The 72,089-nt window shown below is 43.1% G+C and overlaps 2 protein-coding genes and 1 long non-coding RNA gene across 3 annotated transcripts; 2 read left to right on the top strand and 1 right to left on the bottom strand.

The window, feature by feature from the left end:
• The first annotated feature begins 6,732 nt into the window (after nt 1-6,732).
• On the top strand, nt 6,733-17,822 carry LOC147025314 (uncharacterized). The gene is made up of 2 exons (XR_015059458.1): nt 6,733-7,515; nt 16,463-17,822. It is a non-coding gene; the product is annotated as an uncharacterized LOC147025314 (long non-coding RNA).
• A 10,677-nt stretch (nt 17,823-28,499) lies between these two features.
• Nucleotides 28,500-68,448, bottom strand: POP7 (POP7 ribonuclease P/MRP subunit). Its single transcript, XM_085886174.1, has 4 exons — nt 68,318-68,448; nt 68,056-68,203; nt 43,951-44,060; nt 28,500-28,833 (listed from the first exon to the last, which is right to left on the bottom strand). The coding sequence occupies exons 2-4, from the start codon at nt 68,201-68,203 to the stop codon at nt 28,669-28,671; spliced, it is 423 nt and encodes a 140-aa protein (XP_085742300.1). The 5' UTR covers nt 68,318-68,448; the 3' UTR covers nt 28,500-28,668.
• On the top strand, nt 61,133-62,375 carry LOC147025313 (uncharacterized). The gene is made up of 2 exons (XM_085886173.1): nt 61,133-61,420; nt 61,578-62,375. Exons 1-2 carry the CDS (start codon nt 61,133-61,135, stop codon nt 62,373-62,375), a joined length of 1,086 nt encoding a protein of 361 aa, XP_085742299.1.
• Nucleotides 68,449-72,089: the final 3,641 nt, after the last annotated feature.

The raw sequence follows: 72,089 nt of genomic DNA, 5'->3' as shown, positions 1-72,089 counted from the left end.
ATTCACATATTAAAAATTTCCACATTCTTCCCCACAAAAAAGATCTCTTCTGCGCATACCCATAGTCTCAGTTCCGGTTTAAACCGGAATATCTGATCACCTTGGCACAGTACCAGGATAAAATATTTCATCCTCTTATTCTTTCACATGTTAATACAGGGTGTTCCAAAAAGACCCAGATAACTTTGGTTGGTAATATACTTAGAACCACAAATGACACAATGATACCTTTTGGCTTATATGACAGTGAAACTCATAAAGTTTTGTGCACACCATCAACACACTTCAATGTGACTTCAATCAAGGCAGAGCACGAGTTACTGCCATGTTCGTCCGGAGACGAACGCCGCCGCGACACGTCCGGAGACGAACGCCGCCTGGAGTATCAAGTAATGTGTGAATACAACTCTCAAATCTTTTAACCTGAACCAAAGTTCAAAATTTTAAATGCGGAATTGACCTTATCAGCATTTTAGCAGTTGCGACTGCTAAAAGGAAAGAAATTCTTCATTTGTAGAATTCGCACATTGCTTCACATTCTGGTCCTCTCCGGACAGTGTTTAATATGACCACGTTTGCTTGGCAAAAGATTTGCGATCAGAAACGTGCGGAAACTAAATACAGCCACGGACACTGCGATCAGATGTGGAAGAATAATGGGGGGGGAGGGGAGGGGAAGTAGGACCACTGGGCCTGTAGCTTATCTGGGCCCTGGCCTAATGTTATAACCCACATTTGGTAGTATTCTGCCTGGTGGATCTGGGGAAGATTTTTGAACAAATTTGCTAAGTCAGCCATTTTGACCTTCTACTTAAAGTCATGTGACTGGAACAAGCTTTTCAATCCCCGTTAGTCAGGAGGGGAATGTTGCTGCCAAATTTCAGCCGGATCGGCCCAGCAGTTTGACCGGAGGAGTCAAAATAGGAGAAGGACGGATGGACAGTCCGCAATGACAATACCATATCTATAATAAGTTAAAAGGTTGAGGGTTTTCACCCTGTAGGAGCTCTTAAATGAGCTATTTCCATTCTTTATACTTAAAAAAAAGAAAATAACTCCAAAGTAAAAAACAAGAAAGTAGGCCTCAACGTTTCGCCTATCAACAGGAGGAAGTAACTGGAACGAATGAATGCAACTTTTACAACAACTCCTCACCTAACATTGGCTGATTATTGTGGGGTACTGATTGGCTAATTGTTGTAATTGTTGTGAGATGCTGATTGGCTGTTGATTGTATGTTACTTTTAAACAGTACTTAAATCGGCTCGATGGGGAGCAAACTCATCAAGTTCAACAACTGGAATGAAGTCTCATCAAATCAGCAAAACTTGTGAACAATCTCACCTTTCTCAAGCGCTGCAGATATTCCGATGTTATTCCACGGGGACTGGTGATTCATGCAACAGTCGAGTCGCGCCGTGCAGACAACAGACACCAAGGAACACAAACTACACATGACATCAATTATACATACTAAGGCAGGATATTTCATTTTCACAAGCTTCAGCACCAAGACTTCAAGAAAATAGAAGATTGAAACTCAATTTCAATGAAGAAAGCATTCAACACAGCTTGTAATATAAAGATGAAGAAATTCAAGAAACTTCTACCTCAATTTACTGTTCAATCTCATATGGCACACAGACCTTCTCATCTTGGGCAAACTGTCATCAATCGTAATCAACGACATCTGACCGATGAACAATCAGTTTTAGCTTTGGGTTTCAACTTTGCATGTTCAACTTTTGGGAACCGAAGGTTATTCCGATCAAAGACATCATTCAACGGATTGAACCCAGTCTTAAGACACTCGACAAAAGTTCTGCTGACCAAATGCGTTTTCAAGTCACTCAAGTCCTCTCCAAAGCTGAGATTCCGAAAACAAATATCAGCTGAACACAGTAGAAAGCTGTAGTCAGATAAAAACATGATACTTAAATTCACATACTGGATACAGACAAAGGCAATGTGACTGTTATTATGGATAGAGAGGAATACAATTTCAAAATTCAACATCTTCTAAACAGATACTGAAAGAAACTCTCCAGAGATCCAACACCAGCAATGGAGAGGTAAATTAATGGCAAGCTTCTCTCTTTCCATCGAGCAAACATTCTCTCCAAGCCATTATATTTTAAACTTTGCACATCATCTTCAGTATGTCCAGTTTTATTTGGACAACCTAGGATTCACAAACCAGATGTTCCACTTCGGCCCACTGTTTCAACACGGGGCTCACCAACTTATAATCGAGCCAAGATCCTTCAACCACTTGTTGGAAAAACCCAACACGACGTTAAAAACTCAGAACATTGTATTCAAGGCATTCAGCAGTTTGACATTCTTCACTCTGATTTTCTCATTAGTTTTGACATAAAATCACTTTTTTACCAACATCCCTGTTCCAGAGGTCTGCTCTATCATCAAACATCGTCTACAAGAAGACTCCACCCTTAAGGAATGGACCAGTTTATCACCAGAACAAATACACGAACGAACTTCTTATGCGTCTCAATTCTACATATTTCAAATGGCGAGATTCATTCCACCAACAAAAGGAAGGTGCTGCGATGGGGTTCTCCACTCACCCATAGTAACAAACCTCTTTATGGAAGAATTTGAGCGCTCAGCCCTCCTCTCGACACCATTTCAACCTAAACTCTGGCTACCTTTTGTCAATGACATCTTTGTTATATGGCAATATGACAAAATAGATCTCAATATGTATCTTCAGCACCTTAACAATCAGCACTGCAATATCAAGTTCACCATGGAAGTCGAGCAACAAGTCATTTTCTTTCCTTGACATCCTTATTACAAGGCTCTTAAAGGCAAACCCTCTCAAAAAGTATGCAGGAAACCAATTCATACAGATCTCTACCTCAACTACCGTTCTTTTCATCATCCCTCAACTGTACAGTCTGTGAGCAGCACTCTTGTTTGTCGTGCCTACACCAGCAGCGACAAGTATAACCTGCATCACAAACTACGCCACATCACGAATGTCCTTAAATTCAACTGTTATCCCGCTCACAAGATCATCACTGAACCACCAAGAACTCGTGATCCAACAGAAAATCCAAGTTCCCAAAAAGGGGCGTTCCCTCACCCCGACTGCCTCACGCCGTGCATCCCCCTTTCCTTCACACCAAGCATGGGGAAAACAGGCGGGAAAAACCCCACAGGCTTCACAAGAGCTTTTGTTCTGCCAATCCTTCTCGGGCGGTTTCCGTGGTGCGGAAACCGTCTTACCGTGGTACGCGGAGGATGGGGGGGCGTCGAAGCGGGCGTAGTGGCGAAGATGGTGGTGATTGTTGTGGGGGTGGTGTGAGCATGGTGGGCGTTGTGGCGTAGTTGGTGGCGGTTGTTTGCGTGGAGGTTTGTTGCAATGGTGGCTCAAAATAACGATAGATAAAGAAAAATGGCTCTCTCAAAGGGTCGCAGCCCGGTGAACACGAAGGATTCCCTTTAAACAACGGTGGGGACCTATCTGCACATAAACTTAGCGTCATAACTGATCTAAGGACCCTTTATGGTGTATTGCGAATTTCCACAGCCGTAACAATATTTTATCCTGGCACAGTGCCAAGGTGATCAGATATTCTGGTTTAAACCGGAACAGTGGTAAGCAATCCTTTTATGTGGAAGAATAATGGGAAATTTTAAATATATATATTTTGGTACAGTGCTGAGGTTTAAGATATTAGATTTTAAACAAACTTTGTGCATGTGCAGTAAAGATATTTTAAAGCAAAACTCTGGACATGTGCAGAAGAGATTTTTTGTGGGGAAGAATAAGTGGAAATTTTTAATTTGTGAATGATAAATGGGGGAGGGGGAGGTGGGGGGGGGTAGAAATATGGGCAAAGGGGGAGAAATAGGGGCAAAGGGTTAGAAAGCCTTTCTAGTCCAGGCAATCTGAGTGATATAGGGGGTCAACCTAGAACAAATTGCAACAGTTTCACAATAAAGTTTTTTTGGTACATATACATGTTGTGAAAGACATACTAAAAGTATAGGTGAATAAATTTGGTGGAACAATATGTGGCAGCCATTTTAAAAATGGCCACCGTCAAAAATGTCAATATTTTTTATATTCTTATATTTGCTATTTTAGGTCATTAAATGGCCATATATGATTAAATTTGTACTGCAGCCTATGAACTTGGGTTATTATCTTATAGTTAGTGTTATGACATATTAGGTGATGGCCCCATTGGCCCATATTTGTACATTTGACTTATTTAAACATTCATCAATTGCATTAACCAGGTGTCTGGATTCAAACCATTGGCCTGGTTGCTTTAAATTGTGTTTCCAAGCTTTTGCCCTCGTTTTACAATTTGCTGTACGATGTGTTAAAATGTAATATCAACAAGCCAGTCTGGCCTTGCCAGAGAGCAGCTTTTGCAGGCTGTTATGAATTCCAGTGGAGTGTCAACAAGTCTTGGAGAACTACAAAGGATTTGCTCCTGTTTATGAATATGTGCCGGCGCTTTCTCGCTGTCTGAAGCGTGAGAAAGGAGCTGTTTACTGCTAATTCTCCCCGAGGGCCGCAAGGAGGGGGAAAAAGGCCACTTGCATCTTTGTTTCTTTCTTTGCTTGCTTTTCTCCACTGAGGAATAGGTTTTATATATGAAACCTTTGGAGTGTAACCTTTAGTGTGGTACAGGGTCTGACTGCTGTGGTTGATCCCTGTGCCACCTCCGCTTGCAAGTGTGCTGTGCAACTTCAATAAACCGTATATTCGAGAATCCTCAGTTGACTCCCCTCAATTCTTGGCCAGGATTGGTGAGGGTCATCATCACATCTGGCGACCCAGATGGGACGCTGTCGGGTCCTGAACGCCGCGATCCGGAGGGATCTCCGTCGAGCGCAGCTGACGCCGCGATCCGGAGGAATCTCCGTTGAGCGCAGCCTCGAGGTCTGCATGGGTTCCGAACTGGTAACGGTAGATGAGGAAAGTCGAATGCGGTTTGTTGGAGGAGCATAGGGGCTGTCAGGCCAGATTCAGGTGACCGGGTTTGGGTCAGAGGGCAAGGAAAGCCCGAGTGAAACAGGGGATACAGGTTCGAGTCCTGTGACCACAGGTTAGAGTCCTGGGGTAATTGTTGGGAGGGTCCAGAGTCCTTCAGAGGAAGAAAAGCTTTAAGGTAATCGAGAAGAGCGGGTCTCTGATCCTGCACACTAAAAGGAGAAAAGAGAGCTATCAGGCGGTAGGTAAGACAAGGGGATTTCGGTCCGATTAAAGGAGACACGTTTCAAGGCTATAAGGCTAGTGAGAAGTTAAGAACATACAATGGGGAATAACTCTCTAAAGAACATAGAGTTACCCAAAGGAACATGTTGTAAGGGAGTACAGGGCTGGATAACATGGACAGTGGGAAGACAGGATCCCTTCTTGCTGACCGGGTCCTTAGATCCAAAGATAGGACACACCGTCAGCACAGTGTTGACGGAGGGCAGAGTGGGATGCTCGAGACAGAATGAAACACCCTGGAGGGCGTTAGCAGCTTGGCTAACGGAGTCACAAGCTGAGACAGGATGTACACAAGGTAAACGAGCGAGGAGGCAAATACAATGTGAGTGGGAAGGTTGAGTTTGTGTTCGATGTAAGTTGAGTGTTCCAACCTGGAACTTGTATGTGTGGAACAACTTGTATGTTTGTATGGAGATAATGATTGGTCGTCATCGTTAATGTGAAGACTTTGAAGGAGGTGAATTGCGCACACCAAATCCGGAGGAAGGACGATGATGACCAATTCTGCACGAGCTGCTAATTCAGTGATGGGCGAATGTCATCGAGAGTGTTTTTACCGATGTGTGTGTGTGTGTGTGTGTGTGTGTGTGTGTGTGTGTGTGTGTGTGTGTGTGAACTCTATAGGGAATTGAATAATTAAAACCACTTCGGCGGACAGTTTGGAGATTATGTGTGAGAATTCCCTACAGTACTCGTGCTGTGGTTTAGCTGTGAGAGTCAAATGGACCAAGGCTCGGGTTTTCTCATTGTTCGGTAAACTCTGTATGCTGTTTTTGCTTTGAACATCGTTTCCTCGGAGCATCATTTTGATTTTAAATTCAAATTCAGTTCTGTTTCCACCTTGCGTGTTTTGTAGGGCTGATCGACGTTACGGGTTCGTTTTGACGTCAGTTTGAATTCTGTTTCATTTTTTGGGGTCATTAGGCATTTTCAATACTTGATTTTCGTAAATCTGGAGGGGGAAAAAAACTGAGATTTATGGGGTTTTTGCGAGTCACGTGACGTGCCGTTGGATTTAACAGGTGCGACGAGGGCACGGAGTTGCCCCGTCGAAGGACAGCTTATCGTGAGGGTTTACGAGATGAATTAGCACATTTTACAACGTTTGGGGACGCCCTTTATAGGGTTGTGTAAAAATTCCGATTAAAAAACGAACGTTTTAACATGTAAAAATGTTTGTGTTCGTATTGAAACACGATGCCCGTGTGAGTGCGTGATGACGTCATCACGCGGCCGAATCGAATTACATCAATACGAGATTGATTATAAGAAATATATGTTGAAACCAAGGATTGCTCGATTTTTATCGTTCGGAAATGAGTGCACGCATTCTCGGACATAGAGAACAACAATCCTTTTGGCGGTAATAAATGTTATTTGTGGTTGTTGTTGTTGTTGATTGCGCTTCGTGACATGGGAAAAACAACGTCACTTCCGGCGTGGTCTAACATCGAGCTTCTCGGTATCTTTACAAAGGCTATTCTGATATTGATGCGAGGTGAATGCCGGTGATAACTTGCCGGCCTGTGTTTGGTGGGTGCTTCGTGTGCCGGTTGGTGCCGGAGTAGAAAGATCTATACCTGACTGAAGGAGGGATGCACAGTAGGGAGTTTTATGGAAGGTGTTTTCAAATCACACGGTTGAATGTGGAGTGGTTTTGCTTCGGCAGCCATGCTGGTTGGCGAACGGGAGGGGTTATTAATTGTGAAGCTCCTGGTGTTGGATGCTGTTGGGAGGTTTTGTGTTCATGTTAGTACATTGAAACCTCCATGGTTTATAGTTAATTAGAGAGAGGTGTGCGAAAGAAAAGGTGAGCGAGTGGTGGGTGCAGGTGAGCGTATGCTTCAGTGGTGACGGTAATGGTGTGATATGATTGGCCAACCCTCTCCACAATGTGTTTGAATCTCAGCTTAGATAGGGGATGAGATGAAAGTGAAGTCCATTTGAGGGGGGGGCGAGCTATCGCAGGCATTGTTAAGGTAATCTGGTTGCTCAACCCAGCAAGGTTTAATGGCTTGGTAGCTATTGTGTTGAAATGTGCATGGAGTTGATATTTTAAAACGCGTTTTTTTAATATCTTCACGGCCACCGTATCTGCGAAGATTCGTGCTCTTTGTGTACTGTACAATTTTACCGACAATGGACAACAGTTTGGATGGTGAGCGACGCGAGACCGAGGTGCGGAGGATTATGGGATGTAGAGGAATGGTTGCTTAGCAACGACATCGATCTGGAAGGAAGGAGCGGCGGTGGAGGTGAAACAAGCCGCCAGAGAGCGCGAACGAATGAAGCAAAGAGAAGGACTTACACCACACGCCATGATTACACAGGATTGATGGGTCTAATTGCCTCCTCATACGTTGAGATTCATTGCATAGCTTTCTGTGAGGGAAACGGACAGAAAAAAACGTCTGTTGTATTTATATGGGCCTCTACCTGTCAGGGTAAATTCATTAGATTTAATCAGATAATTCTATTTATTGTCAGAATCGTAGAGGATTGGAATAATGTAGATTGGATGTTAAGGGGGATTTAAATACTTGGACAGCAGAAAGGGTTTGATGGATGGATGGAATCACTCTGTGACGACAATGATATTGCTGTGAATTACTCATGTTTAATTATTACTCCTGTGAATAACCTATCTTTGAATTATTTGGGAATCTATTTTGTGAATTATGATAACCGAACACACAGGTGTGATCTGCACAATGTTTTGCGAACACCTAGATACGGTACACCAGTGTGTTTTGACCTGTAATGGTGGTGATGGGGATAATCTTAGGATCAATGGGACCAACAAGTGATACTCATGATAATGTTTGTATGTGATATTAATCAGAAAAGTGATTTTCACACACCTTTTACCGGATTGGTTGTCAATTGCATCAAAAATGGAGATAGTGTATGGAAACCGTGTTAGTTACTTTCAGACAAGCTCATGAAAATAGGAAAATTGGGGGAAAAGAACTCATTGGGAACGAACCATGATGTTTCTTTTGGTCATAATTGATATAAACTTTTGTTTTCAGATTACAAATTGAGAATCCTTTACCTTAGGACTTTGATGATCTGTTAATTGAGGATATAGTCCGGGAGCCAACCGATCAAAATTAAAAAAAAATTGCCCGGTCTGCTATAAAATTTTTGTGTTGATTTTCATAAAGAGACACCCTTTGAGTATATGAAAACCAATGTTGGCAATGGTGAAACTCTTGCGCAACAACACAGTCAACACTTTTGCGAGCCCCCTCTGATAACAAAATGTTGGCAAAAGCGAAGATGTAGGATGGGGGTAGGGGTAATTCATATTGTCCTAAAATCATAACCACTAAACCTATATACACAAATGACCCCTCATATTAAAGAGGAGTTCATTTCCTATATCACAATTGGTGTAGATTTAACCTACCTACAATTGACAAGGTTATATGTCAAACAACAAAAGATTTATGCAACTCAGAAATGCTTGACTATCAATGGGGTCAGGAACAAGAACATACTTTTACATGCCATGGTTTTAAGGAAGATAAAATTAGAAATGGATTAACACAATATTGTGACATGAAACATCCTCTTCAGAGGAAGAGTCATTCTCTGAAACAACTCCACCACATGAACCTCTCTGACGAAGGCATATGCATGTCACTCAGCAAGGCACAGCAGCCTTTTTGCATGAACATCGTTTCAGACATTTGGATAATTTGCACATGCAAGACACCGTTTTGTCTATGTTTGGCTTGGCTGGCTTAGACATGAGAATTGGGACCAGTTTTCCATTGATAAGGGTTCTGCCAAATGTTGTGGCTGGGGGAAGTGCTCGGTCACTGAGATGTGCACGTCTATACAGAAGCAATTGATATAATGCTCTTAAAACAAGGAAGTAAAACGCATCTTCTGTTGCTGGCAGTGACCTAAGGTGACCACCATCTAATTTTGAAGAGACAAACATATGCTGCCTGAGGGTATCCAAACAGCTGAACCCTTTTTGGCCATGCAGAGCAGTCCAGTATACTCTGGCCTCATCAATGACACATTCTGTTGCTGCCATTTCACTATCTCTTCCAAAATCAACAAGGTGGGGAAGGTTTCCTATCAGTCCCAGAGAAACCTGTGCCGCTCTTCTTTTCACAGGAACACAGGCATCATCCCAACTGACTGGAAGAGGGGCCTTGTTGTCCCTCTCTGGAAAGGGAAGGGTGATCGCCAAGACTGCAACAACTACCGAGGGGTGACGCTGCTCTCAGTGCCGGGCAAGGTCTTTGCTCGGATAATTCTCGATAGGGTTCGCCACCATCTGCTTGAGCACCAGCGTCCAGAGCAGTCAGGCTTTACACCAAAGAGGTCAACGATTGACCGTATCCTTGCCCTTCGTGTCCTCACCGAACGCAGACGAGAGTTTCGGCAGGGGCTGCTTGCAGCCTATGTTGATCTCTGTAAAGCGTTCGATTCAGTGAATCGGGATGTCCTCTGGAGGATTCTTGGTCTTCGTGGGGTGCCACCGAAACTGATCGATCTGATGTCTGAACTCTACTCTGGTACTGAGAGTGCTGTGAAGTGTGGTGGTACCATCTCTGACTTATTTCCAGTTGTTACTGGAGTTCGTCAGGGATGTGTACTTGCCCCCACACTTTTCAGCACTTGTATGGACTGGATTTTAGGGAGGATGTCGGAGAGATCAAGTTGCGGTGCATCGTTTGGAAATGTCAAGATCTCGGACCTTGATTTTGCAGATGATGCAGTCATCTTTGCGGAGACTTTAGACATCCTCTTGGGGGCCCTCGAGGTGCTGAATGAGGAGTCGGAGCCGTTGGGATTACGGATTTCTTGGGTCAAAACTAAGATCCAGGCTTTCGGTGACATCTTGGATGCTGCTGTCCTGTCTGTGTCTGTTTGTGGTGAGGATGTTGAGGTCGTGGATAGATTCACTTACCTTGGCAGTGATATTCATGTCTCCGCAGGTTGTGAGCCGGAGGTCAATAGACGTCTGGGTCGGGCCTGGGGAGTCATGGATTCACTGGATCATGGGGTGTGGCGCTGCCGGTACCTGTGCGGGAGGACGAAAGTCCGAGTCTTCAGGTCCTTGGTACTTCCAGTCTTGCTCTATGGGTGCGAGACTTGGACTTTGACCAAGGATCTGAGACAGAGACTTAATTCCTTTGGTACCAGGTCTCTTCGAAGAATCCTTGGCTATCGCTGGTCGGATTTTGTGTCCAACGAGCGGTTGCTGAGAGAGACTCGGATGAGATTTGTTACCTGCATAGTCCGTGAGCGTCAGCTGCGGCTGTATGGACATGTGGCTCGTTTTCCTGATGCTGATCCTGCTCACCAGATTCTCTCAGCGAGGGAGTCTCATGAGTGGAGGAGGCCAGTGGGCCGACCACGTGCCTCATGGTTGCAGCAGGTTGACCATCATCTCAAGGAGATGGGGATGGGCCTGGCATCTGCCTGGGGGATGGCCAGATGGAGGCCCCTGGAGTACCGGCGGAAAGTGGACGCAGCGACGCACTGTTCTGGCACATGCTCCCATACCTGACCTGACCTCTTCTTTTCCCCTTCTGAATGGGTAGCTCACTGTGTCACATCCACACAACACATATGTGCACAGAAGTGTAGCTGCGACATCAAGAGGATTTTCTGGTACTTCTTGCTCAACACTTCTACCAGCTCATGAATAGGTAGGTATTGATTCTGCCGTTGTATCCAGAGTTCTTGCAATGTGTTCAAGCAGCAGAAGTGATATATACACAGCATAATTATGTCTGTATCTGTTGCATGCACAACAGCTCGATGGTGATCAAGATATTCCACACAATATGCAAGATGAGCAATAATCCTTGTGTCTGCCTCTTCATGTTCTTCACAAGGTAAGTCCAGAACTGAACTTGATGCTGATGTGATGGAAAGAGTGTGACCTTTGTTTTCCATCATACCACCAAGAATGATGGTCACTCCATCCGGAATAGCTTCAGGACTCTCACAAAGGGAAGTGCCAATGAAGTTCTGAAGATTTCCTTTATTTCTTGGATTCTTCATGAGTAAATTCCAGTCCGGAATTTCTAGACTCTTGGATGGTGAGAATTGTCTTGCCTGGTCTGTCTGGTTTCTCCTCTGCTGCTCATCACCCTTCAAAGTATGGCTATCATCAAAATCATACTGATCACCAATGATGTTGACACAGTTGCACATTTCAGGTTTCAACTGCAGGAGCTTGCGAAGATACAGCTGGGGAAGTTCACCAAATGTTTTCACACCCATTTTTTGGTATTTATTTACAAATGCCATTGTGTCTACCAGATAAACTGTGTATAGGTCACTCTGTGGTAATGATGGCAGCTGTAAAACAACATCCTGCTCAGCTTCAGCAATTAGCACTGCCACGAAATCAGACTTGTTGCCTTTGCGCATTACAAACCCCTGTGCTAAGCGTGGATCAACCTCAAACAGGGATGATGGGTAGTCTGTCCACTCATGGGAAAATGCAATCTGTCTTGTGACTGGGTCGGCATCTCGATAGAAACACAGCACACGTGTAGCTGCAGTCTCATCTTGATAGATCCTGATTAAACTCTGTTGCCTTGATGGGTTTGATTTCTTCTGTGAGGAGAAAGTTACCAGCTTCAGTGGTTCAATCTTAATAGAGACCACCTCTTCTGCTTTCATAATGGCTTCCATGCCCTTAGCTTGAGCATGGACCAAGTCTTTTGAAGCATCCTTCTCACCAGTTGCTCTATTGAGCAGATCCACTTGGTTGTTACACTGGAATGGGTTTATCATCTGCTGGCATATCACTTTCTTGATCTCCTCAACATGCATATGTTCTTCTGTTGCCTGCTTATGTGTTTCTCCATGATGAGTAGATTCCTGTTGGCCTAGATTAGCCATAGACTTTATGTTCTCTGATACAGCTGTGAGAAATGGTGCTGTCTTCACATATTTATCTCGAGCAGCTGGTGCCTGAGATATGCCTTTGAACAGAGATGTCTTCCCTTCATTGTTGTATGTCTGCTCCAGGGCCATGTCACTCCAAACACCATTGAATTTTCCTTTGGAAGAGTGAACTGTGAAGTACCCAACCTGGATCCAGCAAACCTTAACCAAACTGTGTTCAATAGAGTAAGAGGATTTTGTGGGTAGGGGTAACTTTGGTTGACAAAAATGTTAATTTTCTCTTTAAAAATTGATAGAACTCACTCAAATTTGCTGTTTTAATTAGCCATGGATACCATGTTCATATCACATTAAGAGAAATTAGTATTCTAATGCAGCATCTGCCTATGATAAGAAAAGTTCTAAAGGCCATCTTCAAAAAACGTTATTTTTAAGGCATTTTTCACAAAATTATGTACTTTTACGAGGTTTACTTCCACAAAGGCAATTTTTTTTTGTCATTTTACAATGCACTGATTGAATTCTTACATTTAGTTCACATTTATTTTTAATGAATGTGATTTTTTAATTTTTTTAGAAATTTTATTGACAATTACTGTTTTATCAAATTTTTCAAATCTTCCTCAAACAAAAACGTCCGCCAAAATTTTTCGCAAGAGCTTATGAATTGCCAACATTGGTTTTCATGAACTGCAAACATATATCTAAACATCCTGGGGGTGTAAAATTTTATAGCAGAGGCTGTAAGGTCCAACCCTAAAACAGCCTCGTACACAGGTTGGCTCCCGGACTAATAGGAAAAAGTTACTGAGAATTGAATCAAGATAATAATATATTAAGTTAAGGTACTTGCATAATATTGAAAAAGGGTCTCTGTTATTAAATTGATCGACAGATTGGTCAACACTACATGTTAGAAATCAAGTTATAAGGAAAAAAAAACATGGTATTGTTACGTTTGGTGGGGGGGGGGGGGTATGCATTCAAAGGGTAATTAGGATGTTTAATTTGGTATGCCATGCTGTTCGAGTTTACCAGGATCTCGATGTAATAAGTAGCAATTCAGTGGTGATAAGTTGTCTAGTAAATGTTCATTTCTTCAAGGGGGGAAATGATAATTGTCACGTAATTAGATAGGGACACGGGATAGGGTAAGGGTGTCTACGTAAACCCCTTTTAGTAGTCCCTGGAGACTGGCCGTGACGTCACAGGACAGTGCAGCGGATGGCTCCGCCCCGTGATCACGATTGGCGGAAGGCGATGGCGGTGGGCCAATAAACAGCTCGATTGAAGTGACGAGGACAGAAGGATAAAAAGGTTCTGTTCGGGGTCGAAAAGGAAGAGGAAGAAGATTACAACCAAAAGATCGTGGTTATTTTGGTGTGGAAGCTGTGGCGGCAGAGAGCGTCCTGGTTGTTGTGCTGAGTCGATCGTGTTCTTGATCGTGTCTGGGAGCCTTGCCGAGCCTCGTGCCTCGCCTTGGTTGGCTCTGGGGTTCTGCTGACTCGGAGTACGGGGTCGAACGGCGGGCAGACCTGCCTCCCTCTCCTGCTCGCAACTTGGCGCCAGAACTGGCTCCCTGGCGGCTGTGAGCGGACTTGGGCCAAGACCAGGAGGTCGACAGCACCACGGTTTCTCCTGCCCCCCTGACGAGAGCAAGGCCAGCTCGTCCGACGCCGATCCAGGGACAGTTGCGTCCACACCACGGTCCAGCCTGATTACCAGAAATAGCTACGGTGTGTGTGTGTGTGTGTGTGTGTGTGTGTGTGTGTGTGTGTGTGTGTGTGTGTGTGTGTGTGTGTGGTGTGTGCGTGTGCTTGGCGCCTTAGAAGGTTTGAGATCTCTATATTCATTGGAATTGTCTGTGTTTTTCCCCACGCCCGATCCCACACCATCCCGTCGAATCGCCCCGGATCCCTCTTCTTGCCGAGTCTTATTTCTGGTAATAATAAAAACAAATAAACATCATCAACTTAGTGAAAAGTGACTCGTGCCACCTTCCTCGTCCCGTTTGCGGTAGAGCGATTAGAACCGCCATGTTTGGGTTATAAACAAATCCATCGTTTCGGCTCATTCTACGTTGGCGGGACTGTTCAAGTCCCGTGGACGTCACAGTATTTACATAACCATAATGCAGAACTAGCATAATCCGCGCTCTGCGCGACATGTTGGGGTGGGTGTGTTTGAGAAAGGAACTGATGCAGAGTATCAGTAGTAATTTTACTTTAATGCAGGAAGTGGAATACGATTTCACTGTTTCAGAACCATTTTATTTCCTTTTTTTGTACCATGCACCTCATATCGTCTTTGAGATAATGTAAGCCGAATATCACGTTACTCGAGCGCTGAACAAAGTAGAAGATAGCGCGACACGAAACCACAAACTCGGAAATAATATATAAGATGATAAAGAATGGCGAGACCAACAGCAATCATGAAATCAATTAAATGGAATTAGGAATTGTTTCATGTATTGTAACTGTATTGCTCTCCCTGATTAAGAGATGATACTGACCTGACTGTAATTTAAATATAATGACTACAATTTGTGGAAAGACAAACAAAAGAATAAACGAGAATTATGCGGAGTACAGAAAACATAACGATGAAATAAATGTTAAATCTGTCAAAATAAAAGAATTGTATTATTGAAAAGAGTGCAATGACGCTACAAGCCAATTTAAATATTACCTATGTTATCTGTCTTCTGATTAATTGGACAAGTGCATGATTTTTATTAAGTTGTACTTCTTGTACGTTTACATAAGTAAGTTGAGGTATTTCTAACACTGACTTGACCATCTTTCATCAGCACAAAAGTGCCAAGTTAACTGGAAAAATAAATAAATAATGGCAGTTGCTCTGGAACTGCTTGTGAATGAAACTGTGGATTGTTTAGCAGATAATGATTGCAAATGTTAAAATGGTAACTGTGAAAAATGGAATCGCGTTGGATTCGGTACTTGAAAGAAGTAGCTAACTTTCATATTTTTGTATAGAAAATGGAATTTTTTTTGGTGAAAAGAATTATTGATTACAAATTGGAACCCTGAGAAAGACTGTTTGCTTTTACATGGAAAGAGCAAATGAGATGAATGTTTTGAGTACATGTACAACTGAGATTTCTGTATATTTACCTTCGCATTCTGCGAAAGGTTATGTTTTGGTCGCTGTGTATTTATTTATTTGTGAATATGTGTGTGTTTGTTATTCGCATAACTCAGAAAGTATGAAACCGAATTGCATGAAATTTGGTGGGATGATTCGTGAGTATCCAAGGACGATTTGATTAGATTTTGGGAGCGATCGGGTCAAAGGTCAAGGTCATGAAAAGGTCAAAAACACTCTTTTGAGCATAACTTCCTTCATAATACAGCTATCGCCATGCAACCACCGCCATATTGTTCCATGACGAGATACCTTTCGGATATGTTGTGTCGGATTTGACGAAACGTCATCGGAAGTGCGTCTAAATGACGTCACAAGATGATGTAAATTTTCAATTTTCGATCTCATCAGTTTTGATCATACCGTTTTGTAGGACTTACCTTAAGGACGTCACACACCAAATTTGACTTCGATCGGACTGACCGTTATGACGTCATTGACGTTTGAACATGACGTTTTTCAATTGTGGCTAAAATGTCCTGATATTTTACATTCAAATATCTATATAATTTATAAAGCAGTCTCCCAAATCCAGGCATGAGGATCAGTACCAAAATATCTGTTTATTGATGTACAGGTTTTGCCAATTAACTCTGTAGTCAAGGTCACACTCAAGGTCAAAATATACTTGTAGGCATAGCTTCAGATCTAATAGAGCTATTGAGATGAAACCAACGTTAAAATGTTCAGTGAACTACGAGCTTTCAGAATGGTAGTTCGATTGGACGTGACGTCCCCAGAAGTGCGTCAAAATGACGTCAAAAGATGACATCATTTTTCAACTTTTTAATTTTTCAGTGTTTATCATTCCATTTCGTTGGACTGCCTTCAAGGAGGTTACACACCAAATTTGACATCAATCGGACTGACGGTTGTGACGTCAGGGACGTTTTAAAATGACGTTTTTCAAATGTGCCCGGAAAAAAGTTGCGGCGGCGAAGGTATGCACTCTACCGAGTGCCCGTTCTAGTTTAGCATGTTTTGGAAAGGGAAAAAAAATAACAAGAAAAGGCATAAAATATTGATATGACAAATAATGCAAGTTGAATGCATTTTGTAAGAACCTATGTCAGTGTTGTGGAAATACATAAACCCACGAAGTTTGTTGATTGGTGTTTAATTGATGCTTTATTTGTTTCGGAGTGTTGAAAGAAGTCTGATGCACTGTACGATTTCGTCAAGTGGAGCTTTGAAAGAATTTCAACCAAAAGATTGGACGATGGAGAGAACCCAGATTTGGGTGATTGGGCATTCAACACGTGATCATTAAACTACCCCCTTCCTGAAGAGATAAGATGAACATGTGAACCCCCCCCCCCCACTGAGACGCTTGGGCAAGAACTGACATCGCCGTTTTGTGAGGCCAGACCAGTCAGGCAAGCGTGGAAACGTAGAGTGCTGCTCTGCAAACACATTGTGCACTTGCTGTGGCTACCTCAATGCACAACGAAGGCCCTGACGGCCACTCGGCGAGTCCCCTGCAACATGTGTTCAGTTGTGCAGCTGGGGGCTTGTGCAGCCACCGTGACTGTATCCAACATGCATAGCTCTTTTGAACTGCTGCTACAAGGGGCCGAACTCGGCTGGGACTTTGGGTCACCTCTCTGATCCTTTTCATAACCTTCAACCCAGCAACGAGCCCAAGTTCTTGCCTGCCAAAATCTACCTTCCCCTCAGGTCAACGGGGTGTGCCTCGACTATTTTCTGAGCGTTCACTGCCATTGTTAATTGGACTGGTGCAATGCATATCTATCTCTTCCAGGAACAGGGTATGGCGATCATGGGTGAGATAATCATTTGGAGTTTTATAAATTTAATTTTTGGCTATAAAATCGAATTGGTTGTTCGGGATGTTTTTCCCTTGCTCAAGAATATTTAAATCATGTCATTTGATGTCCAAATATGGCCAAATGTGGCCAAGGAGGGAATACTGTTATGACATATTAGGTGATGGCCCCATTGGCCCATATTTGTACATTTGACTTATTTAAACATTCATCAATTGCATTAACCAGGTGTCTGGATTCAAACCATTGGCCTGGTTGCTTCAAATTGTGTTTCCAAGCTTTTGCCCTCGTTTTACAATTTGCTGTACGATGTGTTAAAATGTAATATCAACAAGCCAGCCTAGCCTTGCCAGAGAGCAGCTTTTGCAGGCTGTTATGAATTCCAGTGGAGTGTCAACAAGTCTTGGAGAACTACAAAGCATTTGCTCCTGTTTATGAATATGTGCCGGCGCTTTCTCACTGTCTGAAGCGTGAGAAAGGAGCTGTTTACTGCTAATTCTCCCCGAGGGCCGCATTGAGGGGGAAAAAGCCCACTTGCATCTTTGTTTCTTTCTTTGCTTGCTTTTCTCCGCCTTGGAATAGGTTTTATATATGAAACCTTTGGAGTGTAACCTTTAGTGTGGTACAGGGTCTGACTGCTGTGGTTGGTCCCTGTGCCACCTCTGCTTGCAAGTGTGCTGTGCAACTTCAATAAATCGTATATTCGAAAATCCTCAGTTGACTCCCCTCAATTCTTGGCCAGGATTGGTGAGGGTCATCACAGTTAGCAAAATAAAATTTCATATTTGATCTTCCCTTCATTAGCATAAATCCAATATGGCCACCAATTTTTTTCCAATTTTCATGATTTTGCAACCAAATCATATATAATCGTGCTTTTTATCTCTTTCTAGGTACTCATGGAAGGAGAATATATTTAGATCAATATTAATCCATTTCAGACCTTCCTTTCTGTACCGTTGACCCATTTAGGGGGCGCTGAAGTACGGCAGTACTCGCGAGTGAAAACCAGCTTTTTGGACGACCGCTGTGAAGATATGTGAAAAATTGTAGTACAACACCAAATTAGCCACAAACGAGTTTGAGGAGAGGCTTAGTGAATTTTGATATAGTAACAAGCGTGTGAAAATCCAAAATGGACGCCACGCAGATCAATTATTGTTATATCTTTGTAAATATTTGTCGCAACAACATAAATGAGGTGTCCTCCTGTATGTTTTCAGACATAAGGAACCTCATGGAACCATTGTTTACTTGATAAAATTTATGTAAACCAACAACCATCTCACTGTTTTTTTTTTCCTTCACTTATTTACTCAATAACAATGAGTGCAAGAAGACATACTGAATTCATGGAGTGCTGAAGTCTGATCCAACCACGTGGAACAAAGCGGGACATAGTTAAGAATACTTAAGGTACTATTTTGTATTTTCAGCATTTTACTGTTGTGATCAAGAGCTGTTAAGATACTAAATCTTAAGATCTACTTGCACAATATGCATAATATTATGCTATGCTTACTTGTATTGCAGGATGGCGAGCACATGTGTATTTTGCAAGGAGTCAGTGACAGATGAAAAGCCCATTGTGACATTGGGAGCAAAAGGGTGTGAAAGTATTCTCAGAGCAAGCGAAAGTCGTCAAAGTGACATTACAGTAAACCCTGGAGACATTGTCCACATTAAATGCAGAAGAGAATATATAAACCCCCATGTGATCAGTACATACAAAAGAAAACAAGCTGGCAGTCTACCTCGTAAAGATGATCCAAAATCTGCCCTTGGATCAACTGAGACACCCTTTGACGACAAGACTGACTTTATTTTGTGGTTGTTCGGATCCATATGATGGTCGCAAACAAGAATGGAAGCTCATTCCAGTCAGGTCGATGGATTTTTCGGCCAAAGTTCTTTCAGCATGTGACAGCTTCACTAATGACTGGGTGGATATGGTTCGTGCCCGTGTGCTGTATGCAATCGACTTACCAGCAGCAGATGCAGTCCATCACCAATTGTGCAGTGTCAACTTTAGAACGGGAAAACACGTTCCTCAAATCTTTGTGCCAAAGGATCGTCCATGAGCATCGAAACACACTCGAATGAGCGGTCGACCCAAGGATGTGATCAGAAATGAAGCTTTTCTGAAAGTCGCTGACTATTTGGAGCAAAACGATGATGAACAGATAACTGTCAACGACCTGGTTGAGAAAATGAAAGAATACACAGAACCAGAAGAATGCAAATGCGACCCGTACAGCTCCAAATACATGAAAAGTAAGATAAAGCAACACTTTGGTGATAAGATTGTCTTCACAGAGATAAATGGAAAACCCAATGTAGTCAAATTTGTAAGCACTGCTGCACGGATCCTACAGGACTTCCATTACCAACAGAAACACCGTGTGTTGGATGAAACAATCCACATCATTGAGACCACAGCAAAGCTAATTAAACAGGATATCAAGGATGTGAAGCAGTCCAATGATGCCTATCCTACTTATAGCGAAATATCATCTGCCGAGGAGGGAATGGATTACCTTCCTAAGTCTTTACAAACTTTTCTCAGCACATTATTCATTGGACAGCACAATGAACCCAAGCTGGCATCAATCGGACAGGCTATAATGCAAGCCACGCCTCCACGTGTGCTTTTAGTACCCCTCCAGGTTGGTCTCGGCGTCCAGTTGCATCATCATTTCCAGTCCAAATTTTTGATTGATACGCTCCATCGACATGGATTTTGCCTTTCCTATTCCGAAGTAAAGAAGTTTGAAAGGAGCGCAGCAATGATGCAGGGAACAGATATACAAAACTGCACTCCGGAGCATTTCCTTCAGTATGCAGCGGATAATGTTGATCACAACATCAGAACCATTGACGGTAAAAACACATTCCATGGCATGGGCATTATTGTAGGAATTACACCAAAAACGACCACCACCAAACCAGTCAGAAGGATCAATGTAACCAACGAAGACATCAAAGCTGTTGGTGGTATCAACATAGAGCACTTTACCTACAACAGAAATATGGAATCAATGCACTACGAACACCTTACAAATCCAGACTTGGAGAAACCCGATGCAAAGCTTGATCTACTGTGGGAAGCATCACTGATGCTGAAGACTGCAACACCTTTGTGGTCTGGATTGATGCAGATGGTGTACAAAGGTGAACACCCTGGAGAATCATCTGTCATGTTCCTGCCCATGATAGACATGGATCCAAATGATTTGTCTTGCATATATTCAACCCTCGTTTGTCTGTTTGCATGCAGCTAGGTATAACTCCACCCCAATAATAACATTTGACCAGCCTCTGTGGTGGAAAGCGAACATGATTGTGGAAAGCGAGCCCGAAACAAGTCCACTAAACTCAGTGGTAGTTCGTCTTGGGGGTTTCCACATTGAAATGAGCTTCTTGGGTTGTATTGGTCATTTAATGGGAGGGTCCGGGCTGCGTGAAGTTCTTCAGGTAATCTATGCTGACAATGCAGTAGGACATATACTCTCTGGCAAAGCAGTATCTCGAGCTGTGAGGGGGCATCTCCTGGTAGACGCTGGTCTCAATGCACTTCTGATAACTCAAGCACTCAGCCTTGACATCACCAGACGAATCAACACAAGAGCCATCTACATCCAGAGACACCATGTCAGTTGGTGACCAACCCTGTGACAGCAATTCAGCGGGAATCAGCAGGGCAAGACGAGATGTCCATGTTAACCGAGCTGATGAAACATTTGCTCACGGGATCCATACCAGCTTCTGAAGTTGAAACAGACGAATTACTAGTCAGGTTTGAGGATACCATTGCTAGCAAAAAGGAAAATCTTCAATCTCTGAGGACATCAAAGCTTTGGCTCCAGTATCTTGATATGATTAAGCTGCTATGATGCTTCCTCACCGGGGAGAGAACAGGGAATTGGGCCCTACACCTGCAAAGCCTATATGACATGCTGCCATATTTTGCAGCATCAGGACAGAACCTGCACCTGAAATCAATACACCTGTATCTACAAAAGATGAGTAGATTGTCTGAACAACATCCTGAAGTGTACAGACATTTCTTAGAAGGACTACATGTTATCCGACGTTCAGAGAGGTCTTGGGCTGGTTTTTCAACTGATTTGATCATCGAGCAATGTATGATGCGCAGCATAAAGACAACTGGAGGCCTGACAAGAGGAAGAGGTTTGACTGAGGCCCAGCACGTTATATGGGTACTCTCGACTCCCATATGTGCAGCGGTGAACATTGCTATGCAAGAGTTCACCAACATTCAGTATACAACAAGTGAACAGCGCAAGGATGAAAAGAGATAGGCATGACTGTCAAGCTATTTTGCAGTATCTGTCTCAAAGAAACCTTTTAGCTCGGAATCCCCATTGCGTAACATTGCAACTGGTGTTCTTGCTGGATCAGCTGTAGATGCATGTGATGCCAAGATGGTAGGCCAGGCAATCATAAAATCTATGGAAGGACACGCAGTGGCAAGTCATTCCCTCAAAAAAAGGGACCAGGCCATCATAATGGATGTCAAACTAACTGCCAAGAAACGAGACAATGAAGTTCTCGTCGACGGCCAACTTCTGTTCCAGCGTTTGGTCGCTGCTGGTTCCAGGTGTGACGACTTGTCAAAGATCTTCAGTTTCGAACTATGCACGTATCCACCTGCTCGATTTGAATCAAATGGTTTCATGAGGCTAGCCAACAAAGCTAACCTTGCAGATGCATTGTGGACATCAGAGCTTGCAGCTGCATCTGGTCCGACAACTGATGTGCAATATGTTCTAGATGGAGGTGCTTTGCTTCACCGGATACCATGGTCAAAAGCAGCTACGTGGGACAGTATCTGCAAGCAGTACACAAGTTACGTAAAACACAAATATGGCAAGGCCATAATAGTATTTGATGGATATTTGGATGGACCAAGCCCCAAAGATTGCACACATTTAAAGAGGAATGGTGGATGTGTAGGAGCAGAAGTACACTTCTCAAGCACAGTGGCACTCCAGACTACAAAAGAAGAGTTCCTCTGTAACAAGAAGAACAAGCAGCGATTCATTAACATTCTGTCTCAGAGGCTCCAAGAAGAAGGGTGTGATGTATTCCATGCAAGAGGGGACGCCGACCTCTTCATTGTCAAAACAGCTATCGCATCATCTGCAAGAATGGACACGGTACTAATTGGCGATGACACAGATCTGTTGGTACTTTTGTGTCATCATGCAATCAACACGTCACACAATATCTTCTTTAGGCCAGAGCAGAAGACACACTCACAAAAAGTTCAACGATGCTGGAATATCAGAGAAACAAGATCGTTGCTAGGTGATGTTGTATGTGACTATCTACCTTTTGTAAATGCCATCGCTGGTTGCGACACAACGTCTCGAGTGTTCGGCGTTGGAAAAAAGGTGCCATTACTAGAAATCAAGAAAGGCTCATACTTTGCAAAACAAGCATCTGTCTTTATGAAAAAAGATGCCAAAAAAGAAGAAATTGCAGTAGCAGGAGAACACGCAATGGTCTCGCTGTAAAAAGGACGCCAAGGAGAACCTCTCAATGATCTGAGACTCCGCAAATTCTATGACAAAACCATTTCTCGAAAAGAGATGGTACAGCCTCAATCCTTGTCACCTACACCAGGGTCCATCAAATATCACAGTCTGCGGGTTTATCACCAAGTACAAGAATGGACCGATGATACAAGTCATTTACCTGCTGAGCAGTGGGGCTGGAAAGTCAACAATGGGCAAATGATGCCTATTCTCACCGACATGATGCCTGCTCCCCAAGATCTCCTCGAAATAATGAGGTGCAACTGCAAGTCAGGCTGCAACACAATACGATGTACATGCCACAAAATGGACTGGACTGTTCTCTGGCATGTGGCGAATGTAGAGGTGTATGCACCAATATTACGCACTCAGCCACAGACACTAACTCTGAGGAGGAAGAATAGATTATTGCGAGACTGTCAAAGGTAAACCATCTTCCTATGCCTACACCACATGTTCGGTTGCACTACCACCCTTTTCTCAGAACATCAATATAAGCATCTATATCAGAAAAGGAGTTTATGTGTAGTAAACATTACCACAGCGTGTGGCGTTATTTGTTTTGACTTTACTTATCATAGTATAGCAGTTTTTAGTCATAAACCTGATCAAACAGCACTCATACTTAAGTGGATAGCAATCAGTGTTCCATTAAATATATTTACCTATACTTCTTAAAGTATGTTTTCACAACATGTATATGAACAAAAAAGTCTTATTGGGAAGCTTTTTGCATTTGTTTTTCTAGGTTGAACTTGACACTGCACTGTATAGTTTAAAATATACAACAGGTGTGATGATAAAATGTTTTTATATTACATGTGCAGTATATATATATATATATATATATATATATATATATATATATATATATATATATATAATCTGGCTTTACATATATTTTATGAAGTAAACATTGGTCTCATGAGATTCCTTAGGTCTGAAAACATACAGAAGGTTGCGACAAAATATATTGGTCATTTATGTTGTTGCGACAAATATTTACAAAGTTATGACAATAATTGATCTGCGTGGTGGCCATTTTGGATTTTCGCACTTAAGGGTTTCTTGGAAAAAAATCACGCTTGGTACTATATCAATAATCACTAAGCAATTCCTCAAGCTCATTTGTGGCAAATTTGGTGTTTTATCACAATTTTTCACATATCTTCAAAGCGTCGTCCAAAAAGCTGGATTTCGCTCGCGAGAACTGCCGTACTTCGGCCACCCTTGAATGGGCCAACTGTACTGTAAGGAAGTTCTGAAATGCGTTAATTTTGATCTAGATATATTCACCTTCCATGAGACCCTAGAAGTAGAGATAAAAGCAACGTTATAAATGATTTGGTTGCAAAATTATGAGCAAAATCATGAAAAATGGCAAAAATTGGCTGCCATATTGGATTTATGCTGATGAAGGGAATATCAAATATGAAATTTTATTATTCTAACTATAACATAACCCAAGTTCATAGGCTGCAGTGCAAAATTAATCATATATATATATGGCCTTTTAATGACCTACAAAAGCAAATATAAGAATATAAAAAATATTGAAATTTGACGGCGGCCATTTTTAAAATGGCTGCCAAATATTGTTCCACTAAATATATTCACCTATACTTTTAGTATGTCTTTCATAATATGTATAGGTACCAAAAAAACTTTATTGCGAAACTGTTGCAATTTGTTCTAGGTTTAGTCACATATTGCCTCGACTATTCACCTGTTTACATGTAAATGAATGGGAAAAGGGGCAGGGCTTATGGTGAAAATGTGTGGGAAGAAAATAGCATCGGATCTCTCATTTCCTGATACTTCTGTCGTACCTAATTGTCAATATTGTTGAATTCCCATCGTTTGCTGCCTTTTTGGCTGCTGGTTGCATCATTGATTAGGGGCATGGCTCTGCTGCTGATGCAGTTTATGAGAAGGCACTTGATGAAGTGCTCCTACTACCAGTATACTGGTGCTCATTTCGCCAACCTCGGAAGGATGACAGGCTGAGTCAACCCCCTGGTGTTAATTCAGTGGAAACGGGGCTCAAACACAGGACCTGAGGGTGCTAAGCCACCACCCAAACCGTGAAGCCAACACCAGGCTACCCATTGTTGAATTGAATTAAAAAGAGAAACAGTCTCAAAAGCCAGGCGATTAGCTCCTGGCTATCCTAGTAGGCCTGGGTTACACGGAAAAAAAATGAATTCAACTATATTGATAAGGTACGATTTATCAAGGAAAAATTTCGATGAAAATACAAATAAGTGGAGATATATTCTAAGTACACCGCCCCCCATGCCAAAAAAATAACATATCCTCCAGCACGCTATATAGCCGGGGTGCCTTCAGTGCCCTACGTTGCCATGTGCAGCAAATGGAGATGGAATTGGGAGGGAGCAGTGTGCAATAATTGATTGATTAAAATAAATAAATAATCGTAAAATAATCTTTAACCAATTGGCTAATAGCATACCTAAACCACCACTGTTTCATAAGAATCTGTAACCTTTTGAAAATTAATCAATCGAGACATTAAATAATAGGTTAATCAATAAATCAAAATACCCTTTACAGCCAAATCACTTGGTCACTGTCGTATCCAAATATCAGCTTTCTAGCTCAAAAGGTGCCTGAGATATTGCCCAGATGAGAACGAAAATAAACGAGTAATTAATTGATTAATCAAAAAATATAAAATACCTTTTTCGCCAAAGCACTTGTTCACTATTGTGCCCAAATTTCAGCTTCCTAGCTCAAAGGATGGCTGAGATATCGCCCAGACAAACAAACAAGAAAGAAAACGTAGTGACAACCGAGTACTCCCTTTCAGCGATGACATTGTGCAACGCCTGGAGAGATGGAATAGGGTGAGGCGGAGTACAACAGCATACAGGGATGAAAATATAACAGAACTAGAATGGTACTCAGTGGAGCGCATACCTAAACCGAGCTGAACACTTTACGTTTTGTATCCCAATGATGGGTCAGATCTGCATCCGGACCGTAACCAAAATCTAATTTGGCTTATTCTTGTCAACTACCCAACTCATCCACTAAGTTTTGTCATATTCTGTCAAAATTTTGAAATATCATGCTATATAAGATTTTGACCCCATCTCTCAATTGTGAAGAATTACAAAATAAAAAAATAAAAAAAAATTCCTCGGTTCGGGATCCGGATCTTCACAAAATCGAATCAACTCATCCTTGTCACACACCAAAGCTGTCCACTAAGTTTCAGCCAAATCCGTCCAGAACTTTGAGATATTCTGCTCACAGACAGATTTGGGTGAAAACGTAACCTCGGTCCACCTTCGGTGGCGGAGGCAAAAACATGAGAGATTCAGTTCAGAAAATTTAACTTTGACTTATCTGGAAGGAAGGAGCAGCTGTGTATCTGACCTACATGTGGAGCAACCCCGAACCACAAGTCCATCTCTATGCACCATTGAGACAAACCCAGTGGTCTGTGCCACCAAAACTTGATCACTGGGTGGTTTCCACAGAGCAAATAATTTTCTTGCGGTGATAGGGAAACATGTGGTTAGAGAGTTGAGTCTGGCCTTGGGAACGAAAGTGATGTATACAGAAAGGATGTCTTGACCAAGGAAGCCTGCAAGCAGAGCTCATGCAAAGACATCCCACACCAGAAACAATCATTGAGCTGGTTGTCTGCAGCTGCTTGAAAGGTTGTGTTGTAAGATGCAGTTGCAGGCAAGTTGGTTTGCCATGCACTCATGCTTACAAATTTGATGGATCCTATGCTAATGTACAAGTATGTCAATGATACTGAAGAGTGTGTGATATTCAAGTGATTTGGACTGCCAGAACTTACAATTATGATCACATTTTCTATGAAGTCGAATAACCATTATGCCACATCACTTGTGCTTGTCTATTTACTTAATCTCATCTGTGTTTTGTAATCACTCTTTCATGTTCCATGTGTTTTGTTTGCAAGAAAAGATAATTATGCTCATCTTACCCTGTCTATGATGAAAACTCCCACACATCCCTGCATATTTATTTCTCTAGATAGTTCAAGAACAAGAACTGGTCTGTTTTGCTTGAAATGAATTAAAGATGAAAAAACCCCTCTAAATACTCACTTGATTTGGAGCTATCTACATATTGAGATACTGACAGCCCTCTGCAACAAAATTTAAACAGGATTCCTAGCTGAGGATATTATCCAGTCAGTGTTTATTAAGATCCCAAAGAACCCAAAAGCCCGAGAATATTCAGAGCACAGCACAATAAGTCTCACGACTCATGTGATGAAAATGATTCTTGGAATCATTTGGGAAAGAAATGATCAGACGATCAGATGACATAAACAGAGAAAGATGAGAGCCAGTCAGGATTCAGACCAAATAAAAGAACGAGAGAGGGCATATTTAACCTGAGAGTAGTCATTGAAAGATATTTAGAAGTGCAAAAACTTGTGTATGTGTGCTTTATGGATTATGAGAAGGCACTTGATAAAGTTTAAGGTCAGGAAATAATGGAGTGCTTAGATAACCTGGAAATAAACAGAAATGACAAAAGGATAATTCAGAACCTATACTGGAATCAATCAGCAGTGGTGAGACTTGATAGTGGCTTGTCAGTCAGACAGCTTCCCCATCAAGAGGAATGTGCCAGGAATGTTTTACGTCCCCAAAACTAGTCAACCTGTACACTGAAGCTATCTTCAGAGACATAGGAAATCTACCAGTTGCAACATTGGTGGAGTGAACATTAACAACTTTAAATACGCAGATGGCTCTGCATTGAATGCAGTCAGAAGAGGCACAACGGGAAATCTATATTTTAAAAGGAGTTCTGTCTGTCTGTCTGTCATGTTATAGCTTGCGAACGGATTAACGGATTGCAATAAATCCAATGACTGTATTCGGGGAATTACGGGAAAGATGTGATGCAAAAGTAAAAAAGAAAAGAAAAAATAAAGGTCGGTTTGTGTGCATGGGTACATGGGCACAAGTGTCGAAACGACAAATGCCAACTTACAATGCTGATTATCCCTGCATGGAGGGCAGGATTTCACAGGAATCCTTTTTTTTTTGTTCTTTCCCCATTGATTAGCCATCGCAGCAAAGATTGGTATTCTCATCAGCAAAGCAACGGGTCTTACAAGCCAGTTGTAAATAAAGTGAAAGGAAGGAGTGAGGAATATGGATTAAGAATGCATGTGAAGAAAAGCAACAACGGTGATAAGCAGAGACCTAACCCCGGAAATGAAAATTTGAAGTCGATGGACAAGTCCTGAAACAAGTGAAAAGATTCACGTACCTGGGGAAGATTATCACAGACGATGGTAGAAGTGATCGTAAGATCCGAAGTAGAATTGAGAGAGCAAAGGTTGTTAGAATGAAGGTTGTGTCAAAAATCAACGAAGTTAAAGCTGAATATTAGGAAAACATGAGTCGAAGGAGGCAGAGGAGAAAATGGACGATTGATATAATGGACTGGATGCAATTGACATATGTGGAATCTGTAAGAGCAGCACAGGACAGATAGAGGTAGAGATCCATGGCAATCAACCTTCTGGGAAGAAGATGACATGAATGAAACATATAGAACCTGTGAAAGAAAGAATAATTAAAAAAGAGAACAGGGTGGGAGGAAAGAAAATGGTTATTTGAAGAGTTGAGAAAGAAAAGGGATGAGAGGCCATAATGTAGTGTGATATTGGGAAATCTCACTTCTTGCCTCCTCGTACTTAGATTGTCCCTTATCGGTTTTCAGTATTGGTCACAAATGTCAATAACACCATCAAACAAACTTTAAAACTAGTATTCCCTGTTTGCAAAAAGTGACATGGCTCGTAAGGACATCTTTATCCTTTTAATTCACATAAAACAAGTGAATAAAGTGTGAAAAGCAAGGTTGCATGTGTCCCTTTGAGCAGTCAAATATCTTCCATTACATCAATAAACTCTTTCACAAGTATTGTAAATACAACTTGAAATGCCATTGTCCTGTTTTCCTCCCCGCCTTATCACTGCGGGCGATACAGGCGAATGTGAATTGCAGAAACCTGCCGGCTATGGCTCTCCAGCTCCTGGTCAAAAACATCAACATCATCTAAGCAACCCATGCTTCGCTGCTCCTCCAAAGTCACCGTCGAGGTTTGAGTCCAAAGCTCGAGTGGTCCACATTCAGCCTGAAAAAGGGGCACACAAAGGAACGCCTTTTTAAACTATCGACTTCAAATATAATTTAAACAATATAAAAAGGGTAGTATGAAAGCCCGTCAAAAATGACGGTTTGGAGTTATTTTATTCAAAATATTCAAGAAGCCTGGAAGATATGATGTCTTGTAGCAAGAAAAAGCATTAATTCAAAACACATGTGCAGATGTGATCCAATTTTCTTTATCTTCTGGAATGTTTTGTTTCGACGGTACAGCCTCGTGAGCACGCCAAAGTCTGAAACCTCGGCCTAGTGTCAGGTGTGCTTCTATCTTCTTTATTTATTACACATCCTATGGACGTAAATGAACACTCATTCCACTTGCGTGTGTTGCATATTACATGCAGCAAATTTTATCTCCCTACGCCTTATATTGTTTAAAAATAAAAAAAAGTTCGGTTTGCAAGTCAGCGTCTGCAATTTCAAAAGAAGAGACTTAATTACTCTTATGGAAAATGTTTTTGGAGTGTTTTTAATCCTAAAAAAAAGACTGTAGAGAATATAGTCATGTTACAAGATTGGCCTTTGAAACACGACTCAAATCGTCCTTATGAAGGGGGACAGACAAATACATAGTTTTATTATATAGGTAGAAGATTTTCTGAGTGCATGTGCGCAAAGACAAAAAATACTAGAAATAGTCTGAAACACAGTATATTAAGCTGTTAGCCTGTGAATAGCCTGTTAAGCATTTCCCCCAGAGCACTCATGATGCTGGGATCTCAGTTTATAAATCAACTATACTGCGTTGATTTGTCTATGCAGGCTCAAAATGACCAGGAGTAATGCCAGTGGTGCCCCAAAAGCAAAAAAAAACCAATTTACTTTGGTTAAAGGTTTTAAAAAACATAAAAGTGATAAAGCTCTTCAACCCAGCACACAGATTTTCACACCGTTTGGTGTTTTGGAAGGTAAATGAGTAAGTTTCAGGAACAAAAGTTCTCTTATTATGGCCTTGTCCTTGATGCAGTAATTATACAAGGCCACGAGCTTCACACACTAAACAAAATATAAAGTTCTCATTATTTTTCAGAACATGACGATGCTATTTGTACACTCCATTCTTTTGAAAGCATGTTTGCCTGAACAAGCAAATATTCCGACTGCCATTAAATCTAATACGAGCAGGGGTACCCGGTGTTGTCCGGTGCTGTTATAATCCTGTTGGCATTTTGAAGAAATCAAATTGTTTTTTTTGGGGCAGAAGCCTAAAACACAAACCTAAACCAACTAAGGAATGGGGTCAGGAATCATTTAATATTACCTTTCATTGAGCTACTAAGGCCAACACAAAAATAATTTCAAATAATTTTTTTTTTCTAAAAAAATGTTTTGGCCTAAAACACTCCCCGAACTCACTGATGAACCTCTAAAAGTTTGACGAAGATCCGTTTGGCCATCTCTGAGAAAATTGGTAAACACACATACACACACACACACACCTTTTATATAGACGAGATAAAGTACCCATGGAGAAATTGAATTAAATATTATATGCTCTTAAATTTACTCAAATACATATAACCAATATTAAGAAATCATACATTGGGACCATAGTCTGTGCAGAGCATCGTGCTGCTGAAGCACTCTCCTTTGCTATTGGGCACAATCCTGGACGGCTCACCACTCCAACACAGGATAACTCGAATGGCTCAATCATCTCAGCAAAATGGTACTCATTTTGCCAACCTTGGAAGGATGACAGGCTATGTCAACCACATCTGGTATTAATTAAATGGAAAGCAGGATTTGAACTCGGGACCCGAGGATCCCAAGGACACCTCCCTAACCATTAAGCCAACACCAAGCATATGTTATCTCGAAAAAAAGGATGTGTTCAACATACTGTAAAGTTGTGGCTAAAAATATTGGCACCCTTGCACTTTTTTCAAATAACTCACAATTTTCTCCAAAAATAAGTTGAAATTGACAAAAGGATTTGGTCTCCACAATTCTTTATTTCACTGTCAACATTACAGAATATTTGTTTTTGATTCAGAACTCAATATATCCTTTTACATCAGAAAATAAAAAGAAATGGCATTGACAAAATTGACACCCTCGACTTAATATATGGAAGCATACACAGCCTCTGGACAAAATAACTGCAGTCAAGCACTTCCTTTCACCATGAATGAGCTTCCTACCACCATGAATGAGCTTCCTACATCTCCCCACTGGTAGTTTGTCCCACTCTTCCTGTGTAAACTCCTCCAGTTCTCCCAGATTTGAAGGGTGCCTTCTTCCAACTGCTGTTTTCAGATCTCCCTACAGGTGTTCAATGGGATTGAGATATGGACTCATTGCTGGGCACTTCAGAACAGTCCAGCATTTTGTCTTGAACCATTCCTGGGTGCTTTTTGAAGTGTTTGGGGTCATTGTCCTGCTGCAAGACCCATAACCTTCGACAGAGACCCAGCTTTCTGAAACTGGGTTGAACATTGTGTTCCAAAATTAATTGGTAATCTCCTGATTTCATGATGCCATGCACACATTCAAGGCACCTAGTGCCAGAGGCAACACAGCAACCCCAAAACATCAATGAACCTCCTCCATGTTTGACTGTAGGGAAGGTGTTCTTTTCTTTGAAGGCTTCATTTTGTTTAATGTAAACAGAGATGATGTGCTTTTCAAAAAAGCTCTAATTTGGTTTCATCTGTCCACAGGACATTCTCCCACAAGGATTTTGGCTCGTTCAGGTGCGTTTTGGCAAACTCCAGTCAGGCTTTCTTATGTCTCTCTCTCAGCAGTGGGGTCATCCGGGACTCTTAATATAGAACCCCCTTTAGTCGAGTTGGTGACGGATGGTACGAGTTGAAACTGTCGTACCTTGTATCTGAAGGTCAGCTTGAATCTGTTGAGCAGTTTATCCTGGTGCTTTCTCCACCATCTGAACAATCCACCATTGAAAATATCCGGTTCCGGTTTTGAGCGGCAAGAGGTCTCCTTCGGGGCTCCCTGCTGACATTCTCAAAGTTAAGTTCCGGTTGTTATTTGTCCCGTTTTAACTGTTTAATTTTCTCACCTACATGTTAATGTGTGTTCCTAGTTCGGTTTTGTTTCAAAAATCGTGCTATTTTGTGAGTATTTATGTCGACGTTCTTACCTGGTGTTTGAGGCCTAGTCCTAGGCTTGAGGCCTACCGGTTCCACTTGGTGTTCGATCGTTTTTTGTTTGTTTGTTTGTTTTTTCTCCCCATTACCTTCAATTTCTATCCTCCCCATTACCTTCAATTTTCATCCTCCCCACTTTCCAAACATCCCCCATTCTCCCAACTAATCTCTTTCTTATCTCAAAAAAAAAAAAAAAATAATATCCAACAACAACAACAACAACAACAACACGCACACCTTCTCCCGATTCTGCTACTTCTTCTTCCTCTTAACTTCCTCCTCGTCTTCCTCTTTCTTTTTTTTTTTTTTTTTTTTTTTTACACTTCCATGACCTAATCTGTTGAACTCTCTCATACATTAATATTAACAACAAAAACGATCTTATAATGCTTCATCTTCCTCTCTCACACATGTGGTACTCTTTACTGTTTCACAATGCACTACTCTTCTGCTATTTTAACAGACTGCTCTCATTTCGACCTCTCCTTCATTCCTTGCCTAAAAAATCCAACTATTACAGCGCTTCTTCTCTCCATGCTCTGAATTCGCCTTCATTGCATCAATCAAGAATTGTGTTAAATCGCATCTCTGACCTAAAACTTTTAAAAACCACAGTTTGCCATGGATGCTCGCTTTCCATCAACCATTCTTTTTTTTCCAACTTCAGTGCCAACTCACCCCCCTCACCCCTCACTCTCACTCTCAAAGCAACCATCCCACTCTTCTCCCTCCAAGCCTCCCTCTCACCTCTTTCAAAAATTCCCCCTCACCTTTCTCCCACCTTTCATCCCCCTCACTCGTCCTTCTCTAAGTTGCCCCGCCTCTCATCCACCAACCTGCCTCCCTCCACTGCCCTCTCACCTCCATCTCTTCACTCCACCTCAAATACTCAACTGCCATCTTCCTTGTCTCTTGTCCCCCCTCTCTCCCAGCACCACAGAGCCTTTTCTCCTCCTCATTCGGCCCCCTCCCCTCGCTATTCTGCAATACCCCACACTCCTTCAGCAACCCTCCTTACCTCCCCCTCGTCCCTCGTCCTACCCTCCCCCGCCCCTCCACCTCCTGCACCCAAAGCCTCCTCCCCTACCTCTTCATTAAAAGTGTGGACCTCAAATATCCGGGGCCTTCGCTCAAACCTTTCAGATCTTTCCATGCAGGTTGCCACTGACAAACCAGACATTATCTGCCTAACAGAAACTTTCCTCTCCCAAGACGTGTCTGACTCCCAAGTATCTCTCCCTGGTTACTCCCTCTTACGGTATGACAGACCTGAGCCTCGTCCTGGTGGAGGTGTTGCTCTCTTCATCAAAGACTCTATTCCTCACTCTCCCTGCACTGCTCTCACTCCCCCACACCCCCAGGAATACCTCTGGCTTCGGCTTCCCCTCCACTCCCACCTCATGTTTATATGTGTACTGTACCGTCCACCGAACAGTGATGACTCCATCTACACCTCACTCTCCGAAAACATGGACCATCTTCTATCTTCTCATCCAAACTCTCTCTTCCTCTTATGTGGCGACTTCAATTGTCATCACGCCAGTTGGCTAGGTGTGGGTATACCTCTCTCAACTGCCATGGGACATCAGCAAAAGCTTTCTGTGACTCATTGGGACTGACTCAATCGGTCAACTTCCCGACCCGGATCTCAACCAATGGTACTCCATCTCTTCTGGATCTGATTTTGACAAATTTCCCTGACAATATCTGCTGCTCTTCCTTCGCTCCAATTGGTTCTTCTGACCACGTCCTTGTTAAAGTGGACATCTCTCTGGCTGTTATCAGAGAACCACCTCACCGCCGTCGAGTCTGGCATTTCACTCAAGCCGACTGGCAGGGTCTCCGAGCAGCCATCAAACTTACAGACTGGTCTCCTATCACTACTTTCTCAAACATCAACTCATCCTGGGAATTCTTTCAAAGAAACTTGCTCTCCCTCATGCACAGATTTATCCCCTCTCGTGTTCAGTTGTCTTACCCTTCCTCCCGCCCTTGGTTTACTGAAGCTTGTGGCGAGGCAGTTGTCCTGAAACAACTTGCCTTTGCCTCATGGAAAGCAAACCCAACTGAGGGCAATCTCAGTTCTTTCCACAAAGCTCGGAACAAGTGTGTAGCTACCCTCAGGAGAGCCAGAAAACAACATCTTTCTCATCTCAAGTCTGAACTCTCAAACCTCTCTCCCTCCTCAAAATCCTGGTGGCGTTTAATCAAATCTGTTTCTGGTGTATGTTCCCCCTCCATCCCCTCCCTTACCTCAAATGGCCGCACTGCTGATTCCACACGTGATAAAGCTGAATGTCTAAACTCGGTGTTTGCAGCTAAATCTTGTGTCCCAAACCCATCACTATCTCTACCCACTTTACCCAGTCGCGCCCAACTGTCCCTGGACTCTGTATCCTTTTCTCCTGACAAGGTGGAGAGCTTGCTTTCAAACCTCGAGTCAGATTCTGCAACCGGTCCAGACGGCATCAGCCCACGTGTCCTCAAAGCCTGCTCTTCTGCTCTTGCTCACCCTCTCTCTGTTCTATTCACCCTCTCATTTGCGCAAGGTCATCTGCCATCTGCTTGGAAATCTGCTAACATCACTGCCCTGCACAAAAAAGGTGCAAAAACAGATCCCTATAACTACAGACCAATCAGCCTTCTCCCAATCATCAGCAAGGTTATGGAATCCATCATCGCTTCAGACATGAAATCCTTCCTCTTCTCCAATGGCTTGATTTCCAATCATCAATTTGGTTTCAGACCAGGTCACTCTACCCTAGATATGCTGCTACTGCTCTCCCATCAATGGATGGAGGTCCTCAATGCCAGACAGGAAATCCGAGCCGTATCCCTGGACATATCTCGTGCTTTTGACACAGTCTGGCACCCTGCCCTACTCACCAAACTCTCTTCCCATGGTATTCAAGGCCATCTCCACTCATGGCTCGCAGACTTCCTCTCCTGTCGCAGTCAACGTGTGGCCCTAAATGGAGTTCTTTCATCCCCTCTTCCTGTGCAGGCTGGAGTTCCTCAAGGTAGCGTTCTGGGCCCTGTTCTTTTTCTGGTTTTCATCAATGATCTCTCCGACTCTCTGGAAAATCCTCTATTTCTCTTTGCCGATGACTCCACCCTCTGCCATACCATCTGTCATCCCTCAGACCGGCAAGCAGCAGCTTCTTCGCTCACTGCAGATCTGGATAAAATCACAAACTGGTCCAACACGTGGAACATGTCTTTCAATCCAGACAAATCTCACACTCTCACTATGTCTCTTCGAAAGGACCGTTTACAAAACCCCCCCATCCACTTTCTCAACAATCCTCTGGAAGAAGTCTTTTCTTTCAAGCTTCTGGGTCTCACTATCTGCCATGACCTTTCCTGGGAAAGTCACATTTCCAACCTTGCCTCAAAAGCCAGTCGCCGACTGGGAATCCTCCGTCGTGCAAAGTCCTTCCTCGGCCCTCTTGAGCTCCTGACCACTTACAAAGCTTTTGTCCGTAGCCTGATGGAGTACTGCTCTCCCCTCTGGGCTGGTGCTCCTGCCTCCCACCTTTCTCGACTTCACGCTGTCGAAACCAGGGCTTTTAAGATCATTGGCATCTCCCGCAATGAAGCTGAGTCTTTGGGCCTCTCACTCAATCACCGCAGGTTGGTCGGTGGTCTTTCTGTCTTCTACCGACTCCTCTCCAGCCTTGCCCCCCTGCTCTCTCTGCGATTTGTCCCAACCACATTTCCACAGGGCGCTCAAGGTCCGCCAACAACCGCCTTCTGGTAAAACTACCAAAATCACGAATCACTGCTCATCTTCACTCTTTCATTCCTCTTTTGTCCCGCCTTTGGAATAAACTTCCTCACTCTATTCTTTCCCATTCTTCCCTTCAGGCTTTCAAAACAGCTGTTCACCACCACCTCTTATCTTCCCCCACCCAAATCCTCGATCTTTTCTACCCCGATAATCCACCCAAGCCCACTTCCTTCAATTCTCCTGCTTTCCTTCCTGAAAGTCCCTTTAATGTCCATCTTCCCCTCGCCATGTTCCCCGTCCCATCCCCATCCCTCTCCCTTCCACAGTTCACCTGTGTCTGTTCCCCAATGTTTTGTCCCTTCCACTCCCGCCCCTCTTGTCTCATGCCTCCTTGCTGTGAGTTGTGTGTTAGCTCTCATACGAGCCTCGACCAAGGTATACAAAAAAAAAAAAAAAAAAAAATCATTCGCTGCAATCTTCGATCAAGTTGTCTCTCGCGGCCATGTCCAGGGAGGTTGACTCCAGTGTCATGGGCCTTAAACTTCCTGATAACATTGCGTAAGGTGGACACAGGAACATCACGATCTCTGGAGATGGACTTGTAGCCTTGAGATTGTCCATGCTTGGCTACAATCTTGTATCTGACCTCCTCAGACAATTCTCTGGTTTTCATTCTTTTCTCCATGCTCATTGACACAAAACAAGAAAATGATTCCTTTTCTCCATTCAAACTGGATGAATGAGTGATTTTTATATTGTCAGCACCTGTAACTCACTACAGGTGAGTACAATTGCAAAGTAAAGGAGAATCATCTGCTTGAAATCTATTTATGTCTTTCAACTTCTAAAAGGTGCCAATACTATAGTCCAGGCCATTTTAGGATTTCTGTGTGGAATAAGCTAAGATTGAGTAAAAATTTTTTTTCGCTTTTTATGTTTTATTCCTCTGAAAACCAAAGAAACACATATATGTATTTATAGACACCAAAAGGTTTTATAATTTCACCAATTTTCTGGAAGAAATGGTGCATTATTTGAAAAAAGTGCATGGGTGTCAATATTTTTGCCCATGACTGTGTATATACATCCGGACCACGACATTCACAGTTCCAACATTCACGGGTTCCGTGTATTCACAGTTGATAATTTGCGACATGCTCCTTCATTTGCAGGAAATTGCCCCGCGTATTCGCGGCAATTTATTTTTCCCCACGAGCTGCGAGCATAACAGTTCTCAAACATATCTTCCATGAGCCACGCACAAAGCAGTTGGATGGACGTACAGTACAACACTGTACGTAAGCAAAAAAACATCTTTCACGAGTCGCGAACATGACCTGCTTTCTGTGTGTATTGTAGCTTCGCGGGATAAACATAGTTTTGTGGGACGTCTCACCATGTGCACTTCAAACATACGGTACTGTATTGTAGCTTCACGGCATAAACATAGTTTTGTGGGATGTCTCACCAGTGCAACACATCATTCCCCGTGAGTTATTTACAGAATGAAAACATTAACAGCATCAATTGATCTATCGAGTAATTACCAGGTTACCACATACGGACATTACACAATAGAAGAATTCAGCAGATATTAGTGTAAATCACGATCTTGCTACAAACAGCACCATCTGAGCCGTGATATTTTTAAAATGCTCAGCATAATCTGCCTGCAGAAAGGAAAGATGTCATGTCCTGCGAGTTAAAGAATGGAAACATTCAGCATATCTATTAGTGTAATTAGCAGCCAGCTACATACAGACTAATCACACAAAGATATTGTTGTGGGGCCGGGTCACGGTGGCGAGCACGGCCGCAAGGGGAAGCAGTAGAGTCGGCTCCACCGAACACACCGGAATTTAGGTCGTGACCCTCGGATAAGTCCGAAGGTACGGGTCCCTTCCAGCAGTGCTTCTCAACCTTTTTCAACTCGAGGCCCACTCTGGCTCTGAGGAAATTTTTGAGGCCCATCATACAGAATCGTAAAGAGAAAAATGGCAATAAAACTTAATGCCAAAAGAAATCATTATGCTTACCTTTAATGAGACACTTGAGCTTGCTTCTTGGAAATAAGATGGTCAAGTCGTGGTTTGATGGGGGACAGGCTCACAAAGTGGCAGGCAAAGTGGCATTCAGTGTCAGTTTTTAAACTATTTTGTGCTTTTGATTTTGTCACAGTTATAGTCGAGAAGCCCGATTCACAGAGATAGGTTGTGGTGAATGGTAAAAGAAATCTGATGGCACGCTTTGACAAAGAAGTGTATTCACTGCTGCCCAATATCCAGAATGAAGGAAGATCTACTTGTGCATGCTAAAGCTTCAGACTACTGTCTGCAGAAAGTTCCATCAGTTCATTTTCAAGTACAACGGACAAGGCCACATCTTCTGAAGCAGGATACACCGAGAAAGGGTTCAAAATCCAAGGGTTTCCTTGCCTTGGGTCCTCTGGAAAGTAGTCTGCAAACGTTTGTGATAACTCGGTCAAATGCTGGATTATGAGCCCAGATATGTCTGTATGAGGAGTGGATTCCAAAGTTTCACTCAGAAGTGGAAACATCCCAAGTCGTCCATCCTTCATTTTTCTGTTCCAAAGAACAAGCTTTTTCTTGAAGCCTTCAATTTTGTCAGCAACCAAGAACACTGAACTGTTCTTACCTTGCATTGATATGTTGAGCTGATTTAACTAGTCAAACACATCTGACAGGTAAGCCAATTTGGCACAAAAGTTATCATTACTGTAATGATCAGCAAGTGGTGAGTGTTTCTCTTCAAGGAACATGTGGACTTCATGTCTCAGTTCAAAGAGGCGATTAAGCATACATCCACTTGAAAGCCACCTCACCTCACTGTGGTACAGAAGCTGCAAGTGATCGGAATCAAGTCTTTCACACAGTGCAGCAAAACACCTCGAGTTGAGTGCACTCTTCTAGATGAAGTACACAGTTTTAACAGCTACATTAATGACTTCATTCAGTTCTGGTGACATCTGATTTGTTACCAGATTTTCTCTATGTAAGAAGCAGTGTGTCTTCTTGGCATCTGGCGCCCTCTGTTGGATCTGTTTTACAACACCACGATGGACTCCTGTCATTGATGCAGCACCATCTGTGCACACACCTACGCAGTTATTCCAATCAATTCTCTTGTCAGTGAAGTATTTGTCAAGGCAGAGCATTACATCATCTGCAGCTGTTTTTGTGGGAAGGTCTTTGCAAAACAGTAGATCCTCATGAACATCACTGTCCCCGCAGTACCTCACGAAAACTAGCAATAAAGCATTATTGCTAATGTCATTAGATTCATCCAACTGAATGCAAAAATACAGACTGGCCTTTATTTTTTCCACCAGTTGGCATTCAATGTCATCACTCATTTCAACAATTCTTCTCATCACAGTATCATTACAGAGTGATACGGACTGAAGTTTGGTTGCAGCTGCCTCTCCAAGAATTTCTCAACACATATCAACAGCACTGGGTAAAATAAGCTCCTCCGCGATTGTGAAAGCTTTCTTGCTACGAGCAACACGAGCAGCAACCATGTAGCTGGCTTTCAATGCTGATTTTGACTGAGTTGTAAATGTTGTAATCACTTTCTGCTGTGCCTGAAGTCCAGCCCTTTTCCTCTCAAAATATTCCTTTGGCTTACCTGCACTATTCAGGTGTCTTGTGTTTAAGTGTCTCTGAAGCTTTAATGGTTTAAGCGCCTCGTTTAACAGGATTTCAGCACATTCAACACACTGTGCTTTTGGCTCAATATCACTGCCTGCCATCGTGAATCCATATTTAATGTAATCGGGGTCATATTTCCTCACCACAACCTTTCGACATTTTTCGGTATCAGATTTGTCTTCTCAATCACACTTTCGTTTCAAAAATCGATCCATTTTCGGTTCAAGAAATTATCAGCGAAAGTTGAAAAGTTTACAAAAATTTCAAGTTCTAAGTACAAGTAAAAGTAACAACTAAGTACAAGGCATGTACATGCATACACACACATCACATATATGCGCACGTGCACAATACACACGGATATAGTACGTTCACATCACAGTTACATGTAGATCGAACGCGCGTAAACCACCACTGCATAAACATGACTACGTAAGCACGAAATGACTCAATCTATCTATCTCTCTCACGCGCTCGCTAGACGGTTTCGGAAAGACGGAAGTACAAACAGACCTAGCTGAATTCCAGCTGTGTCGTGTAAGTCTTACACTGTAAGATCAGACCCTTTTTTATATACTTCTTCTTTTCTTTTCTTTTTTGCAGACCTCGCGGCCCACCTGTGAGGGCTCCGCGGCCCACTGGTTGAGAAGCACGACCTTAAAGGACCATGAATCACCAATAATTCGACCACGTGGAGTATGGTTAATTGCCAACTTCAATATACCGAAGTACCCACGCGGCAAAGCTTACTGGGGAATTGACACCCTCGGCAGGCTTCAAGCGGAACGAGCCGTTACCGTGCTCGAACCGTGTGTAACCCGAGTGGATGGTTACCGAGGCCCGTCAGTCCAAATGTACAACTACGGCAACGGCCTTCCTAATCCAATATTCACTGTGGCAAACCAATGGCAGAAATGACAAAGAACGAGCTGGTACATTCAACAAGAGGGGAATTTATTAACAACAATAATTGGGGAGGGGAAGACAGAGCAGAGTTATCACGAATATGCAGTCAATGTACAAGCGCGAGATACTTAAGCAATGTCTACTTATCAGACTGGCGCCACACACACAGTGTGTGTGTGTGTGTGTGTGTGTGTGTGTGTGTGTGTGTGTGTGTGTGTGTGTGTGTGTGTGTGTGTGTGTGTGTGTGTGTGTGTGTGTGTGTGTGTGTGTGTGTGTGTGTGTGTGTGTGTGTGGCACCAGTCTGATAAGTAGACATTGCTTAAGTATCTCGCAATTGTACATTGACTGCATATTCGTGATAACTCTGCTCTGTCTTCCCTCCCCAATTATTGTTGTTAATAAATTCTCCTCTTGTTGAATGTACCAGCTCGTTCTTGGTCATTTCTGCCATTGGTTTGCCATGGTGCGTATTGGGGATTAGGAAGGCCGTTGCCGTAGTTGTACATTTGGACTGACGGGCCTCGGTAACCATCCACTCGGGTTACACACGGTTCGAGCATGGTAACGGCTCGTTCCCACACACACACACACACACACACACACACACACACACACGATGGGGCCGGTTGCCCTTTATTGTGCCCTACAGCTCGGGAGGGAAGACGAGCTGAGGGAAGAGCCTGTTCTTGCACCTGCCCGCCTCGTGCGATAACATTGATCTTGTTCGGTGGCGGGACTCGAACCCGCGCCGATATACCAGGCACCGAGGGACCAAGGATTCAGCCACGGACGCCAGCCAGCTCGAATAATGATGAGGCGAGGGATCACTGCGACGAGACCAGAGCAAGCGACAAGACGAGACCAGCCACGAGATGACCGCGCTGTTCCGTCTATTTCTTCTTCCCCTGGGGTCGGGGGGGGAACGGGGAACGTGTCTCACGTCACCGCACCCTTAATTCGCCGGGGGAAATCGATCGTCTCCCCATGATTGGTCGGGGGGCGTCGGGGCGTCTCGATCCCCCGCCCCCCGAAGAGACTCTGCTTCTCTGGAGCTCACTCTGCGCCCATTGGCTGAAAGGCGGCAAACTCACCAGCACCCTTCCGATTGCCCGAAGCGTGGAGTCAGAACTTCGATGACCGAGGGAACTCTGCCCACATGCGTGTTCGACACGCCATCGTGCGGGGAATGGTCCATAGTGTTGTTGTTATTTTTGTGGATATAAATTCTAGAGCCAAGAAAATAACTGCGCAGTGCACGTACACTTAATCACCCTTTAAACATAGGACGGGACCCTACCTAGAAACACATACTTACCGATATAACTGATCTATAGGACCTGGCTGTTGTGTGCAGTAAGCTTCCAAATTCATAACAATATCACTCACGACATCTATTATCAGCTGCTGAATACATATTCATGCGTAAAATCCCCCACAAACAATGCACAGACTACTCGCACCTCCTGCAGTTACCCACAATGCAAGTGTCAACATCGTCCGGGAGTGTTCCTCCACAGACCACAACGTGGCCAAGGCACTCCCTGCAGAACTCGTGAGCCTCATCGAGAAGAAGGGGTACCAGGTACCTGATGAGACCAGCTTGTTTTGGAAAAAGATGCCGACCAGAACGTTCATCTCACAGGGCGAGAGCAAAGTAGCCGACTTCAAGGCCACAATGGACAGGGTCTCCCTTCTCTGCACAAAAGCCAAAAGGGACTTAATGGAAAAGCCCATGATGCTCTACTATTCCCTGAACCCACGTGCACTGAAGAACAAAAACAAGCAGGTGCTGCCCGTGTACTGGAGGGCAAACAGGAAGAAGTGGGTGACATCTGAACTTTTCAAGGACTGGATCCATACCCATTTCACTCCTCAGGTGAAGAGGTACCTGGCAGGAAAGAACCTTTCATCTAAGGTACTCCTGCTTGACAACGCTCCTGGCCACCCTTCATGGCCATTGACCTGAACAGCTGTTATATATATATATATATATATATATATATATATATATATATATATATATATATATATATATATATATATATATATATATATATATATATATATATATATATATATATATATATATATATATATATATATATATATATATATGCTTTTAGTGATAATGATGATTTACTATGATTATTCAATTACCTGGAAACGTAACACGAGTTCCAGATATATCCATTACGACATGATTAAACAAACTTTGAAATTCTCATTTAAACTTGTACTTCAAACAATGATATTGTAGCTCCTATAAGCACCTGCTTTGTGTTGCAGTAACTGGGGAAAGAGTTTGAAATGTTCTCTGCCCTGGGAAAGTATTGGAGTTGCCGTTCACGGAAGCTGTTATCTGCTGTGTATGTTCCATTAGTGATTGACCCTTGCTTTCACCCAGTCCTTATCAATGTTGGACCTTGGGCAAGATGGTTGTGCTTCTTCCCGATTGGTTGAGCTCTGACTCTCCTCTCCCCCTTCCTAAGGAGAGCCAAAAACAGTTATCTTGGTTTGCTCATTCCTTTATTGTTAAGATGCCTGCCTTCTTCCCCTTCCCACCCCACCTTTTCCTTCACTGGCCTGTATAAAAAGCCCTGACTTGGTATAGCAAGTCAGAGGGATCTTAGAACTGTCTGTGTGTTATCTCTTTCCATGTACATGTAAATAAAGACTTGAGCTCTGGTGCACCGAACCTGAAGCAGAGACTGGGTATCTTCGACAGTGCTTCCAGCAATTAACTCGGGGGTGGGGGGGGGTGGACACATCCAACAAAGATATTCTCGTTTTATATTTTTAAAATTAATTTTCTGAAATTTGCAGAATTTGTTTTTCACTTGGAAGTTGTTGGTTATGATGTGTAAATAAAGGTGGGAAAATCCGATTTAATGCAATTTAATTCTCCAGGCTATAAGGCAACAAAAGGTGAAAATTTTGAAAGGGGGTGTAGACATTCTATAGGCACTGTAGATCGTGTTTCCCAGGCAAGGCATGTTTGAATAGGCTGAATCAAAATGGTCGCTAAGACCCCTGTGAGGCAAAGTTGAGCTGACCAAGGATAAACTTTTCATGGAGGTAAGTCGTTTATGATCTTCAAAAGGGGTGTTTAAATTTACCCAAACAACCAATTTTCATTCATGCACTCCGTTCGAGTTCCCTTAGTATGCCTGCAAAATTTGGGGCCGCTAAGTTTCAGGGTTTTGGAGTTATGGAGGACACACACACAAACATGAAAATGCAAAATGTTGAGATTTTTGACATCACCCAATCACCCACCTCATCCCCCCCACTACCCCCACTCCAAATAGAACCTCAGAGGTATTATTCAACTTCAAAGTTTATCTGATTCAGAAGTTTCCCCTTCTTTCACAACGAGTCCGTTAGCATGCATACATACCGAGTGTACGTGCACGCCTCTTTTTAACACATGGATGCCAATGAGTAGTGCAAACAAGTGTAAAGTGTACAATCTAATTCATCCACTTTTGCTCAGTTGTTCTGACAGGTGGTTTCAACCCAAACTTTACAAAGATGTAAGCAGATGAAGCCAGTCAGTGAATGTAGAAAGGGAGGAAAGTGGGAGTCCCGATATGTTTACCCAAAACCCATTTTGTTCTTGCATTCATCTGACGGAGTTGCGAAAGAAAGTCAATTTTAAGGGACAGTACCTGCACACGAAGAGCAAGGTTGATTGCACGAGTCACTGCATGGCCCATCCCATGAATTCGAGCCTCACCTTGTGCAGAGTACACCAGACGGCGACATCGTGCAAACTGGCCTAAATCGGAGAAGGAAAACGAGGAGGAGAAGAAGAAGATTCATTCATTTATTCCATTTAGAGATTCATGCATCATGCCATTAAATATGAAAACTTATACAAGTATCAGAGGATAACCTTACTGCTCAACATGTACAAAAGTCAAGACAAATCAAGTGGGATCCATGGTTGGTGTTGGAACATAATGTTGTCATTGCTGTTGTACAGATTCATTAATTTGTATGGAGAACGTGTCTGGGAACACGGCTGTGTTGCTAATGCAGTGATAATGTATGAATATAAATGAATATAAATTGGCAAGAGTACCGGCAATAATAGCTTTCTCTTTGCAAAAGAGGCATGTGATCTTTAATGTCCACCAGCAACCAATGGTGGCAGACGTGGCCAAACTAAAACGTGCCATGCGAGGGATGGCACACTTGGTGATGCAATACCCTGCCTAAGAAGCACCAGGGTGTCAATTTATCGTTTGGTCAGGGATCAAACCTGGACTAGTCAACTTAAAAGGTGAGTGGGCTACCTCTGATCTAACTTGTTGGTCTTCTTCCAAAGCAATTACACTGACAATATGCCATCCAACTCCCTTTGAAGTGTTCACTGGGATGGCTGTCTCATCTGCATCAGATATCCCACAGTCCCTTTTTAAAATGGTACACAATATGTGCTGGTTACTTATCTTATTGTCAAGCTGTGGCCAACTTCTGGTGATAATGATCAGATTCCTCCAAACATCCCTATCTTGCACTGCTTCCCAAAGCTCTGGCAGAGACAGCCTGGTTGCAGACTTTACCTCAACCATCCAGCACGTACAAGGTCTGTCTCTTCTTCTTTCCTCAACCAAACCCAGCATGGTTGACTCCTCCAGACTTCTGCTTTCTGCATGCATGATGTGTCCAACCAACAAAGTACGAGTTTCTGTTTTAGCATCACCGCTTCTAATTTCTTCAAGCACCGATTTGTTTATTCTTCTTGCAGTCCATGTAATTTCTAACATTCCTCTCAATCACCACATTTCAAAGCCTGGTGTTGACTGAATGGTTAAGGATTGCCTTAAGATCACAGTCTCGAGTTTGAGCCCATTGTGCCATTAACGCCAGATGGGTTAACTCAATCAGTCATCCTTCCGAGGTCGATAAAATGAGTACCACCTTACTGGAACCGGGACACTGCATTAGGGACACTGCATTAGCGGCACAGCCGTGCTCTCAGCAATGATGCAACCAGCAGCCACAAGCTGCATATGAAATAGTAACTACAGTCCCAAACTATCAATCTTCCTTTTTGCGTACTGGTACCTTTGCTAAATTCTAAATTAATGCCTTGATTCACAAGTCCCAAGTTTGGCAATTGTAAATGACGGTCCATCCTGATGGATGGGGGTTGCTGGGTTGGACAGGAGCTATATATACCTTTGGCATGGAGGTGAACGTGCAAATATGAGTATTAAAGGGTGGCATTCAGGGCCCGCATTAAGGGCCCCAAAAGCCCAAGGGTTTTTAGGTCTCTGCTGTTTTGATGCACCATTCTAAAATAAAAATTAAAAAAATCTTTTAAAAGATTTTATAATGGTGTGAAATTATTCAGGTTTTACTATTTGTCGAGAAAAAAAACAATTCAAGTGTCTCCTTGAATAATAATAATTTTAAAAAACCTTAGTCACAGTTCTTCTCGAAGCTAATTATTTAAAAAAGAAGGATAACTCCAAATATGTGCATGATGACTTTCGTGTTAGTTTAAGGTCTTATTGACTGATGTGCCATCCACTGTTACAGGGCGTTGGTTCTGCCAAAGAAGTTTCTTGGCTAGGGGTCATGCTAGGCAGTTTGCCATCCCTCTTTCAGCTGTACTTTGGGCAGGAATTAGTAATTTGTTCCATGGTGCCGGCGATAGCTCTCCTGCTCTTCGTGATGGATTGTGGTGTCATAAACATCCACCAGCTCATGCCGGTAGACAGGACACCAGCGTAATATCCATCCGAGGGACGGCACACATATTGATGAAACAGTTTATACACCCTGCCTATGAAACACTGGGATGACAGCTCACAGCTGGGTCATTAGCAGCATAGCAAACCTTTTGTGCATTTTTGATACAAGCACCAAATTTGGCACAAATGTACATTAATATGTTGTGAACATTTTCAGATATTGGGCCACTTGAAATTCTCTATTTATGTCCGCCATATTGGATTTCAAAATGGCCACCACTTGAAATCTACATTTGCTATTATCTCTGTACGTAATGCAGCTATTGACTTGATTCTGGTATCTAAATGTATGTTTTTTGGGGCAAGGAATCCAATGGTACCATTTTCAACTTAATATTATCTATCAGTCTGTTATATAATTTTATTTGGAAATTATCTCGGCAAATATTGGATTCAACACAATACTTTGAAAAGAATGTCTTAGTTCTGTAAATGTCTTAGGTATAATACTGAAATGCTACATGGTCTAGTATTTGAGGCTAGGTGTACTGGTATCTGAGGCTAGGTATATACCGGTACTGAAGATACGTGTACATAAACAGTGTCATGTTAACAAGTTCAGCATTGCCACAAGTACATGTATGTTGTTGACTCATCGTCATGTGCAGTCCCCTTCACACACACAGAGGGCTGTGCACTGAAGGGCAGCCTTTTTGCACTTGCAGCGCCTCACACATCCTTTCTTGCACTTGCAAGAAACCAGCTCAATGCAACTGTGAGCTGCCTCAGTTAGCCTGGTCCAGTAAGGTGTGTACTGTCCTTCTCCAGTCCTTGACCAACCCCAGTTGGTTGGTGGAGGGAGCTCTGGTGCTGGCAGCAGTATCTGACCCCACACATGTCCACCTTGATACACTGCCCTCTTGACATGTTCCTCCAGAGCTGCCTTCGTTGGAGGGATGAGCTGCACATTGTTCTTCCTTGTGAAGAGTTTCCTCCTGGCCTTGTCAATGTCTGTGCATTTGCTGGTTCGATCATACAACAGGATCACGAACCTCTCGATGATGCGCGTTGCATCGTCTGGTATGTCACGAGGTGCAGAGGACAGCAGCAGCAACGCCTCAGTGAGTTCTGGCAGTACTGTCCAGACTGCCCACGCAGTATTCTTGCCATGTCTATGAAAACTAGACAGTGTCACATCCAGTTGGAGCGTGGAACATTGGCAGTGCACGAGCCTTCTCTCGTCCCAATCCAGCTGCTATTTCGTGTGCTGCTAGGTATCGGAAACTCTGGCCTGTTCCGAATGCCAGCCACAGTTTGTCTTCTGGTTGCAACTCCTGTGCCAGGGACACTGCCAGCACCACAACATTGGTGTCTACAGTCCGGATGAGTATTGTATGGTGTCCATGCTGGACTGCGTGAGATGCATGCAGCAACATCCAACTGTCAGCTTCTTCATGGTTACATGGGGCGAGTGAGGTCAGATCTGGCAGTAGTGGCTTGCTGAGCACTGCCTCTCCATCAGTAATGACGAGTTGCTTGTCCTCCTGGTCAAACCATTCCATGAGAGCTGCTGAGAGGAACCTGAACAGCTCGGTCTTGTTGCTGTCCACTCGTAGGAAGTTCTGCCAGTTTCCTGGTATGGCTGCGGCAGCCAACACACGTCTCCGCACACCTTGTCCCCGCTTTGCACGTGTACTACCTTTCAGTGAATCAGCAAGGTAAGTATCCCAGACCAGATCCAGGCGTGACACTGTTTGCAGCTTCGTGGACATATATGGGATGAAGATCTGTTGTGCATACTCTTCAAAGGTCTTTGATGCAGCCGGCTTCAGCATCTGGATGATGGCTGCTCCATCAAGCACAATACAGGTCGTGACAGGAGTCTCTGTCTTTGCGTCGGAGACTTCTTCCAAGCATGTGAGGAGATCACTCTTGGTACCAGTGCAGAGGCTTCCACCATCAGACAATGCAGGAGGACATGCCTGATTCTCGTGACAAAAGAACTCCTCAAGGTTTCCATCCTTCGTCTGGCAGCCAATGTACAGGCGTGCGAATAGTTGACGGTCATTCTTGATGGAGGCGAGCTGTTGCTGACCTATGCTCTGGCTTCTTGGAGTGGAAGTGCTGAACACCTTCAGCTTGTTACGAGGAATAGGTGCGTCCACTGCCTTTGTTCTGTCCAACATACACTCTCTGGTGAAAGCCTCGAACTGCTCTTGGCCAATCCTCTTGGCATTCATCACGGTCTCCACAGCAGCAGGATCTGCGATCTCCTTTGTGTCCAGTTTGACTACATCCTGACTCTCCTCCTCGAATGGGTTGCCCATCTCCTCTATGACACAGACGAGAGAGCGAACATCTTTCACAAATGAGGCCTGTACACTTGGCGTCTGATCATGATGACGTGTGTCTGCTGTTTACAATCTCCAGTGTTGGTTCCCATCCTGGAATTCTTCGATCACCCTGGCAACTTCTGGTCCCGCAACCATCCAGCGACGTAGAGCACTAGGGTTGTCAGTGAGCCCAACTGCTCCACCCTTTCCTTTGATGCAGGCATTATTCTGCTCATGTGCCTGGTCAATCGGGATTGAAGAGAACACCCTCTGTGTTTTCTGAACGGTGAAATAGCTTTCCCTGAATTTCCTGGCTACATCTGGGTGTTTAATGGTGAGTTCGGCCATGTCCTTCAGGTGCACTGGTATCCACCAAGCATAGTGGGTGTGATCCAGTGCATGGAACCAGGGGACCAGCTCTGTCAGAGCATCGAGGTACATCATTAACGATCCCTGCCTGAGAGAACGCACATACACGAGAACCAACAGTTCTAGTTCCAGCACGGTTGCCCAGTAGTGAAACTGGGGGATGTCTTCTCCTCTCTGGCAACACCAGTCTTCAAACTCCGGAAGGTCCTCTGCATCCCTGGTTTCTCCCAGACAGTAGTGGTTGTAGGCACGGTGTTGCAGGATGTACAGTGCTGCTGCAGTCACTTGATGTGAATTTATATTTTAGACTGCCAGTATATATGAGCTTGTCTGAGTTGTTACTAGTGATTTAGTATAGTTTTTTTTTTATTTATATTTACAGAACTAAGACATTCTTTTCAAAGTATTGTGTTGAATCCAATATTTGCCGAGATAATTTCCAAATAAAATTATATAACAGACTGTGATAGATAATATTAAGTTGAAAATGGTACCATTGGATTCCTTGCCCCCCAAAACATACATTTAGATACCAGAATCAAGTCAATAGCTGCATTACGTCCAGAGATAAAATCAAATGTAGATTTCAAGTGGCGGCCATTTTGAAATCCAATATGGCGGACATAAAGAGAGAATTTCAAGTGGCCCAATATCTGAAAATGTTCGCAACATATTAATGTACATTTGTGCCAAATTTGGTGCTTGTATCACAAAATGCACAATTCTTTTGAATATTTGGGCTAAGCCACCCCACTATCAGGATTCAAACGCAAGCTCGATGGCCAACAGGCAAGTGTGAATACCTCGAGGCCATACTGACAGCCCCCTCTACTCCTTCAAATAATCTGACTGTCACAAGGTATCAACACAATTAATCTTAGTCAGCGGTGCTAATGTGGTCAGACTTGAATGCACCTGCTGAAAACTTTTCCTTCTGGAAAAAAGAAAAGAGTATTGCTGGTAACAAAGGCATGGCAGGGAATTTGTCCAAATAAATTGATCTCACAAGTTAAGCTTGATGGGAGAGTAGTTTTATTTGAGAGGCTTGCTCTCAATTTAGTTGAAATCAGTTTTTGACAGTTGAAAGGAACCCTTTTCTGTCCCAGCGTTGGAGCTTGCATTTTTAAGGCTGAATGGCTCCTCCTTCATGTAACCCACCACGGGACTCAGCATTTCTGGTGCCATTTTATGTACTTCTTCTTCTTCTTCTCCTCTTCCTCCTCCAAATCTGCCTTGCACAATTTACTACTGCAGCTGTCTTTGTGGCTGCATCTCCATATCTCTTGGCGATGGCACTATCAGGAAACATTTCCTGAATAAGTGTTGAGTTGCTGCTTTAAATGGCAGATTGTGTTCCAAGTCATAACCTGTGATGAGCACGTCAGCACAAATCACTGACCTTAAGAGTTATCTGCAGCAAAGAATGAAGTGATGGACTAGAACTGCTTAACCGTCTTTGAGGTGCCTTTCTCAGTCATTCTTGCCTTGGTGTGCCACTCCAAAGCTAATGTTACACATCTACAATAATTATAGTAGTATCAAAATTTATGAACAAAACAAAAAAAGAAAGTTACATGAGACTACCACATGTAATTTTAGAAAAAAAAAAAAAAAGTAAACATGAAATGTACTTTTTGTCTTGTTGGAGTTCATTTTCAAATGAATGTCCTACGATTCAAAACAAATCAAATTAATTCATGTCCTACGTGTGTGGAAATATCCTAAATCGGCCACAAACAAAAGTGGTACTTGCTGTACACAATGCCTGGTTACTGTAGAAAATAATTTTACATTTACATGTGGAAATACATATATGCACACAACACCTTCATTATTAAATTAACACTGAAGTCACACCTACACATATGTATTCATCCTATATTACATTTGTGCTCTCGAAAGCATACATTTGCTCTTAGCAAGAATAAATTGCAATGTATTAATTAATTGTACAGAGCCTATGGCACTTAACCGCACGTTTCTTTCTGTATTTTTATTTGCATAACTTATCTTGAGAATGTTCTGTTTGACCTTGCTTGTTGCAACCCTTATTCTTTCTGGGGCGTGAGAGCGAAACTACTCCTTATTCCAAATGCTAGCCTCAACTGATGTTACTGCCAGATGTATCTTGTGTTTTTGTTTTTTTTGAAACCACCTTATGCAATATAACCACACCCATGTTTTTCTTTGTGTATAAAAGAGGGTGCTTCAGTTCAGATAATTCAGTGTTGCTTGGGTGTCCTTCTCTCCAAAGATGGATGCTTACGTGGTTCAACTCTGTGATACTAAAGTTTGCTAAATTGAATCTCAAGTGAGGACTCGGATGTATTTTTTTTTCTTGTATATAATATCGAGGCTCGTACAAGAGCTAACACACAGAACATAAAACAAAGGGAGTGGGAGACAAGAGGGGCAGGAGAGGGAAGCACAAAACAGTGGGGAACAGAGACATTATATCTGTGTTAAGAGGGGGATGTGGTGGGGTACATGGTGCAAACATGATGGACACTACAGGACTTTTAGATCCTGACACCACATGGACTTTCAAGAAAGAAAGCAGGGAATTTGAAGGAGGTGGGCTTGGGGAGGATCAACGAGGGTAGAAAAGATCATGGTTTTGAATGGGGGAAAATAAGAGATGGTGGTGAACAGCTGTTTTGAAGACTTGGATGGAAGAATGGGATTGAAGCGTGTGGAGTTTGTTCCAGAGGCAGGAAAAAAGAGAAATGAAAGAGTGAAGGTGAGCAGTGATTTTTTTTTTTGATTTTGGTAGTTTCACCAAAACGGGGTTGCTGGTGCACCTTGAGCACCCTGGAGGGTGGGATATATGAAGAGGAGTGGGGGGGGGGAGATCACAGACAGAGTGGGGGGGAGGGGTGACGCAGGAGAGGAGATGGTAGAAGAAAAAGAACACCGATCTTCCTGCGGTGAGAGAGTGAGAGACCCTAAGACTCAGCTTCATCGTGGGAGAAACCAATGATCCTAACTGCCTTGGTTTCCGAAGCGTGAAGCCGAGAAAGGTGTGAGGAGGGAGCACCAACCCAGAGGGGAGAGCAGTCCTCCATCAGGCTGCAGATGAAAGCTTTGTATGTGGTCAAGAGCTCAGATGTGCCAAGGAAGGACTTTACATGACAGAGTATGCCCAGTCGGAAACTGCCTTTGAAGGCCAGCTAGGAGGTGTGGCTTTCCCAGGAAAAATCATGGCATATAATGAGACCCAAAAGATTGAATGAATGGACTTCTTCAAGAGGATGGTTGAGAAAGTAGATGGGGGGGGGGGGGGTTCGAGATGGTCCTTTCGGAGAGACAGAGCGAGAGTGTGAGATTTGCCAGGATTGAAGGACATGTTCCACATGTTGCACCAGCTTGTGATATTATCAAGATCTGCAGCAAGTGAAGAGGCTGCTGCTTGCCGATCTGAGAGCTGACAGATGGTACGGCAGAAGGTGGAGTCATCAGCAAAGTCACAAAGAGGATTTTCCAGAGAGTCGCCGAGATCATTGATGAAAAACCGGAAAAAGAACAGGGCCCAGAACACTGCCTTGAGGAACTCCAACCGGGACAGGAAGAGGGGATGAGACTTCCACTAAGGGCCACACGTTGACTGCGACAGGAGAGGAAGTCTGTGAGCCAAGAGTGGAGATAGAGTTGGATACCATAGGAAGAGTTTGGTGGGCAGAGCAGGGTGCCAGACCGTGTCAAAAGCACGTGATATGTCTAGGGATATGGCTCCGATTTCATGTCTGGCATTGAATACCTCCATCCATTGTTGGGAGAGCAGAAGCAGCATACCCAGGGTAGAGTGACCTCGTCTGAAACCAAATTAATGATGGAAATCAGGCCATTGGAGAAGAGGAAGGATTTAATGTCTGAAGCGATGATGGATTCCGTAACCTTGATGATGATTAGGAGAAGGCTGATTGGTCTGTTGTTGCAAGGATCTGATTTTGCACCTTTTTATGCAGAGCAGTCATGTTTGCAGATTTTCAAGCAGATGGCAGATGACCTTCAGTAAATGAGAGGGTGAATAGAACAAAGAGGGTGAGCAAGAACAGCAGAGTAGGTTTTTAGGACATGTGGGCTGATGCCATCTGGATCGAGACACACTTGTTCCAAGCTCTGTGGAAGGAAATGAGATTGCCTTCAGTATGATTTGCCTTTCACGAGGCGAAGGCAAGTTGTTTTAGGACAACTAACTCGCCACAAGCTCAGTGGACCATGGGCGGGAAGAAGGGTATGACAACTGAAGATGAGATGGGATGGGATAAATCTGTACATGAGAGAGCAAATTTCTTTGAAAGACTTTACAGGATGAGTTGATGTCGGTGAGAGTAGAAATGGGAAAGCAGTCTAGAAGTTTGATGGCTGCTTGAAGACCCTGCCAGTCGGCCTGAGTGAAATGCCAGACTCGTTGACGCTGAGGTGGCTCCTATGCTCCGATGCAGTGACTACACGGTTTCTATGATGCCATGTCCAAAAAGGATCACCTCTGGATGAAGCCAAGTGCCAGAATAAAGGAGGGATTTTACTTTTAACTTTTCCCCTTGTCCATTTTGGTAACTGTGTGTAGAGGCGCTTCGACTTTAGGCTGTAAATTACTTCACATTTTATTACCTCATGTTTTGACATGTTCATAAACCCCTATTTATTAAGATTGCTTGTGTCTATCTATTTGTTGTGGGTTTGAGTATAAACCCATGTGCCTCAGTCTGCTACACGTCCTTGCCGCCCTCCAGTCCCACGTGCGCATTAATCTCCAAAGACCTCGGCTGATCGCCTCCAAGGCAAATCACTCTGCTGTCTGTCCAGGTCGGTCTTAACCGGCGTGGACTCGACAATATTTTGTATCATCTTTATTTATATTACACGGTTTATCAAAATAACTTGAATAAATCCTCATACTTGTTGCTTCTTTTCCATCTTTGGTTAGAAGAAACATCAATCTCATAGTCTAATATTTGGTTGAGCAGAACTCAAGAACACTAAATTATCATAATGTCTCAATACCTTTTTCTTTATAATAAGAAAGAACTGTGCCATTTCTTCTGTTGGTATGAGTCCTGCTCTGGTTTTTGAGTCTGCTGAACATTCATTGTTTTGAAGAGCCTTCACAATATAATCAGGAGGTTGATTTGTCTCCTGCAGTTGTTGAAATAATCTTACAGAATCATATTCTAATTCTCCTATCTTTGAGTTCTACTTCTTGCTCCATCATTTGACTAAAATCATCAAACATCTGAAGTTTTTTGGAGCATATTTTATCACAGGAACTGTAGAAACATCTTTCATTTTTTGTTGGGAAGTTTTTAAAAGTTGTTTCAAAAAATTTCTAGTTTTCTTTCAAACGCTTCTTCACCTGTCAGTTTCTGTCTGCGTTTCTTATTTATGTCTTCCTGTTGTTTTACAACTTTTGAAACAAACTCCTGATGCTCATTAAACCTTCTTGCTCGTTCTTTCACATCCATTTATTTATTTATTGAAAAACATCCTTTAGCATCTTATCTTGTTTCACAACGATATATTTATATCTTCCAATCCTGTGTTTCATATACTTCTCAAATTCCTTTTTACTACACAATGTAAAACAATTCTCTCTCCAAAAATTAGTTACAGCTATTGAATTTAACTTGAATTAAATAAAAGAATTCGCATTGTTTCTTATTGAGCGACGAGGGAATTGAAAGTACGATTGACTAAGATAAATACAATTACAATAAGAATGTCTCCCTTCTGTGCAGAAGCTATCCATAATCGTTTGGTTTCTCTCATCTATCTATAATTCCAACAATGTGTGTGTGTTTGTGTGTGTGTGTGTGTGTGTGTGTGTGTGTGTGTGTGTGTGTGTGTGTGTCTGTGTGTATGTGTGTGTGTGTGTGTGACCACTGTTTCTCGATCATCAGCGTCGCACACGGAAAACCGTTACGTGATCAACGACGCCTCTGCTCGAGCGCGCTGCACCACGTGACGAGCTGTGACACAGCGAGTGAAATATTTTTTATACAATCTTAAAACGTCTCCAAAACATCCGATTTTCCCAGAATTTTGACAACCGAGTATTAAGCGTCCTTTGCGATTGCAAAAACCGAAGACAAAGTTATAAATCGAAGTTAAAACGAACTCGTCACGTCGAGCGAAGCAAAAATCTCCATTTCTCCACACAATTATTTTATCAAAGTCACAAAACCGTAATATTCGGGCATCCACCAACAATCTTTACATAATGTGACGGCTTAGCGAGTCAGGCGTGCGACGATAACATTGATTGGGATAAAAAAAAGACTTTTAAACACTATATTTATCGAAAACAGCGTCAGCGCACACACGGAAAACCTTTACGTGATCAACAATGCCTCTACTCGAGCGCACTGCATCACGTGATGACCCGTGACGCGGCGAGTGAAATATTTTTAATACAATCTTAAAACGTCTCCAAAACATCCGATTTTTACCAGAATTTCGACAACCGAGTTTTAAGCGTCCTTTGCGATTGCAAAAACCGAAGACAACATTAAAATCGAAGTTAAAACGAACTCGTAATGTCGAGTGAAGCAAAAATACTCCATTTCTCCACATGAATTTACGGAATTATGTATGACCTCACTGTGACCTTGACCTTTGACCGATTTTGACCAAAATCTAATTAGCGCTGGCCATCACCCTCCTGAATCATGTCGTGTAATTTGACATTGGTAGCTTCTTCCGTTCTCGAGTTATCTGCACCAAACCATCAAAAATCGAATGTTTGACCTCACTGTGACCTCGACCTTTGACAGATTTTGACCAAAATCTAATCAGCACTAGCCATCACCCTCCTGAATCACGTGGTGTAATTTGACATTGGTGGCTTCTTCCGTTCTCGAGTTATCGTGCCTCCAAACAAACACACAAACAAACAGAGTCCGGAAGTCATCAATATACTGACGAAATCTTTAGATTTCTTAAAGGCCCAGTCCAGAGATGCCAACTTTTGGAAATCAGAATTAGGGAGGATTTGCAACCGACACCAAATAATGTGCGCAAAGCGCACATCTCGAGCGCGGAGCGCTCGACCCTTGCGGCGGGGTCTAGGGCCCGCCTTAGGGCCCTGGAAGCTCTGGGGTTCCAGACGCTCTCTAGTGCCCTCTGAGCCCTATTTTGGAGCATTTAACATGTTAAGAATTCCCACTTTTTGAACAAAAAAGGGGAAAATTGTGCACTTTTTAATGTTACATGTATGTTAATATTAGTAAGTTAGGGGACAATCAAAGATTAACAAAAAGCACAAAAGAAGCAATATTTTTCTTACCTTACTGGCTGGTACTACTGCTGCTTGCTTTTTCCATGGCAGCTTTGCTGAGTGACAGCTGTGTGGCTCTTTTAGCCCTTCTGATTATGTCTTTGCTGTATTCTCTCTGGTAGCAAGGGGTGCTATGAGCTAGTTTTTCAATTAAGAGAGCTTCCAGGGTTTTGACACTCAAATTGGGACGAAATTCAGTATGATTCTTCCGTACAAGACCGAGTGCCCGCTCACATGATGCGTTCGAATGAGGAATGACCAAGATTCCTTCATCACTTTGCTCAAATTAGGATACTTCTTGGCACCAGTGCAGGGATCTGTGAGCTGTGAAATCCGATGCCACTGCTCATCCACTCTCACCGTCTCAGTAGCAATTGCAGCTATGGAGGCGTCTGCCTGGTAGTGAGCGAATTCACTCTCAAGACTGTCTATGTCACTATCACTGCCACTGAACAGACAGGGGAATTTCTTGATGAAAAACTCCACACAGTCAAACCCCACTTCTTGGTGTAGCTTAACATCCAGCACCTGAGCATGCTTGGCTAATTCATCATCTAGCGGCCAGGTTTTGAATATGTAATTGCAGGCTTTCACATAATATGAGCGAACTGCACTGAAGAAACCTTGGATGTCTGACTCACTCAGAGTGAAGGTGGATTTCTTGAGACTCCTTTGTTCCCTTATATACAGTTTGGCATCGTTCCCAATCATGAGGTCCTCATCATTCTTCTGATGATTTCTGTCAGAGAAGGGTACATTTACCAGAGCAACCGATGACACCGATGGTTTCAAAAACCGTACGAAGATATCTTTCAGAAGACCATTCAATTCTCCGTGCAGGAGATGAATACCGGGTTCGTCTCTTTGGAGCAGAAGATTCCCCTTCTCAAAAAGCTTGTTAGCATATCGAAGGAAGAAACAATAGAGTTTTGTTTGTGGAGACAAGAACATCCTGTTGACACGTTTTTCTCTAGATTCCTGCACAGTGTTTGAGGAAGATGCGCTTTTAGTTGTAGAACTCGTAGTACACTTAGCCGCAAGGCGATCACACTTGCGTTTACTGCCAGCAGAAGAGGTCAGACTCGTAGTACCAGATCCAATTTTACGTTTGAGGAGAGAGCTCGAGGTAGGTGCAGCCAAGGAAGAAGACCTCTGATTCGAAGGTTTTGCTGAGCTTCTATCAAGTGATTTGGCAAAAGCAGAACTTAACTTGGGTCCTTCTTTGCCTGTAGATGGGACTATCACAGTCTTTCTCGACTCTGAAGGGATCTGCTTTGTAGATGAACGTGATGAAGGGCCGGTGATGCTACCTGCTCTCAGCATTGGTTTTGGTGCTGTCCCTGCTGTCTTCTTCGCAGCAGATACTGCAGTGGTAGTGGTGAATGCTGCTCCACTAGTGCTTGATCCTGCAGTGCCAGTACTGGCAGTAGATACAGTGCCGTCCTTCTTGCTCGTTGTTAGAGTCTTGGCTACAGTTGGTTGCATTTTTCTTCGTACTTCTTCTTTGAAGAAGAGGCGAAGTGGCTCCCACTGTTCAATCAGCCTGTCTAGGCACTGACCAAGGGACAGCCACCTTGTTGCGACATGCTTCAGAATCTTGTGTGTCGGGGCATCACAGAGTTCTTGCAGTGCTTTCACTCCTTTGACGCGTTTACTACTTTTGTCCAAGTAGTAGTAAATATCGATGAGAAAGTCATCTAATTCAATGGGTAAGGCCTGAGCCGCCTTCTTGGCCGTATTGTGCATCATATGGCAAGGGCATCCCATGATGTAGCACTCTGGATTTTGTTTGTGGATATAAGCAGCGACTCCTTTGTGCTTGCCCACCATGACAGAGGCATTATCAGCACAAAAGGAAACACAATTTCCCCACGGAATTTTCCTGTCACTGAACTCATGATCAAGCAGTTTGAAAAAGTTTTCTCCAGTGGAATCTTGTTTGCACGCAGGCAAACTTAGCAAACCTTGCTTCACAATCCCAGCACTGTTGTCATAGTACGAAATCAGGACAGGATATAGCTGGGCCTCATCACTGTCATTGCTACCGTCTGTAGCTAGGCTAGCAATATCGGCAATAGATGAAGCAGTAACATTTGACAACTCACCAATTATTGCTGAAGTTTTTGTTCTTGCACATCCATACTTTGAAGCAACTTTTGAATCTGGAAACATCTTTTGAAATAGAGGTCCAGCATGATCTGAGACTGATATGGGCAAGTTATGTTCCACAATAAATCCACTAAAGAGAATTTCCGCTCGGGTAACATCCTCTTCCTCGCTTGTCCCTTGTTTGGTGAAATAATTCAGAAGTGTACCGGTACTCGTGCTCGAAGATCTCTCCTTTGCAATGTCTGTGTGCCGTTTGCTTCCAACGTGCTTCCGAATATCATCGCGACCTCCGTGCTCAACTGAAATATCAACGCTGCATACTGTACAATACGCATGATGAATTCCTCTTTCAGACTTTCGAATACACGGGTATTGGAGACTGTATTCGGTCTTGTACTTCTGAGACCATTTCTTGGTCTTCGTAAGCTTCTTTTCTGCCATTTCGTAATCAACATCGAGGGCTTGAAGCATCGGTAACTTCGAAGTCGATGTTCCACAGCTGCAGCGCGACTCGTAGAACTCTAGCGGCTGTTAAACACCGCACGGTGGTCGCGACCGCCGGGCTGGTACGGGGCCCAGCTGCATGCAGTGAGCGTATCGCATGCATATACACTGTGCATACATACCGCATGCACTGTATTGCACACATACCGCATGCACTAAATCTCAGTGCATGATCGCATAAGCGAGATCCAGACCCAATGTTTCGCTGCTCCTCATTTGAATTTGCAATTTTTTACGTACAATTTGGTAGCAGCGAACGTTATGGAGTTACCACATGCTATACGTAGCAGACGATGCTTTTCATTCAATTCTCATACTAGTACATTCTGATTAGTGAACAGTGCAAAAATATCAAAATTTCGGGAGGATAAGGATAGTGATCGTAAGGGCGGGAGTTTGGGTGAATTTTCGGAAGCCTCCCGATGAAATCGGGAGGGTTGGCATTGCTGCCAGTCACACCTTGACGTTTTAGTCAGCGATGGCAACGTATTAAAATTTATGTGAAACGCTGGCTTACGTTGAACTTTTGATGTTTTTTTTTAAAGATTCTGACGTACTCATAGCGACTTGGTCTTATGTATAATGCATTAGTAACGGACACAGAACGTTTCGTTGTGTTATAGCTAACTTATACCAACGAATGCTGAACCTGTTGTCGGCCTACACAACCTATGCCCAACGATAGTTTAACTTAGGCATAGCGCGTTGCACGCATCGCCGACGATGTCATGACGTAGCCTATTAAAAGGCTGACGCACAACGATTCGAATCCTAACTGCCGTTGAAATGGAAGTGTCAACATCGCGGTCACACCTTGGCGATCTTGCCAGCGTACGCCGACCTAAGAAAAACGTGTCTAAAACGTTAGCGCACGTTGAATACGGTATGAGTAAGTTTGGTATACGTGAGTAGAACGCTAAAGTACGCTATCATACATCGTAGTAAGTAGAGTACGTCAAGAAATTTTAAACATGTTCAAAATTTTACGACGTACTTGGCGTATGACACACGTTCCGCATGCGCTGGGGATAAGTTGTGCACACGATATGCGGATGCTTACACACGTCGACAAAGGCTACTTGTAAGCTACTCATAAGTTGAAACACGTCGCGGTAATGTCTTTTTTACATGAAACTTATTTCTAACTTATGTTTGACGTGCTTTGAACCAATTCTTTACGTAGTCCCAACACACATTGACGTATGTAGACGTATTCCAATGACGTCTTCCGGTCGACAAAAAAAATAAATGAACGTGTTTCTAACTTACAACTGCCATATAAAGACGTGTTCCCAGCGATTTTGGGAATTGGTATATAAAAATGGTGTTCATAAAAGGGGAACCCAACAGTGTTTTCGAGTCCTTTTTGAGTCGATGTCCATGTCAGCAGTAACAGTATCAGTATCAGTAGTAGTTTGTTCATGTTGGCAGTAGTAGGTGAGTGTGAGGGGGAGGGTGTGGGTGATGATGGATCCTCCTTGCGTCCGCGTGTCCACGGGTAGGAGACATCTTTGCACCATTGTTCGAAGTTCTTCGCGGCTAATTTTTTATGGGGCTTTTTCAACAATGAGCTATGGCTTGTTTTTACGTTTTAGGTGTATTCATAACGGGTTGGACAAATGCACAATGAACTAATAATGTGCATAGAGCGCTTCGATAACTTATCGATACGGTATACCAACGAATAATTATCGTGTAGCCAGCGTTCAAAAACTATGCCCAACGATAGCCTAACTTATCCATATCGTGCGGCAATTTATCTTTGCCGGTGACGTGGGGTTTGCTATTCATAGGCTGCCACTCAACGATTTAAATTGGTGCATCTCCACGATTGAAAGTAGACGCTTGCGCTCAAAAATTGGATTTTTTTTTTTTTTTTTTTTACACTCAACGACTTTTAAACGGTACCACTCAGCTATTTTCATTGTTTACAATGAACGATTTAAATTGCTGTCACTCGCCTTTGTTTTTTGACGCTGGCGCTCGGAAATTTTAAGCGTTTCTATTGAACGTGCTAAATAGCTCAAACTCCACTATTGAAAATAGACGCTTGTGCCAAACAATCGCAATTGTTTACACTTAACATGTTCTTATCGGTGAAAAAAACTATTGTAATTGTTTGCAATGAACGATTAAAATTGCTGTCACTCCGCTATTGTTTTTGGAAGCTGGGGTTCGGAAATGTGAAGCGTTTCTTCTGAACGTGTTAAATCGCTCAAACTCGACTATTTTAAATAGATGCTGCCGATGGACAATTGGAATCATAGCCAAGCTAGACATCGAAGTGTGAACATCGTCGTCATGCCGAAGAAAAGTTTGAAGAATGCTGCAAATAAGTGTCCTGGCCGTGGCCGTGGACGCCGACGCAAGGAAGATCCATCATCGCCAAAACCCTCTCCACCAAGCTCAACCTCCGACGGAGAGGATGCTGGCTCCAACGGCTCTCGGGCATAGTCGGTGGCATCCATAGCTGCGCGCGACGCCTCCACAAGCCATTGCGAAGAAGAGGGCCAAGAAGACACAGTATTGTCTCGATTTCGAAGAGGAGCAGCTCATGTGTGATTTCCTTCGCGACAATCCATGCATCTGGGACATCAAGAAGACGGACTACAGAAGGGTGGACAAGAAGGTAAAGGTCTGGGAGGATCAAGGCAAGGTCATGGGAAAGTCTGTGGAGCACCTTCAGGGGTGGTTCAAGTCCCTGCGAGACACCCACACCCGTCTCGACAAGAGCAAGAGCGGTGACGGCGCCACCGAACTGACGGAGAGGGAGCAGTGGGTGAAGGCAAACTTCAGCTTCCTCAAGCCTGTGGTCCGTCATCGTCCTTTGCCCGTCAATAGTGTAAGTGTAAACACATATTATTATGGATACTATTTTTCCCCCATTCCTTTTATTGTACTAAAGATCTGTAAGGAAATTCTTCATATATTAATACAAAGCATTACATTTGCCTCAAATTTTTGCATTGTCATTTAATATACACTTGTTATAATTGCAGATAAAGAAAACCATAGCGGCACACAGCGGGGACCTCGGCGCTGCAGAGGCAGCTTGTGCAGAGCTCATGGTCCATGAAGACAGCACGCTTTCCCCTGTCCCACATTCATCCGCACAGGGCAAGGGGAAGCGTGGCCACGACGATGACCAGTTGCTGCAGTCACTCGAGAAGAGGGTACACGAGTCTGGGGAGCTCCTCAAAACTCTCGCAAAACCTCAACCCATCACAGCCACTGCAGCGTACGCCAAATACCTGCATGACATCCTGCTCAGCATGTCCAAAATCAAGTTTCGGGAGGCAAGGTCAGGCATCAACGAAATCCTCAATGTGCTGCTGGATGAGGAGAGTGAAGAGGAAGAGTGTCCGACGGCCCACAACGTCCCTGCTCGTGTTTTCACGTGCTCTTTTGCAGCAACAGCTACACACCAGCCACCCCGCCACATGTGGGGAAACAAGTCACCGACTGCGTCAGCATGGACCTCACAGACTACCGGCAATGTGGACCCACACATGCAGCATCCACAGTGGCAGCTGATGACGCCTCATCCCCCTCGACATGGCTTTTTGCTTCCTCCCCCTGTGAGTACGCAGCAGCCAAGCTCCACATCTGCATCTGATGCTATAGGCTCAGCTGCCCAAGAACTGAACCAGTCCCCAAACGAGTTGGACACTAGCAGTAGGAGTAATGTCGACATCTCTGGCTTCTCAGGACTACTGAACTTGACCAGCGATCTGATTGTCGCAAGCACCCCTTGTGTGGAGCTTAACAAACCTCCACCACCTGAGAAGAACAAGTAAATACAGTGACAGTGTCGTGGTTTACTTACCAAGTTTGGCAGATACATTGTTTGGGCCATATTTGTGCCATTTTTTATATTCGTTCGACCACTGTACTCTTTGTCAATTATTTCACAGAACACTGAATAAAAGTTTAGCAAAGTCTATATATTTTTGTTGAAGTTGCTTTATTAATATTTAATTCATAAACAATAATGCTAAATATAAATCCATTAGGCGCCATCGCTGCTCGCTCTACTTTGGGAGCTGGCCGACGCCACTTGCCCTTTTCATTTACATGGTATCAATCAATTTAGCACAATAAATATGGTCATCACAACCCTCTTAGTTTGCGCCCAGAAACCCGCCTTGTGAAATAATAGGCATATATCCAAAGGGACTCTAACAAATGTCAGCCATCGTGATCCCATTTGTCTATTCGCTAAAACACTTTTTATTAATAGGATTTTGTTACACTTTCTCCTTGTTTACATTTTAAGTCGCATCTCGCTTGCGAGCTGTGGTTCATGGAGAGCTTGGCATTGTTCTTCTTCTTCTTGTGAAGACAAAACCTTTACGTCACGACTCTTTCACATACACGATCCGGATCTCCTTTAATACTAGACACATATACACATTGTCACATTGAGGTTGCCTTTTGATAGCGTCTATCGTGGACTTTTAAATATATTCGGAAATTTGCTTACAAGTATGGGAAAATTCGTGTTACAATTAAAAGATTATTCCATTTAATATATTTGAATTACGTAAATATACTTACAACTTAAAATGAACGAAAAACGTCATTGACGGGCGTGAGGCGACGCCACGTGACGGTTTTTTTGTAGTTGTTGTTGTTTTTTTCCTTCAATTATATAAATAAATGATTTTCCCTATTGTCCTGGTGAGGACAAAACCTTTAGGACGTGGCACTTGGACACATTTGTACTTGTTTATTTTAAAAAGACCCCTAGGAGGTCTACTTCTGGAGGTGTTTTTTATTTTGCACAGTTCACAATAACTATACGTTTTTTGATAAAGTATTTGAGCTGTTCCGAAGCAACGGAGGTGTGCAGAGCAACCATTAAATTTTGTGCACAAAAGAGCAACATTGTACACCATTCACCCAAGTGCCATGAACATCAAAATGTTTTTCTTCAACATATTAACAATTTAGCATTTCTGAATTGTTAGAAATGTACTGGGCCATAACCTTTGTCCTCCTAGCCCTTTTGGGGGTTAAGGCTATAAATTGGCATGAAGGGGCATAGATAGATTGCGCACAGAATCTTTTTTTTTTTTTAAGTTTTTTTTTTTGAAAAATTTAAGGGGCCGTTGGCAAGCCGTTGATAGGACCCGTGGTGGTATATTGGAAAGAACACGATTCACACATATATTGGGCGTACGTAACAAATTTCATAGGAATCCTTAGAGTGGTTTAGCTGTTAGGCTTGACAAAGGATTTTGGGAAAGGCAGTCATGGAAATTCGCTGGAAAAGGGTGGTGGAAGAGCAGTCAATACATTATGGTGTCTTCCCTTATGTACGTCTTTTGTCATAAATAACAGAAACGATGTTCATTTCAAGAGGAATGCTAAATCCTCTGTGGCCCTTTATTGCATGAACTTTTGCATTAACACATATCTATAGCATTTTTTGTTGCCATGGAATTGTGCCAGCTGGGGAGTTGACCCAGTGCTTTAGGAGATTCCTCTGTTTTTTCCCATCCTTGGAGGCAGTGTTGTTACCAATAGCTGTCTGCGTATCCTCCAAGTGGCGTCCCTCTCGCCATGCTCCTGGAACAACGTTGCATTTCCCATTGTCTTCCCGGTCAAGCTGCGGGTTCTGTAGTCTGGGGTACCTTGGATTCAAATTATATTTTATTTACTTATAAAGCGCACCTTTTATAAAAACACGTATTCAAATGCGTTGTACAATAACAAATAATATAATGAAACATATAGCATTGAAGGTAAGTCATAACATTTTTCGAAGGATATGCTAAAAGTTCTATTGTATTCTATACTGTATAACATATGCTATGGAAACATGGATTACCGTGTCCGCAAGAAGTTGTGCAAGATCAAGCATGCTTTCACAATGACCTGCACATTGGAGGGTTGATGCTGCGTTGCACTAAGCAGAACCTGGAATGTGTTCGTCAAAATGCCGAATGCATTTTCTGCCACCCTCCTTGCTCGGCTAAGCCTGTAGTTGAAGATGCGCTGGTCATTATTCATACCCCGGAAGCTGTATGGCTTAATCATTGTTGTTCTTAAGGAAAACGCATCGTCGCCGACGAAGAAGTACGGTACGTCCTCGTTGTCGTCTGGAAGAGGCTCAGGGTCAGGGAAGCCAAGGGTACCGTCTTCCACGCATTCCTTCAACTCAGAGTCATTGTAAATTTGCGCATCTGATGTGGATCCGGCACCGCCGACATCTGCCCAAATGAACTTTAGTCAGCATCTACAAGCGCCAGAACAACAATGGAGTAGAATCCTTTGTAATTGTAAGAAAAGTGATCCACTCCTTGGAGGACAGCAGCAGGCCACGTGCTTCCCATCAAGTGCCCCACATGTATGGGGGAAGTTCCATCGTTTGTAGAACGTGTCGGCTATGACGCGCCAACCGTCAGGAGTTGTTGGGCAAACAAGCACCTCATCCACATATTCGTCAACAATAGCTTGACAGACGTCTCTTACCACTCGGGACAGGGTGTTATGAGGGACCCGCCATCCGAACTTCAGAGTGATATTTGCTTCCAGAGGCAAGGTGACGCAAAGTCAGTGCCAGCCTCATGCCAGGCTCAAGCGGAGCCCTGAAGAAGGTGTGCCGCTTTGCTATCCGTGGACCCACTCTGGCCAGCAGCTCGTCGAACATCGCTGGGGCCATGCGGAGAAAGTTGGTGAAGGCTGAATGGTCCTCCTTACGGAGTTCCACCATGAGTTGGTTATACAAACCAAAATGCCGTCGCCTCCCGATCCATGGTGTCACCCAGTGCCTTCTCCTCCGTTCACGTCTTCTTTTCTCGGTTCTATTGGCACGCAACTGGTGCAGTGCCAAATTGATGAGGGTATGCTGATGTTGGAGGACAGGTAGGTATTGTAGTGTCATCGTTGCCGGATACTCCATCTCTCGTAATGTCATGGACATGTACTCGCTATGTAGTCTGCAACACTGACGGGTTCCTCCTGTGAAACCCCTTTTTATTTACCAATTCCCCTAATCGCTGCCATTACATCATTATCTGGCATCTGTAGGTTCGGAACTCGTTTGTTAAGTTCTGTAGTAGTCCGGTAAACGTCAAATACGTCCACATACGCCAGTATGCGGCGGAGGTGCGTTACACACAGGTGCAAAGCACGTCACTGATAGGTTAGATAAAAGCCCCTTTTGCCCTAAACAATAACTCGGCATGATTCGACGTAGAAGTAACTTTCAAGCAAGGAGTGTCGAAGTGTGTCAACGATCGCGTAGCGTGTTGGCAACTTGTGGCTGAAAGGTTATAAATAAGTTTCAGGCACGCTAAGCATTATACCGACGTCTTTCAGCCTATGAGTAACTTAAAAGTAACGTCTGTCGACGTGTGGCAACGATCGCGTAACGTGCCAACAACACGTTAATCAGAGGTTAGAAATAAGTTTCGGGTACGCTAAACATTACCTCGGCGTGTCTCAACTTGTGATTAACTTACAAGTAGCATGTGTTGACGTCTGTCAACGATCGCAGACCGTGCATACAACTTGTGGCCAGCGTAGCGGAACGTGTGAGTCATATGCCGGCATACGTCGTGAAATTTCAAGCATGCAAAAATTTGAGGACAACTGAAAAGTGCAACGTTTAAAGCCAGCGGACAACGACATATGGCAGTGTTTTTCAGCGTGCTCTCAATGTTATCAAAACTTACCCATAACGTATTCAACGTGTGCCAGCGTTTTAGAAAAATTTTTCAAAAATCGGCATACGTTGGCTAAAACATCAAGGTGTGACTGGGCCTTAAGTAACAAGCAGTCATAGACTGGTACTTACGAAATCGTCAACTTGACCTCTGACCTTGTCGAATAAAAGCTGTCTCTGGAGCAGGTAGCGACGCAAACCAGAAGTTTCTATGGTGATTCTGTACCAAACCATCAAGAATCGTAACGTCGACCGAAGCAAAAATCTCCATTTCTCCACGCAATTATTTAATATTATTTTATCAAAGTCACAAAACCGTAATATTCAGCCATCCACCAACAATCTTTACATAATCCGACGGCGCAGCAAGTCAGGCATGCGACAATAACCTTTTTTGGGATAAAAAAAATGACTTTTAAACACCATCTTTATCGAAAACACCGTCAGCGCGCACACGGAAAACCTTTACGTGATCAACGACGCCACTGCTCGAGCGCGCTGCACCACATGACGAGCTGCGACGCGGCGAGTGAAATATTTTTTATACAATCTTAAAACGTCTCCAAAACATCCGATTTTTACCAGAATTTTGACAACCGAGTTTTAAGCGTCCTAAGCGATCGCAAAAAACAAAGACAAAATTAAAATCGAAGTTAAAACGAACTCGTAACGTTGAGCGAAGCAAAAATACTCCATTTCTACACATGAATTTACGGAATTATGTTTGACCTCACTGTGACCTTGACCTTTGACCAAAATCTAATCAGCGCTAGCCATCACCCTCGTGAAGCACGCGGTGTAATTTGACATTGGTAGCTTCTTCCGTTCTCGAGTTAACGTGCCTCCAAACAAACACACAAACAGAGGACGGAAGTCATCAATATACTTAGAAATCTTTAGATTTCGTAAGTAACAAGCAGTCATAGACTGGTACTTACGAAATCATCAACTTGACCTCTAACCTTGTCTCATAAAAGCTGTCTCAAGAGAAGGTAGCGACGCAAACCAGAAGTTTCTATGATAATTCTGCACAAAACCATCAAAAATCGAATGTTTGACCTCACTGTGACCTTGACCTTTGACCGATTTTGACCAAAATGTAATCAGCACTAGCCATCACCCTCCTGAATCACCTGGTGTAATTTGACATTGGTGGCTTCTTCCGTTCTCGAGTTATCGTGCCTACAAACACACGAACACACACACACACACACACACACACACACACACACACACACACACACACACACACACACACACACACACACACACACACACACACACACACACACACACACAGGACGGAAGTCATCAATATACTTACGAAATGTCAAGATTTCGGAAGTAAAAAAAAAAATCGAAGAAGAGGAAGACTACATATTAACGCCTTTATCAGCCTTGGTCGTTGTGAAAACACTCGAGAACGAGAATAAAAACTACTTTTGTAAAGGTTTTATCAATGTACTCTGTGGCAGACTTGTCAAACTACAATTTGTACACATTTACCTCAGACGTGTCGATCGACGCAATTATTACAAATTTGCCGCCAGAAACGGCTCGCGCATTCCAAGTCCTTCCAGACTGCACATTGCAAGTATTTCTATGACTACCATCTCGTTGTTTATATTAATAGTTACAAATAATAATCCTCCGTTACAATTTATCCCCGATTTGCGTTAATCACGATAGTAATCGACCGATTTTCGAACAAAATAAGGGATTTCCATCAATTTCCAGACGTGTGAGTGAGAGAGATCTCAGGCTGACAAAGGGCGAACGTTGAGGTCGCTCAGACCGAGTGTTACCGCGAAAGTCGGAGCGAGTGGTGATGTAGACGTCACTCTGGGACCGAGGGAGCCGCTGTGGTGGCCGACGGCGCCTGGTGACGTCAGGAATCCAAGACCCGTCATTGGGCGGCCTCTCCGACTGGACCCGTTCAGTTTCCGGACTCATCTGTGAGGAAAAAAAAAAAAAAAAAAAAAAAAAAAACAAAAAAACGAACACGCGTCACTTACATTCAACTACAGATCAACATACCTGGACGAGGCCAACGTGAACCACACGTACCGTGAACCGGCAGTGCCGACGGTTCAATGAGACCACGCATGGAACATGTTATAAAAATCTTCTTCTTCTTTGTTACATTGTTGGCTCGTACACAAAAGTAATATATTATTTTATCGCCGATTCATTAAATACTATTAAAGTGAAGAAAAAAAAAACAACAACAGGATACATATTCAGAATCGTATTTCATCGATTCGAGAAGAGACCGGAAACGTAGAACCGATCGCCTTTACCAATACACCGCTCATAAATATAACCGCGTAAATTATGGGAAAAAGTGAGGAAAACAAACAAAAACAATTTGACATTACTACACACTAAATATCAATTCCAATTTCAATTGTTGATGTTGAATTACGCAAGTTGCGCAAAATATTTCCTTTCATTATAAAATGGCAAATATTTGAGAAAAATAGTGTTCTCAAATACAATTCAGATCAGAGTTTGACGCCAGTTCGCAATGTCATATCGAATTCAAAAACATTATCACATGCTATCCTGTTGAAGGAACGTGTAGTTTTATTTAATATGCGGGCAGTTAATGAATATTATTAAACAGAGAATGATTAAAGAATGAAATAGGGCGAATGACTGAGTGATATGTATCAGTGGCTGCTTATGAATGATGTCTACTATAAATGGATGAGGTGTGTGTGTCTGTGTCTGTGTCTGTGTCTGTGTCTGTGTCTGTGTCTGTGTGTGTGTGTGTGTGTGTGTGTGTGTGTGTGTGTGTGTGTGTGTGTGTGTGTGTGTGTCTGTGTCTGTGTCTGTGTCTGTGTCTGTGTCTGTGTCTGTGTCTGTGTGTGTGTGTGTGAGAGAGAGAGAGGCATGTTTTTATGGAGTGAAAGGCGAGCGTTCTTATGTGGAATGTGATGCACTAAAATGATCGTCATGACCTCCAGAATTGATTAGGCTAATTAACTACAAACAAGCGCGAATGAGCTAAGATCCTCGTCCTCTTAATGATGACGTCATAAAAACGAATTTGACGTCATTGTGATGTATCAAGTTTGCAATAAATTATCTGTGCTAATGCCCGGCTTGATTCCCGCAAACAAAATGCAAACAGCTTGCCAAGTTTCGGAGACAATGGTATAGGCGATTTCCATTAGCGGCGATATTATGACGTCAACTTTTTTTCTCGGAAGAATTTCCAAAATCGGAGATGGTTACTGCCCGCACGTGGGCTTTCTGCATATACATGGCAAGTTTCACGAAGATCCAATGAAAACTCTGGGTTGTGAAACAAAAAGTCAAAAAATAGGAATGACGTCATAAAAATTGATATGACGTCAATGTGATGTATCAGGTTTGCGATGAATTATCTGTGCTAATGCCCGGCTTGATTCCCGTAAACAAAATTCAAACAGCTTGCCTAGTTTCGGAGATAATGGTAGAGGCGATTTCCATTAGCGGCGATATTATGACGTCAATTTTTTTTTCTCGGAAGAATTCCCCAAATCGGAGATGGTTGCTGCCTGCGCGTGGGCTTTCTGTATATACATGGCAAGTTTCACGAAGATCCGATGAAAACTCTGGGTTGTGAAACAAAAAATGTCAAAAAATAGGAATGACGTCATAAAAATTGGCATGACGTCATAGTGATGTATCATATGTGCGGTTATTCATCTCTGCTAATGCCCTGTTCAATTCCCGCAAACAGAATTCAAAAAGCTTGCCTTGTTTCGGAGATAATTTTTAGGCGATTTCCATTAGCGGAGATATTTTGACGTCATAACGTTTTTTTTCTCGGAGGAATTTTCAAAATCGGAGATGCCTATTATCTGCGCAGGGTATTTTTACATACATACATATATATATATATATATATATATATATATATATATATATATATATATATATATATATATATATATATATGCCACGTTTCAGGAAGTTTCGATGAAAACTGTAGGCTGTGAAACAAAAAAGTCCACAGGAACAACAACGTGAGTAAGACTTCGAGATCCTCCACGAGGAGCTAAAAATCCATTAGCATTTCCATGGCTTAAACGCACGCCATGTTAAGATATATAAAGCAGCTTAATACCTCCTTCTACCATGGCATGGCATTTTAATTAAAAAAATACAGAACTAGAGGGGGAGCACTCGGTAAAGTGCAAAACCTCCACTGCTAATACTGCTGGGTCACTTAAGTGAACCTGATATCCCATTCATTGTAGGTCAAAACGGATCAGACTCTACTGAACCACGATTGAATAAACTAAACGAGATCGACGCGCATGTAGAAATGCCAAAAAAAATCGAAATTTTTTTGAAAAAAAAGTTGCAAAATTTCTGTGTTTTTTTTTCTCTAACAAATTTGTTTTTTGGGGGGGTTGGAAATCACTTAAAACATGTAGAAATGCAAAAAAAAAAAATTCAAATATTTTTCAAATAAAATCGAAATTTTTTGGAAAAAAAGTTGCAAAATTTTCTAAGTTTTTTTTTTGGACCAAGTCCAAAATCTAATGCCATGATCCTTGGACCATACCTAATCCCCCCACCAAGTTTCGTCGAAATCCGTCCAGGAGTTTTTCCATAATACTGTTCACAAACAAACAAACAAACAGACAGGGGTGAAAACAGTAACCTCCATCCATCTTCGATGACGAACGTTAATAATAACCATTATAACATCGTAAGAAAGCATATATAATTAATACTCATAATATTAACAACAATATTATTAGTAGTATTTGGTAATAATAATAATGAACATATTGTTATGGCTGTGGAAATTCGCATTACATCATGAAGGGCCCGTAGGTGAGATATCTTCAAGTACATGTGTAGTTAGCCCCAAATCCGTTGTCTTGAGGGAATTTATGTGATTCATTCGGGCTGCGACGCTTTGAGTTAGGCGTTTTTCTGTTCTATCTTTATTTTGAACAAACCACATCTCAACCACCATCACACAACAACCACCAACCACAACGCCGCTTAAGAACAAACACAACCACACCTGCATCTCAACAACCATGCCATCCTCACCACTCCACCAGCAACCGTCAACATCTCCATGAACACAAAAGGGGAACAACAACTCCCACCCCGATTTCCCTGGTAAACAAGAATGACGGTTGAAACTCAACTCCCACCCCGATTTCTCTCGTGGAATGTTCCCCCCCACCCCGCGTGCCACAAAGGGAGGGGCGGGGTGCTGGGGAAATAAAAGGGCGCACGGAGGCGCTGCTGGAGGTAGTCAGGTCAGGAGAGGTCAGGTCAGGGCGGTCGGTAAGAGTGTCAGTGTCAGTCGGTGGTTCATGGTCTTCTGCCCGTCTGGGTCTTGGAGAAGCGGTCCGTAGAGCGACCCGCTCATTGGAGCTTGCAGTCGGTGGAGAGTCCGGACGTCGCGAAGGGGACGCAGACTGGAGGCGTCGCTCTGCCAGCTGTGTCACGCGGACCTGCGCGTTCGTACAAGGAGCGCCGGAGAGACCTCGCCCACCATCGCACCGCGAGGGTGAAGGTAACCTGCAACAGTCTCGTGGGACTCGTTCGGTCTGCCAAGTCCCACACCATAAAGGCCCACGGGCCCCGTTTGCCCCCTTGTCTATGAGGGTGGCCTTTTCTTTTGCTTTCGAATGAATGTTGTTGGCGCCGTCTGTAAAGTAGATCTGTATAAGTGTTGCCGTGTGTACGCGTATTCGGGTTAACTCATGCTTTCGCTTTATATAGGCATTTTTATTATTGTGGCTGTATATACGTGCTTTCCGTATGCCGCGGAATAAATGTGCATTGGTTGAACTGTTTTCCCGTTTCGCTTCGTCTC

This window comes from Eptatretus burgeri, chromosome 6 (assembly GCF_056783735.1).
Source record: "Eptatretus burgeri isolate ZD-2024b chromosome 6, Ebu_testis_v1, whole genome shotgun sequence".
NCBI classification, from domain to species: Eukaryota; Metazoa; Chordata; class Myxini; order Myxiniformes; family Myxinidae; genus Eptatretus; species Eptatretus burgeri.
This window is presented reverse-complemented; position numbering and strand designations above follow the sequence as displayed.

What these genes read in the sequence shown, in the direction of transcription:
- LOC147025313 (XM_085886173.1), top strand. Translation starts at nt 61,133, where the DNA reads ATGTGTGATTTCCTTCGCGACAATCCATGCATCTGGGACATCAAGAAG. An exon ending in GTCCTTTGCCCGTCAATAGT is followed by an intron (nt 61,421 to 61,577) that starts GTAAGTGTAAAC and finishes TTATAATTGCAG; the next exon opens with ATAAAGAAAACCATAGCGGC.
- POP7 (XM_085886174.1), bottom strand. Translation starts at nt 68,203, where the DNA reads ATGAGTCCGGAAACTGAACGGGTCCAGTCGGAGAGGCCGCCCAATGAC. An exon ending in CACTCGCTCCGACTTTCGCG is followed by an intron (nt 44,061 to 68,055) that starts GTAACACTCGGT and finishes TCTCCGATTTAG; the next exon opens with GCCAGTTTGCACGATGTCGC. An exon ending in ACCTTGCTCTTCGTGTGCAG is followed by an intron (nt 28,834 to 43,950) that starts GTACTGTCCCTT and finishes CCCCTTTTTCAG; the next exon opens with GCTGAATGTGGACCACTCGA.